The sequence below is a fragment of the Tamandua tetradactyla genome, chromosome 2 (assembly GCF_023851605.1).
Source record: "Tamandua tetradactyla isolate mTamTet1 chromosome 2, mTamTet1.pri, whole genome shotgun sequence".
Lineage (NCBI taxonomy): Eukaryota > Metazoa > Chordata > Mammalia > Pilosa > Myrmecophagidae > Tamandua > Tamandua tetradactyla.
The window spans coordinates 111,400,308-111,472,396 of record NC_135328.1 but is presented as its reverse complement, the minus strand read 5'-3'; the positions used below and the strand labels follow the sequence as shown (position 1 = coordinate 111,472,396).

The following is a 72,089-nucleotide window of genomic DNA, read 5'->3' as shown; positions in this document are numbered from 1 at the left end:
AGCAATAATGCAAGCTTCCACCCTCCCAAAAAATCATAAAAAGAAGAGCAAAGTTAATTGAACACAAAACTAAGAAGAAAACAATAAAGATAAGAGAGGAAATAAGTTGAACACAGAATATATAGGAATAATAATGAAACCAGAAACAGATTCCTTGAAAATATTAATAAATCCTCTTTTAAAAAGAGAGAAGACCCAAAAAAAAATGTTAAAAATGAAAGAATGGGCATCACTAAAAATCCTATTTACAAAAATTTGGAATGGACGTAGCCCAAATATCTGGAAAGAATGTGATAGAAAGATCAAAGGTGATGATGGAGTTACACAGAGAAGTTGGGTTTAAGAAATGAATATGATTACTGAATCATTGTATTGATATTTCCTTTAGTCTCCAGTATCTCTAAGTACTAGGAGTAAAAACCTAAAATTATGGAATTGTAACCCATCCAAACTCTGAAATCTGTTCTACAACTAATTGCTGTGCTGTTCTTTGAAGTTTATTTTTTAGTATATGAGTTTTTTTTTCACACACACAAAAAAGCGATTATAAAAAGATATATATTTCCTTCTAGCCTCCAATGCTCTGGAGCAGCTAGCAGGAAAAATCTGACATGATGGTATGGTAGCCCATGACAAACTCTGGGATCTGTTCTGTAACTACTTGTTGAAGAGTGCTTTGAAAACTATTGCTTTTTTCTTTCTTTGCTTTGTATGTATGTAATATTATACAATTTTAAGAAGTTAAAAAATTTGGTTACTTTTCCTAATTATTCCTTTAAATAAATACTATAATCATTCTGTCACAAGTTCCAAAGTTTTATTTACAAAGTTTATTGTTATTGTTAATCATATTTTTAATAGTTTCAATCAGATCATTGTTTGTATATAAGGAATATAGATAAAAAGGATATATATTTAAAAATCCTGTTCATGTTAAAAGTGTAAGAAGAGGCATGCCATGCTTCATGGTTCCATCCTTCCACAGAAGTGTTGAACAACTAACAAGAACTGACAGAAACATCTTATCAAAGCTCCAGAAAGTGCTTTAAGACTACAGTAATGAAATGAGTGCTAAATCCAGAAAAAGATTACCTAAATGAAGTATCCTAATATTTCAGGATTTTCTAAATGTTTGATCATGTCCTTTGAAAATAGGAAAGGTTTCATGTCTTCCTTTCCATTTTGGATGTCTTCTCTTACCTTTTCTTGCCCAGTTGCTTTGGCAGAACTTTCAGTGCAATGCTGAGCAGCAGTGGTAACTGTAGGATCCTTGCCTCTTTCTTGATCCTAAAGAAACAGCTTTTGTTCTTTAACATTAAATAGGTTGTTAGATGTGGGACTTTCTTGTATGCCCTTCATCATAATGAGGGTATTTCTTTCTATTCCTAGTTTTTTAAGTGCTTTATCAAGAAGGAATGGTGAATTTCATTAAATACCGTTTCTTCATCAATTGAGATGATCATGTATTTTTTTCCTTCCTTGCATTAATGTGGTGCATTACATGAATTTATTTTCTTATGTTGAACAACCTTGCATGGCAGGGATAAATTCTACATGATTATGGTGCATAATTCCTTTAGTGTGCTATTGGATTCTGTTGCAAATATTTATTGGATTTTTGCATCTATATTCATAAGAGATATTGATCTGGTGAATTGTTTTCTTGTGGTGTCTTTATCTGCCTTGGTATTTGGGTGAGGTTGGCTGCATAGAATGAGTTAGGTAGTGTTCCTTTCTCTTCAATTTTTTTGGAAGATTTTGAGTAGAATTGGTAATAATTCCTTTTGGAATGATTTTTAGGACTCCCCCATGAAGCCATCTGGTTCTGTGCTTTTCTTTGTTAGGAGGTTTTTAATAACTGATTGAATCTCTTTACTAGTAATTGGTTTGCTAAGATCTTCTGTTTTTCCTGAGTCAATGTAGATAGTTTATGCGTTTCTAAGAATATGTCCAAATACACAAAAATTCCTTAAGCTCTTAAGAGCTAATAAATGAATTCAGCAAAGTGGTAAGTTGCAAGATCAACACCCCAAAATCAGTAGTATTTATATATACAAGCAATGAAAAGTCAGAAGAAATCAAGAAAACACTCCATTCACAAGCAACAAAAAGTATCTAGGAATAAATCTAACCACAGATACATAGGACTTGTACACAGAAAACTATAACACATTGCTAAAAGAAATCAAAGGACCTAAATAAATGGAAGGACATTCTATGTTCATGGATTGGAAGACTAAATATCATTAAGATGTCAAACCTACCCAAAGTAATTTATAAATTGAATGCATTACCAATCAAAATTCTAATGACAGCCTTTGCAAAAATGGAAAAGTCAATCATCTAACATATGGAAGGGCAAGGGGCCTGAATAGCTAAAGCCATCTTGCAAAAGAAGAATGAAGTTGGAGGACTGAGCGTTCTTAATCTTAAAACTTATTACAAAGCCATACCATGTTACTGTCACAAGGACAGATATATAGAACAATGGAGTCAAATTGATTGCTCATAAATCAATCCTCACATTTATGGCCAACTAATTTTTTAAAACTTTTTTATTCTATAATATAACATATATACAAAGCAAAGAAATAAAAAAGCAGTTTTCAAAGCACTCTTCATCAAGTGGTTACAGGACAGATCTCAGAATTTGTCATGAGCTACCATACTACCCTCTCAGATTTTTCCTTCTAGCTGCTCAAGAATATCAGAAACCAGAGAGCTCAAGTATCTTTTTATCATCACAATTGACTTTTTTCTTTCCTTTTTTTGTGATAAATAACATATATACAAAAAAACCAATAAATTTCAAAGTGCAGCAACACAATTAATTGCATAACATCTTTCAGACTTTGACATGGGTTACAATTTTACAATTTTAGGTTTTTATTTCTAGCTGCTCTAAATACTGGTGACTAAAAGAGATATCAATTTAATGATTCAGTATTCATATTCATTTGTCAAATCCTATCTTCTATGTATAACTCCACCATCACCTTTGATCTTTCCAAAACTCTCTTTAGGGGTATTTGGGCTATGGCAATTCTAAATTTTTGATATAGGAAGAGTCTGTCACTAATATGGGGTAGGGAGATGGAACTGTCTGATGTTCTGGAGAGGCTGGGCTAGGTTTCAGGATTTATCTGGACCAAGGACACATCTGGAGCTTGTAGGTTTCTGGAAAGTTACTCTAATGCATGGAACGCTTGTGGAATCTTATATATTGCCCTAAGTGTTCTTTAGGATTGGCTGGAATGGTCCTGGTTGGGGGTTGGCAGGTTATGATAGGTAGCAAGATCTACCTGAAGCAACCTTCAGAGTAGCCTCTTGAATCTACTTGAACTCTCTCTGCCACTGATACATTATTGGTTACACTCCTTTTTCCCCTTTTGGTCAGGATGGAATTGTTGATCCTATGGTGTCAGGTCTCGATTCATCCCTGGTAGTCATCTTCCATGTCGTATGGCCAACTGATTTTTGACAAGAGAACCAAATGTCACTCCACTGGGAAAGGATAGCCTTCGACAAATATGCTGGGTAAATTGGATCTGGATTTGATAAAAAAGGAGAACCCCATCCCATCTCATCCCTTATACAAAAATCAACTCAAAATGGATTGAAGACCTCACCATTTCTCCTAGGAAAAAACATAGGGAGTCTTCTTCAGGATCACGTGTTAGGCAATAGCATCTGTGCTTTTGCACTCAAAGCACAAGCAACAAAAGGAACAAATAGATAAATGGACCTCATAAAATTAAAAACTTTTGAGTCTCGAAGGGTTTTATCATGAAAATAAAATGACAACCTATACAATGGGAGAAAATAGTTGGGAACTACATATCCAATAAAGGTTTGCTATCCAGAATATATAAATAAATTCTTCAACTCAACAACAAAAAGAAAAACAACCCAATTAAAAGTGGACAAAACATTTAAATAGACATTTCTCCAAAGTAGGTATACAAATGGCCAGAACGCATACAAAAATATGCTCCACATCATTAGCCACCAGGGAAATGCAAATCAAAGCCAGTATGTGAAACTATTTCATATTCATTAGAATGGCTGATATGAAAAAAAAAAGGAAAATAACAAGTATTGGAGAATGGAGGAGGTAAAGAGAAACAGGAACTTTCATCGTTGTTAGTGGGAAATGGTGCAATGGTACAACCACTGTGGAAGACAGTTTAGATGTTCCTCAGAAAGCTAAGTACTGAACTACCATATGATCCCACAATCCCACTACTAGATATATACCCCAAAGAATTGAAAGCTGGGTCTGGAACAGATAGTTGAATACCTATGTTCATAGCAGCAGTATTTCCGAAAGATGAAAATAACCTGTTTGCCCATCAACTGATTAATGGATTAATAAAATATGGTATATGCATATAAGAGAATTTTATTCAGCTGTAAAACAAAATGAAGTCATGATATGTCCATCATAAGATGGACAAATCTTGAAGACATCATTTTGAGTGAAATAATGCAGACAGAAAGGACAAAGATTAAATGATATCACTTATTTGAAATAATTAGAATAAGCAAACTTGTCATTTCAGAATCTGGGATATAGGTTACCAGGGGACAGGTTGGGGACAGGGAATGGGAAGTTAAGGCTTAAACTATACAAGGTTCCTATTTGAAATGAAGGAAATATTTTTGTGATGGATGATGGTGATGGCAGCACACCATTGTGAATGTAATTAACAGCACTAAAATATATACCAGAACGTGTTGGATTGTATATATGGTAAAAATAAAAGTTTTTAAAATTGATAAATTTGTACACTACACAAAACAATGAATCCTAAATTAAACCATGGACTATAATTAGTATTACAATTACAAAAATGTGCTATCATCAATTGTAACAAATGTTCCACACCAATGCAAGGTGCTAATAATATGGTAGTAAAGGGGAATCCTATATTTTATGCATTATTTTTCATGTAAATTCAAAACTTCCCTAATAAAGAAGAAAAATTAAAAAAAAAAGGAAAAATAAATGAACAGAAAAAAATAAAAAAGTGATAGGATTGTGTCATACCCTGACTGTTCCTCCCTCCATCACTCAACAGCTCTGTATGGATGCCTGGTACTGGATACAGATGGAGCAGGGTAGCCCTCATGAACATAATGAGAGCATGTGTGCCTGGCCCAGTCTATCTGGTAGTGGCCTGAGGGATTCACCATCTGAGAACTTGCCCTGTGTGTAGAAGGTAGTTCATAGAGCTCCCCTCCAGGAGAGTACGGGAAAACATTCAAGTTGTGCTGTCCAGGACAAAGGATTGTTGGTTGTAGGACATATAATGCAGTGTCTGAGATGCTAAAATAACTATTTTTCTAGGGAAGAGGGGGTGTTCAGACATTTGTAAATGAGGTAATTCTTTGAGTCACATGTGAATGCCCTAGTTAAATGCATGAGCAGAAAGGATCAGGACAGCCCCTATGCTTTGGCCTAGAGCTATTCTTTGAACTAATTGTATGGCTAGGCCCTGAAGGAGAGTCTTTGCAGACAACTATTTTTAAAGACTGGGAAAGTGGTTTCTTTTCCCCTATTTTTTGTTTATTTTTCAGCTGCCTCTTGGCATTAAAGGAAAAAGATATCACAAACTAGCTGTATAAAAAGTTAAGGAACAGACACCTCAGAGACTAAATTCCAGGTACACACATTAAAATATCAAAATGACCAGGTTTCAGTAAAAGGTTACAAAATATCCACAAAAACAGGAAGGAAAAGGAAAAAGTGTAGGCAAAGGAAAAGATTAAAGTGTGAGGAGCCATCTATGAGGACCAGACCTGGAACATACTGACAAAGACTTTTAAAAAGTTATCCTAAATATGCTCAATGACCTGAAGGAAAAGTAGGATAAGAATTAATGGAAATCAGGAAAATGATAGATGAAAACGAAGAAAATAGAGATAGGATGGAAATTATGAAAGGAACCAGACAATGCTGAAGATCATGGTAAAATAAATAAAAATTCCCTGGAAGGGCTCAACAACTTATTGAAGTTGGCAGAATAAAGAATCAGTGAACCTGATGATCACAATTGAAATCATTCAGTATGGAGCAGAAAGAAGAAAGAATGAATAAAAGTGAACAGAGCCTGAGCCTTGTGGGACAACATCAAGCATACTAATATATGCACTATGAGAATCTCACAGTAGAAGAAAGACAGAAGGGAGCAGGGAAATAATGGCTGAAAACTTCTCACATCCAATAAAAGACATGAACATACAGCCAAGATGCCCAATGACCTCCAAACAGGACAGACTTAAATAAACTAACACCATGCCATATTATAATCAAACTACTGAATTCAAAACACAGAGAACTCTGAAAGCTGCTATAGAAAAGCAACATATCATGTAAAAGGGGACCTCAATAAGATTAAGTGGGAATTTCTCATCAGGCCGTGGAGGAAGGAAGGCATGGATGGATGATACAGCCATCATAAGATGGACTAGAACACTGTTTGAAGTGCTGAAAGCAAAAAACTGCCAGCAAGAAGTCTATATCTAGCAAAACTGACTTCAAAAGTAAGAGAGATTGAAACATTCCCACATAAACTAAACTGAGGGTGCTCATCACTACTAGAGTAGTCCTATGACAGATGCTAAAGAGAGTTTTGTAGGTTGAAAGCAAAGGATAATAAATCAAAGCTGCATGAAGAAATAAAGATTTTCAGTGAAAATAATGGCATAGGTAAATATATATGCCAGTACTATTGTACTTTTGTTTGGCTACTCCACTTTTTACTTCTTGCAGGGTCTAAAAGCCAAATGCATAAGGTGTGATGATATATCAGTGCTTTGGGATTCATAATGAATAAGCACGTAATATGTGACAAGAACTACGTAAAAGTGGGGGACAGTGGGGTATAGGAACACAGTTTGTGTATACAAATGAAGTTAAGTTGGTATCAAAGCAGAAGATTGTCTTGAATTTAGGATGTTAAATTTAACATTGTATTTACAAAGAAAAATTTACTAAGAAAATATTTACATTGTATTTACAAAGAAAAATTTACTAAGAAAATATTTACATTGTATTTACAAAGAAAAATTTACTAAGAAAATATTTACAAATATCTATGCAAGCTCACAGAGATAGAAATTAGAGTAAAATTTGCCAGGGACAGGGGCTAGAGGAAATGGTTAATGCATGATAGATAGAGGGTTTCTGTATGGAGAGATGGGAAAGTTTAGTAATGGCAGGTGGTGAGGATACCACAATATTGTGAATTTGATTAATCCCCTTGAATGATATGCTTGGGTGTGGTTGAGATGGGAAAGTTTACGTTTTATATAAGTTTCCACAATTAAAAAAATAAAAGAGCAAGCAAGCAGCTAAAGAGTCAATGACAATTAGGTGCAATACATTATCCTGGCTGGGATCTAACAAGGGAGGAGAAAAGGTTCAAAAACACATTATTGAGACATGGAAAATGTTAACTAGCCACTGTAAGCTTTATATCAATATTAAATGTATTGGACTTAACTCCACTGTTAGTGGTTACATACGTGAAAATCCTTATTCTTAGGAAATAGCTATGGCAGTATTAAGTGTTCAAGGAACATGATGTATACAGCGGACACTCAAGTGTTCAGAAAATGGCTTGATAAATAGTTACATAGACAGATGGATAGATAGATGGTAGATAGATAGATGAATAGTAGAATGATGCGGTAAATGTGGCAGACATTAAATTGGTGTATCTGGGTATACGGCAGAGGGCAGAGGCATGCTGGAGTTCTTTGTATGGGGTGTGTATTAGTTTTGTAACTGGCCTATAAGTTTGAAGGTATTTCAATATAAAAAGTTTACAAAGTATAAAGGAATAAGAAACAGCTTTATGCTAATCTGATAATGTAACTATAATGTACAGATTCCTTGACATTTCCAACCTACCAAAGCTCACTCAAGAAGAATTAGGTAACTTGAATAGTGCTATATTTATAAAAGCAATTTAGTTCATAGTAAATCTTTCCACAGGGATAGTGTTAGGTCCAAATGACCTCACTGTTAAATTCTACAAAATATTTAAAGAAGAATTGATGCCAATTATAAACATACTCTTTTGCAAAATAAGAAATAATTTACCATTTGGAAACTCATTCTTGTAGGCCAGCATTACCATGAAACCAACAGCTCCCACTCCCCCCCCAAAAAATTTGTAGGAAAGGAAAGGAAAACTGCCAACCAATATTCATGTACATAAACACAAAAATCCTTACCAAAATATTCGAAAACTGAATCTACAACATTTGAAAAGTGTAATTCATCTTGACCATTACAATCCATCCCAAGAATGCAAGTTTGGCTTAACATTTGAAATCAATCAATTAAGTCACCAAAGCAACGGGATAAAAAGAGGAAAACCTTACAATCTTTTCAATAGATGCAGAAAGTTATTTGGAAAAAAACCTTGCGTTTTTCAGTAGATACAGCAATGCATTTGACAAAATCTAATCTCCATAATAAAAATCAACAGCAAATTATAAGTGAGAGAGAATTTCTTAAACCTGGTAAGGGGCATCTATGAAAAAAGTACAGCTACTGTCATATGTAATGGTGAAAGAGTGAGTGCTTTTCCCAGTAGACCAGAAACAAATCAAGATGGCATCTTATCTTTTGTATTTAACATTACACTGTGCAATAAGTATAGGCAAAAAAAATAAAATATATACAGCTTGGAAAGGAAGAACTGAAACTATTTTTATTCACAGACAAATATTGTCTATGTCAGAAATACCAAATAATCACTAGATTTTAAAAATTAATTTAGTTAAGGACACAAGTCAATACAAAACTTGCATTTCTACATACTAGCAATGAAAATTGGAAATTGAAATTAAAACATAAATACTGCTGATAATATCACCCAAAACACATGAAATCTTTATGGATAAAACTAACAGAATATGTTCATTTTATATATATATATATATATCTCACACCCATACACACAGAAAAGTATAAACCATTGATTAAAGAAATTAGAGGAGACCTAAATAAATGTGGAATTTCATGGATCAGAAGCCTCAAAACTGTTAAGATGTTACTTCTCCTCTAATTGAAATATAGATTCAACACACTTCCAATCAAAACACTGCAGGACTGTTGTAGAAATTGACAGTATTTTTCTAAAATTAATATTGAAAAGCAAAATGATTGGGAGAGCCAAAAAATTTTGAAAAAGAAAACAAACTTGGGGAACTAGTACTATCTGATTTTAAGGTTAAGTAAAAATATATATAGTAATCACAATGGTGCAATGTTGGTATAAGAGGATGTGTGTGTGTGTGTGTGTATTTCATTGGAACAAGATATAGAATCCAGAAATACACACATTCCCATGATCAATTAGCTTCTGACAGAGTTGCCAGTGTAATTCAATGGAATAAAGAAAGCATTTTTAAGAAATGGTGCAGGAATGATTGGATATCCATACACAAAAATAAAACTTCAACCCATACCATACGCAGAAATCAACTTTAACTGAATACTAGACCAAAATGATAAAACTTTTGGTTACAAAAAGCAGGACAAAAATTTTGTATTCTTGGGATAGGAAAACTTTTATATAGAAGACAAAGCAGAATGCATAAAAGAAAAATTTACATTTTCAACCTCATCAAAATTTAAAATGTCTGCTCTTTGAAAGATCCTGTTAACCATGTATAAATAGAAGTCATTTATTGGATAAAATATTTTCAAAACAAATAATTGATAGAAAAAGACCTGTATCCAGAATAGATATACATCTTATAACCCACTATGGAAGTGGACAAAATCTGAGAAAACACTTACCAGAGAAGAACTACAGATGTCCAATAAGAACTTGAAAGGATACGCAGCACCCTTAGTCATTAGAAAAATGCAAATTAAGTCCACAATAATATGCACTAACACACTGGCATGGCAAAAATAATAACAATAATAGTAATTATAAAATACAAAGTGCTGGAGAGAATATGGAGGACTACAGCTCCAAATACATTGCTGAAAGGAATGAAAAATAGTACAACCACTTCATAAAACAGTTTGGTGCTTTCATATAAAATTAATCTTATGCTTAACCTATGACCCAGATATCCCTTTCCTAGGTATTTACTCAAGAAAGGAAAACGTGTGTTCTCCTGTATACTTGCATGCAGATGTTTCTAGGTAGGTGACTACTACCTTCCAGAATTGCTTAATTGTGTTAGTTTCCTACCGCTGCAGTAGTAAACTACTACAAACTTAGTGGCTTGAAACAACATCTCTTTATTATTGCACAGTCCTTCAGGTCAGAAATCTGGGTTCTCTCTTCAGGATTTTTCAAGGCCAAAATCAAGGCAGTAGCTTGGCTAGGCTTTTATCTGATGTTTGTGGCAAAGAATTTGCTTCCAAGTTCATTCAGATTGTTGGCAGAATCCAGTTCCTTGTGACTGAATTCCCCATTCTTTTAGTGGCTGTCAACTGGTTGTTTTGCTCTAGAGACTGCCCACATTCCCCTCTATGTTCAAAGAGCCATCAGCAGTACCCTCAACTTAGATTCTCTGACTTCCTCTCCTGCCATCAGCATGAGGAAACTCAGACTATCAGATTAGGTCCACCTGGATAATATTCCTATTTTAAGGCCCACTGTGCCATAGAACATCACATAATTACAAGAATGTTATCTCATCGTAGTCAGAGATTCCACCCATTCTCAAAGGGAGGTCATTATGCGAAGGTGAAGATCATGGAGGTCATTAGAATTCTGCCTTGCAAGTTATTCAAGAAGAAAGAACTAAATTGGAATATTTATTAAGGAGTGTTAATCTGACTTTGAATAATGAAATAAATTTTTGTTTCTCTTTGTGACCTTTGTGATTGTCATGGTGAGGTTCATGTGTCAACTTGGCCAGGTGGTGGTACCTGTTTGTCTGATTGGGAAAGTGCTGGCCTGTCCTTTGCCATGAGGACATTTCATAGAATTAGATCATGATCACATCGGCTACATCCACAGCTGATTCCATCGGTAATCAGCAAAGGGAAAGTGTCTTTCTTAATGAGTGATGCTTGATCTAATCACTGGAAGCCTTTTAAGGAGGATTCAGAAGAGACAGGCTCTTCCTGCTTTGGCTGGTGAGCCTCTCCTGTGGAGTTCATCCAGACCCTGCATTGGAATCGTCGGTTTCACAGCCTGCCCTACAAATTTTGGACTCTATGTTTCTATGGTTATGTGAGACACTTATAAATTTTATATTTATGAATATTTTCTGTTGATTCTGATTCTCTAGAGAACCCTGACTAATACAGTGATGTTTTAAGTGACATGTTGAAACTTTGGATGTTCAGGGTCATATTAATGGCAGGATTTGGCTTTCTGGGTTTTCTTCCCAAGAAATTTCTATTTTGGATTTAGTATGCAGTAACATCTAGAGGAGTGGTACTTGCCACAGTTCTTCTAAGAATGAGAATAAAGAGCCCATGAACTCAAATGCTCAAGAGTGCTTTAAGAGGAAAGGGGGCCTGGGTTGAAACACCACAAGTTTATTTGATTTGGAAATGTGTGAAAAGGGACAAGCAGACGATACCAGCTGCTGGTTAAAAAAAAAAGTACTCTATTAAATATCTTATTCTTTAAGAGATATTCTGATGGCATTGATTTTTCAATTTATTTCATTGGATATATGTATCCATTCTATCTATCTATCATCTATCTATCTATCTTTCTATCTATCTAATCTATGTAAACCAGATCAACTAAGTACAGTATCATAATTATTTAAATGGCAATGACTGTACAGAATTTGAAACAACTAAACCTCCCCAAAGAAGGCAGAAAAGTTTCTAACAAGGAAAAATCATGTAAATTTTCAAGGAGGAGTGGTAAGTTCATTATGATATGTTTTATTTTCCAGGTCTAGAAATCTACACGCTATAAGTTCATTAAAAAGAATTCGATCACTGAAGAATTTACCACATATTAGGGTTATGATAGTGGCAGCCATATTGGTAAAAGAAGTGAGGCAAAAACAGGGAAATAGTCACTGTAATAAGTAATATTATGGAACAACAAACAGCATTCATCAAAAATCATTTATCCACATGTAAGAGACTTCAAAGCTTATTTAATTTCTTAAATTAGATTAGAATTCTCAAAAAGAATGGTATCATGAAACAAGTGTAATGAAAATGTAAGGAACTTTTTAAAAAGAGAAGAGAAAGTTCACAGCCTGGCAACTGCAGAATATGGTAGAATGCCCTAATATCACCTCAAACTGGGTCCATTTAGTGTGGGGCAAAGCTCTATACACCTCAGTTTTGTAGTTCCAGTTAATTATTCTCATGATTATAATTCTGAGTTATAAAATGGAAGATGAAACCCAATTTAATTTGATTATCTCACAATATTTCTAGGTGAAAATCTGTTTTTCATAAAAATGTTAGCTCCACAATATAAGAGAGCTAATGAATAGCCGCTGTTTTGATGGGAACATATATATTCCAATTACAAATCTGTGTGGAAGACACTAGAATGCTGATAAAAGTAAAAACTTCAAAGATTAAAGTGTTCATGATCCAGAGAACTACCGGAATCTATAGGGTCCACAGAGTTTTGTGGAATTGCTATATGCCAAAGGAGCGCTTTAGTTAACTCGTTTGTATTAAATTAGATTCAGCTTCATAATGCATGATGAGTCAGTTGAGGTAATTGAAGAGACAGTGTTTATTTTATAATCAGTTCTTGATGAGATTCCTTGGCTTAAAGAGATTACAAATCTAAGCTTTGAGTTATCTGTCTCTTGAAGAAAATTTTAAAAATTTAAGTTATCTATCTACATGATTTGTATTGACCAATTAGAATTTTAAAGCTATCATTAAATGGAACATTCTGGCAAGAATATTTTGTAACAAAGTGAGAGATTATGATATACTGTTCTTTTGATCTATGAAGTGACTTAGATCTTAACATTATATTTTGCTATTAAAACATTGCATATATAGGGCAGGCCAAGGTGGCTCAGTGGCAGAATTCTCATCTGCTACGCTGGAGACCCAGGCTCAATTCCTGGAACCTGTCCATGCCTCCCCTCTCAAAAAAAAAATTGGTGAGAGAGAGAGAGAGAGAGAGGGAGAAAGGCAGCTGAGGGAATACTGTAAACCACATTTCTGTTCTTCTTTGATATCCTTGAGTAGTACCTACTCCTGCCTGCATCTAGGCTCTTGCACACACACACACACACACACACACACACACACACAAAAGATTAATGATACATCACAGTAACCTAAATCACAATGTTTTTCATAGGAAACTATGATTCAATATTCATAATGCCAAGAATAAAGCAGAGAAAAAACAACAGCATGTGCTACACATAACCATAGTAAAATACATAGGATGACACGTAATGATGCTTGAGTTCAATTACTTAAGATTATACGAAGATTGAGGAAAGAAGCAAACTCAACAAGGTCCAATGATATGTGGTGCATGAGAAATAATTGAGGATAACAAGATTCAAACATTCCTGTTTTTAAATTCTTATTCTGGCTCTTTGTATGTGATCTAAGGAAGATTCCTTTAATGCAAATTTGTTTTTTCATTTTGTAAACAGGAATAATATCACCTACATTGCAAATGTGTTGGGAACATTAAAAGGCAATGTATTTAAAATGAAGTTAGGAAAAAGATAATAAAAGAAAAAGATACAAAAAGACCTAACTTGGTCCTTCAGTGAATTAGAGGGAAAACCAAAGCAAAAGCAGGTCAACTAGCACTGGTCTTTAAAACCTTACATAGTGATCCGAATCTGCATTTCTATAGCCAAATAGTAAAGGTTTCAGAAGTGGTAGTCTACAGATTATTTCATGATATTTTAAAATATGTGGAGTAAATGAGAGCTGATGAAATTTCTGGGACTTACTAACCATATGTTCCTAGAGAGTCCATTTTTAGCCTGATACATGGCTGACTTCTATGCTATGACTTAGAACTTATACAGGAGTCTCTGGCCTTTTAAAGTTCTAATAAACACCTGAAATCACTAAGTAATGACTTCAAAACTCCACTTTTTTTTTGTTTATTCTTAGCCATTAGATGTATCCTGAATTTCCACCATAAGAGCTTTATTTCTATAATTTAAGGAAAACATATATCCTCCTAGAGAGATAAAATTATCATTTGTTTATTTCTTGGTTCATTGGTTGGTTGGTTTGAGTTTTCAATTCTTCATTTGTACCATGTCGTTCATGAAAAAAAATCTGAGGACACTATGAGGATATTGGCTGAATTAATCATTTTTCATTCATACTTCTTTCTTCTTGGCATGATAACATCACTCTATTATGGCTGTTGAGCTGTTTTATTTTTAAAATTCTTTTTATTTTTCTTTGTTTCCTGCTGTTATTTACCACTCCCATAGAAAAATATTCCAGTTGTTTGATGTTTATTCTTTTTACTAAAAAATGTATATTAAATGTGGTTTTTTAAAATAAACTTTTATATTGTGAATATAACACATATACAGAGAAAATAAAGAACAAATTTCAGAGTTTTTTATGGGTTACCATCTCACTATTTCAGCTTTATCCTTCCAGCTTTTCCAAAATGCTGGAGGCCAGAAGAAATACGAATATAGTGATTCGACAGTCATATTCGTTTGTTAAATCCTGCTTTCTCTGTAATAGCTTCTCCTTCTCCTTTGATCCTTCTCCCAACCTGTAGGGATCTTTAGGCAGTGTCCATTCTAAAATTTTGATGTTGAGGGGGGTGTCATATTAAAGGATAGGGGGATGTAGTTAGTTGATAATCTCCAAGAGGCTGAACCCTCTGGGTTTCAGGATTTATTTGGCCTAGGAACCCTCTAAAAACCAAAGTCTCCAGGAGAAAAAACTTAGTGCATGAAACTTTTAGAACATCTCAGTTTGAACCTTAGGTGTTCTTTTTTTAAAAAAATATTTTTATTGAGAAATCTTCACACACATACAATTGATACATGGTGTACAATCATCAGTGGCTCACAATATCATTACATACTTGTGCATTCATCACTATGGTCATTTTCATTTTTAGAACATTTGTATCACTCTAGAAAAAGAAGTAAAAAGAAAAAACTTATACCTCACATACCCCTTGCCCCTCTGTATCATTGACCACTAGTATTTCAATCTACCCAATTTTTTACCCTTTATCCCCAATATTATTTATTTTTTATCATTTTTTTTACTCATCTGTCCATACCCTGGATCAAAGGAGCATATGACCCAAGATTTTCACAATCACATGATCACATTGTAAAAGCTCTATCATTATACAATTGTCTTCAAGAATCAAGGCTACTCGAACACAGCACAACAGTTTCAGGAACTTCCCTTCAGCCACTCAATACACCACAAACTAAAACAGTATATCTACGTAATGCAAAAGAGTAACCTCCTGGATAACATTTTAACTCTGTTTGAAATCTCTCAGCCACTGAAACTTTATTTTGTTTCATTTCATTTTTCCCCATTTTGGTCAAGTCTTTCTTAATCCCATGATGCCAGGCGCCAGCTAATGCTGGGAGTGCTTTCCCTTATTGCCAGGGAGATTTACATCCCTGGGAGTTTTGTTTCATGTAGGTGGGCAGGGGAGTGAGTTCGCCTGCCCAGTTGGCTTAGAGAGAGAGGCCGCACCTGAGCAACAAAAGATGTTCTCTGGGGGTGACTTTTAGGCATGATTGTAAGTAGTCTTAAATTCTCTTTTGCAGGAATAAGTTTCATAGGGGCGAACTCCAAGATCGAGGGCTCAGGCTACCGAATTGGTTGTCCCCACTGCTTGCAAGAATACCAGGAATTCCCAACCGGAAGTTTAATATCTCCTCGTTTCTCCTCAGTCCCCCAAGGGGACTGTTCTAGCTTGTTAGCTGCCAGAATGCAATATACCAGAAACAGAATGGTTTTCAAAAAGGAGAATTTAATTAGTTGCTAGTGTACAGTTCTAAGACTGAGAAAATATCCCAATTAAAGGAAGTCTATAAAAATGTCCAAATTAAGGCACCAACAAGAGCTTACCTTCACTCAAGAAAAACTGACGAAGTTCAGGGTTTCTCTCTCAGCTAGAAGGGTCCATGGTGAAGTCTGCTAGCTTTCTCTTCTGGCTTCTTGTTTCATGAATCTCCCCCTGGGGTGTATTCCTTCATCTCCAAAGGTCTCTGGCTGCATGGGCTCTAGTGGCTCTCTCATGGCTCTAAAAAGGGACTCTCTCCAAAATGCTTCCTCTTTATGAAGGATTCTAGTAAACTAATCAAGATCCACCTGGAACAGGTGGAGTCACATCTCTATCTAATCAAAATTTAATACCCACAGTGGGGTGAATCACATCTCCGTGGGTACAATAAAAAAACTCTCAGCCAGTGATACTGAATGAAAACATATAAGTCTGAGATTGGACTATTCAACAGACACCATGGAGGCAAGAAGGCAGTGGTATGATATATTTAAGGTTCTGATCGAGAAAGGCTTCAAGCCAAGAATTCTTTATCCAGCCAAGTTTCCTTCAAAATTGAGGGAGAGATTGGAATCTTCAAGGATCAAAAAAGACTGAGAGAAATAGTCAACAGGACACCTGCCCTCCACGACATACTAAAGGGAGCCCTGTCAGCTGTAAAAAAAAAAGACAGGAGAAGGAGGTCCAGAGCAGGGCACAGAATTGAAGAGTACCACTAAGGGCAATTTAAAGCATAAAAAGAGAGAGAGGGAGAAGAATATGTTGCTCTGACAAATAAAAACTGATGGATAAGATGGTAGATTCAGGAACTGCTTTTACAGTAATAACTTTGAATGTTAACAGAGTAACTGACCAATTAATGGATACAGATTGGCTGAATGGATGAAAAAATATAATGCATTTATATGTTTACAAAAGACACATCTTAGACCCAAGGACACAAATACATTGAAAGGGAAAAGATGTTTATGCAAGCTGTAACCAATAGAAAGCAGGAGTAGCTATACTAATATCAGATAAAATAGACTTTAAAGGTAATTGCGGAAGAAGGACACGCCACATTTAAAAAAAGGGACAATTCACCAAGAAGAAATAATAATCACAAACATGATTTCCACCTGCAAAACCCTGATACCCTCTCAACCATTGGGGTTTCCCAAAAAAATAGGCCATGCCCTTGATTTTGAGGCTTACCCTCATGAAACCTATTCCTGTAGTGAAGAAGCTAAGACTACCTGTAATGAGGCCTAAGAGTTGCTTCCAGGAAACTTAATTTGTTGCTCAGATGTGGCCTCTTCAAACCCAACTCTGTAAGGAAAATCTTTACCCTCCCCCCACATGGGACATGACATTCAGGGGTGCAAGTCTCCCTGACAGCCTGGGGTGTGTCTCCAGTGGATGAGCCTGACCCTTGCACTTTGGGATGGACAATGCCTACCTGATCTAAGTGAGAAAGAAGTGTAATAAAATAAGGCAACAGTGGCTAAGAGCGATCACATAGAATCAAGAACCTATTCTGGAGGCTACATTTTTTTCGAATTTCAGTTAGATGGTGCTAAATGTCATGGTTTGCTGAACACCAGCCATCATCACTCTTGTTAACTCTTAAGAACACTGGGGCTCAAACTGAGACTCTATAATAGTTCCATGCACGAAGTTTGCTTTCCTGGAAATAATTTCCAGAGGGTTCCTAGGCAAGGTAAATCCTGAAACCTAGAGGCACCAGCCTCTCTAAGATTTTCAACTGATTATATCCCCCATCCTTTTGTGGCAACACTCCTTCTCAACATGAAAAAATCAGAATGGGCATTGCCTAAAGATCCCTACAAACTGGGAGAAAGATCAAAGGAGAAGAAGGAGTTATAACAAAGAAAACAGAATTTAACAAACAAGTATGACTACTGAATCTTTATACTAATATTTCTTCTAGCCTACAGTGTTTTGGAGCAGCTAGAAGGAAAAATCTGAATAGTGGAATGGGAATCCATAACTAACTTTGAAATCTGTTCTGTAACTACTTGTTGAATCATACTTTGAAAATTATTGTTTTCTTTCTTGTCTTTGTATATTTGTGATATTTCACAGAAATCATTTAAATAAAAAGGTCCCAGCCACACTTGGTGAGTCACATCTCCATGGAAGTAACCTAATCAAAATGGCCCACTCAATTGGGGAAAGATTGGATTAGAAGAACATGTTTTTTCTGGGATACATAATAGTTTCAAACCAGCACAAGTACCATATACATAATTTCATTATGGTATAGTACAATAAAATGATTTTCGATTGACATATTTTTCACATGTGAATATATCCAAATTTTAAAATTTAAAGAGGCTAAAAATAAATCTTGAGCTATTTGAGAATATGTCTCTGACCTGCTAATGAGAAAATGCAATATTATGATACTCAATATCCTAAAATAGATGATCTGTAAAATTCCTTACCATTCCCAATCCTTATCTATATCAAGGATAGCAATAGAATGAGATAGCATATGGGTAGAGTAAAGGTTGAATATGTTCTATGTATATCCTAATGTGAAATTCCATTTTTATTAGTAGATATAATCCATTGTTCCGGAATCTCACAAAACCATCTTGTAATCTGCAACATTTCCTACATTCTGATTAGAATCCAAATTTCCTGCCACATTGTTGGAACATTCAATATTATATCAATGTAAGAATATTAGGTACCAGTGGTTTGTATTGATTTTCTGATTTTTAACACCAGACAACCCATTTGATAGTCACATCTTTCACTGGTAGGTGATTTTGTTGCTTGCTAGTACCTATTTCATTATACCAAACTGTACCACACTATAACTAATTGAGCATTAGCCACTTGTCAGGAAGGTATGGGGCTGAGAATCGATATTTTCAAACCCGCACTGAAATGGCCAGAAATAACACATGTGTGTAATTATGGGTGTCATACTCTTACTTTGATTAACCCAATCTGCCCTGTGTTCACTTTGCCATCATAATATATGAACTGCGCCTTAAACTAAAACTAACAACTACAAGGGGTCTTATTTAGAATGCATTCCTACTCACAGCAATGTGGATTAAGATTAATATGTCTAAATCAGGGTACATGATTCCATTAATAGAAGCAAGGAAGTTGTCAGATATATATATACCTGACAATACCATACTGTCTTAGTTAACCTACCTATATTGTAAGTCTTAAAATTGAGTAGAGTACAATACTAGTGGTCAATAGGAAGGAGTAAGAGGTATGGGATGTTTGTTTTTTCTTTTTCTGGAGTAATACAAATGTTCTAAAAATGACCATGGTGATGAATGCACAACTATGTGATGATGTTATGAATCATTGATTATATGCTTTGGATGAATTGTACAGCGTGTGAACATATCCCAATAAACTTACGTTAACAAAAAAAGAAGTAAAGAAGTTGAGGCTCAAAGAGGTTGGTATTAAAAAAATAATTCAGGGCTTATTTTCCTCATTCCTTGGTGAGTGCTCCATCATTTGAAATGTTGCCTTGAAAGTTAATGCCCAAGAATATTTTCTAGCACAGTATAATTCTAGTTCAAATGGAAAAGGTCTTCATATTACCTGTAGTTTGAAATTATCGATGTTCTACTCTTCCACTCCATTAGTAGGGAAAATTGCATTGAGTCATTTTCAAGCTATTAGATTCAACTGATGCTAAGTGCATTTTACTAGAAGTAAATGGTTTGGGACTGAAATGAGTTATCAACAGGAAGTTCTGGGATCTTCAAAAGTCATACAAACAACATGTATCCTCTTCAAATACCAGGGATAGTTTAGGAAAAGTGTAACTGAAAAGCCTGGCATCTGACTGGTCGGCTTCTTAGAGTCAAATGGGATTAATATTTTAGTATTTTTTTATGTCCAGTTGTATATAAGGAAACATCTGATTTGCACAGGGAAATAGCTATTCTTATCACACATTACTCTCACCACTTTTTATTCAATTAAAAGGGAAATATAAAATAAAATAACTGTATCTAGCCTGGTACAATCCCATGATAGCTTATGCACATTTGAAACTCGCCTACAATATTTAAACATAATTCTAAAAAATGTAACTAAATCCATTAATATTTAAAAATTCAGTGATACACACTTTTTCAGCTTTCATTGATTCTCTATTTACAGGCAGTTTTTTAGAATTGATTCTCTCTTCATCTGGAAATATTAATATATTTGAGTAATCGTCCAGGTGAAAGGAACCCTGGTGTCTATTGGTGATTATTGCTTTTCTCTTCCATTTGGCTTACTATCTTCTTGTTCCTTGGTCTAATTCTAATTTTCTCTAAATTCTGAATCTCAGTCCCAAAGCCATCACCATACCCTCTAGGGGTGACCTGAGGCCTTGCCAGTCTTTTCCAAGGGATGGAACATCTTTATTTAGTTTACACAACAAAGAATGAATTTATTAAAGGCAAGATATATTAATATTTGCAAAAGCAGTGAAATAGAATAGTTCTTAAGGCACAGGTCTCTGAGTCTATTTTAACTTATAACTGGACTGAGGGTGGATTGTTAGGCAAAGTTTAGGGAACACCTGACTGACTAATTATTTCCTTTGCAAAACATTCTCCTTATTGATTATGGGGCCAAAAGCCTTCATGAGGATCAGATAACTTCTGCTTTCTTAAGACTCTTTCTTTTCCTCTTTTAAAGTGTCTGAGTCCCTGTAAGCTCCAAATTGAGTTACCATTTTTGATATGATTATCAGCTTCAAACTCTCAGAAAATGTACACAATGAAAATGATTGACACACACTGATGTCATTGCATAATTAAACCAGCTTTGTTGCCTACCTCATCCCCTTAAAGTTCCTTTTCCTAACTTCTTTCCTAGTTTCTTCCAGAAGAAAGATTTTCAAGAATAATATTATGGTTTTAGAGTGTCCACGGAATTGACAGGATGTACCACTTATTCATATAGGTTTCCTTAGGCCTGAGGGCCAGAACAAAATGAATTGCCACACACAGATATTTAAATGATCAAAACACATTATTCTAAGAGAAAAGGAGATTTCTCATCCACCTCCCAAAGCCACTCTAATAGTTCCATGATAATATTAATTCTAGATGAAGAATAATACATTTCTCTGGAAATACCCATGAGTAGAAAACCTTTGAGTAAAAAAAAAAAAGTGTGCCTTGAGCTTTTTAGGTTGAAATATACTGCTTTAGAACTGAAAAATATGTTAGATGAAAGTTTTAAATGTACATAAGTTATCTCTGAGTTCCTATATAGATCTTCTGGAGTTCCTATATATATTGGACTAGGTCTGTCTTTTAATTTGATTTTCTTGATAAAATTCACCAACCTATTTTTTAATAGGATTAGTGCAGCAGCCTCACAAGTGTTCTGCTCACCCTTAGTTTCTTCCTTCTCCAATCCATTCTCCATACAGTAACCAGAGTGGGCTTGTTAAAACAAGATTCTCATTCAATGCCTTCTTTGCTTAAAGCCATTGGACTTTAACCTCGTAGACAAGCCCCTGTGTTATCTGGTACCATCATCTCCCTTCTGCATTGCATTTGGCCACTGGTTTTCTCTTAGTTTCTCAATTATACCATGTTGCTTCCCATCTCCCAGTCTTTATGTGAGTATCTGTCTCTCCCTAGAGTGATTTTATTTACCACCCGTCTGTCCCCCAATATTAACCCAACATTCACATAATTAAATTGTCATCATGGTTGTAAATGAATTCTTGGTTTCCAAATCTGGTATGAGTTGCTCCTTGCTAATTTCTTCAGCTGAATTGTTCTGCACTCTTCCATGACACTGTATTTACGTTTCCAGAACACACCATGCTCTTTCTTTACTCCAAGCATGTGCTTATGTTGGTTTGTCTACCTTTCCCCTCTCTCTTCATTTACTTGATTTCAACTGATCTTTCAGGTCCCAACTTAAACATCAGCTCCTTCAGGAAAGCATTCCATGTCCCTTTCCCAAATTCAAGTGTTTCCTATAGGGGTAGTGTGCACCTCCTCTTTTATAACATTTATCACAGTGTGCTGTCATTTTTCTTTTTCTTCGATGAATCTCTCGTTGGAATCTCATCCCTATGAAATAGAGATTGTATCTGCCTTCTGTACTCTGAGTTTCCAGTGCCTAGTATAAGGTCTGGTACTAGGAAATATTTAATAAATAAATATTGAATAAATAATAAATGGTGTTTGCAATTCTCTTCCTATAATGATATACAGAACTGGCAAAATAAAGGATTTTCATCTCTGACTTCAGTGTAGACATTTCTAGAAAGTAATGGGTATATTTAGGTGAACATATTTACACTTAATGTAGGTAAGTTCAGCCTCGGTAGATGTTAAAGAAGTTGAAAAGCCAAAAGACAGATGGTGAGAGCTTTTAAAACTTAGCAATATACCAAGAATCAAGTTATTTATAGATTATTGCTTTAACTGTGCATGTTTTACATTGGCATTTTGTTAAAAGGCTTTTAGCAACATTCTTTTAATGGGTATTTACAGGATTGAATGATTATTTGATGAGTATATATGGACTGTACTATATGTTCAAGACTGAGCAAATGAAAACTGTCTAATTATAGTTTTTACTAATATGTCGTCTTTGTTGTTTCTTAAGACAATGAAACCATCTTTATGTTATACCTATTGTCATTATTAAATCAATTTCATCTTTATTCTGTTCAACACTAACCATCACCAGCATCATCGCCACTACCATATGTGCTTGCCGTTAAGCACTTTGGTATTTACTTTTTATTATCATTTAATTGGTACTGTAGTATAGGGGTTATTATCACTATGCCATAGTAAACTGAAACTTAGGTAGTTTATGTAACTTGCAAAATGTAAAAAATCTAGTGAATGACAGTACTGAGAATCAAGTAACAAAATCTTACACTATAGATCTTAAGCATTAGGTTAAGTTAAATTATAGAATTTTCTGAAAATATAGATAATAAAAATGATCCTTAATTCTTGCCATCTTGATAAAGTTTCTAATATTTTGCCTTCATTAAACGTGTATATGGGTATATGGATAGAATATATATTTTAATCCTCTTTTCCTATTTAATTTGCATTATTAACATTTCTCTATTTTCTTAATATAAAAAATATTTACATCCTTTCCAGTGGCCACACACAAACCCAAGATATGAATCTACAATTATTTTAATAGCAATTAACTAATGTACTTATTATAAAATAATGAGTACTTTAGATTTTTGCAAATATTTAGACATGTAACCATAAGAAAATAAAAGAAATTCTAATTTTTAAAGAGATAGAAAAGATGAATACATTTAATTTTTTTTAATTAGAAGATAAATATATTGGAAATCATAATGACCATACACTAATAATTTTACCACTTTTTGAAAACATCCCTTTGAAATTGTTATGAAGATGGAGCATTGGTATCTTTTTCTAGTAGATGGTGTTTTCTCATAGGTCAGTGTTCTTTCATGGGACCCTTTCTCTTTACTATGGGGATTGCATGTGTGTAAATAAAATTATTTCTATGCTGTTAAAGTTTTAAGCCTTATGTTTTACAATACCATACTAGCATGTTAAATGCCCTGAGTCTGTTTGCGTGTGCATGCACACGCACACACACACAATTTAAGCATTCCTTCCCTAGATAGATAAATTTCCCTTTACACTTCACTTTGTACTTGTTCATTTTCCAAGTGTCCTTATCAACACTGTTTTAAATCTTGACCTTTTCACGGGAAGTCTGCTTAAATTGAAATGTCTGATTAAATCACTTCATGTAACATTTAGTGTATGCCATGCACAGAAGAGGCATATAATAAGTATTTCAAGTTAATGGAAATATTATTATGAATTATTACAGAATATATCTTGGTTCTACTAGCTTCCCCCTTCTCTCTGCTAACTTCTGTACAAAAGAAACAGCAAAGATTTGTCTGGATCTGAAGCCAGCCCAATTAATTAAGAAGCATCTGTTCTGTGCTAATTATGTACAGTTTAATGAAAATCCAAATTGGTCTGATTCTTCTCAATCTCTCAAATTTTACCATTTATTCTATGTGCAGAAATTAGAGACATTTGAAACCTGATTTGTAATTGAGCAATTGACATAAGGTAAATATGGAGACTTAAGGGAGCTTTCAAGAGGGTTTAAGTCATAATTGACCATTTGAGGGATTAAGGTGAAGCATTTCATCCCAATGGAGTTTATAAAATGAGCAATGTTTACGTGGCATTATCTATAACTCCAACTCTAAATCCATCTGGATACTTTGTTTGTGGGGGTGAAAAAATCACATAGAAAATGGGCTCATTTTTAGTAAGTGTTACATTCGAGTTTTTGCCATAGGATGGACAATTTCTCTTTGAGGCAAGATTGACTAATGCATCTGTTTCCCATGGTTGGCCCCATTAATATGGGTGTATATTCATAGATTTGTACCACAGGTATTTATCTGAGGTATATTTCTGGACTTACTAGAAATTTATAGATATCTATTAAATTTTAAGGATTTCATTTCTTCCCACTTGAGTCAGGAATCAATTATACATTCATTTGCATACTAATTAACAACCTTTGATTCCAAATCAAATATTTTTAATGCAATGAAAGATGTAGCCTGCTTAACATCATGCTAATCCCACACCTTTTCAGTACTGTACTTATATTCCACATCAGGAAGAGTCAGTGTGGTTGAGCTTATAAAGTAATAGACATTCATTTTAAAAGAATTCAAGTTATGCAAAACAATTACATAGTATTTTGTTTTTAAAAACTATTCAAATAGGGAATCAATACCTGTTGGCCAATGTGTAACTTTTTGTAAAATGGATACAGTATCTACAGATTACATAATTTAACCACAAATCTTTACATTTTCATTTCTGTTCTGAACTGAAATCAAAGCACTTGAAAGGAAACAAAACTCTCTTTCACACATGGGTTTTAAGTTTTTGTACTAATATCTGTGCTTGATTTTTATCAATTTTGTGTAAATTTCATGTTTCATAGTTTAAATTCAAATCCCACATTGTAGGGCTTGCTTACAATTTGTCCTGAAGCTTTGTGTTTGGCTGCACCTGCATAAGCTTCTGCAAATAGAATTCACAGCTAAGATTTTCTTAACATATCTATCGTTTGGATGCATGGAAATAGACTTTTCACACAAATGGGTTTAGAGCTAACTGAGAACAATGGAAAATATTACATTAACTTTTAATTAATTTATTTATCAAATGCAATTGTATTGAAATATATTCACCTACATTATAATCATCCAAAATAATCAGTGGTTCACAGTATCAACATAGAGTTTGTGCTTTCATCATCACGATCACTTTTTGAACATTTTCATTACTCCTTAAACACTAAAAACAAGAATAAAAATAAAAGTAAAAAAGCACATCCCAACATCCCATATCTTCTTCACCCCTACTTATTTATTGTCTTTATTTTCTTATTCCTCTGCCAATACACTGGATAATGGGAGTCTCACAAGATTTTCACAATCATAAAAGCACACCATAAAAGCTATATAGTTATATAGTCATCTTCAAGAGTCAAGGCTATTGGATTACAGTTCAGCGGTTTCAGGCATTTTCCTCTAGCTACTCCAATACACCAAAACCAGAAAAGGGACTTTTATATAATTCATAATATCCTCATAATGACGTCTTGGCTCCATCTGAAATCTCTCAGCCACTGAAACTTTATTTTGTTTTTCTTCCCTTTTTTTAGTCAAGAAGTATTTCTTAATCCCAAATACCAGGGCCAGGCTCATCATCCATGGGAGTCATGTCCCACATTGCCAGAGGGATTTATGCCCCTAGGAATCATGACCCATGTAGAAGGGAAGGCAGTAATTTCACCTGTAGAGTTGGTTTAGAGAGAGGCCACATCTGTGCAACAAAAAAGGTTCTCTGGGGGTGACTTTTAGGCATAATCAAATGTAGGCTTAGCTTTTCCTTTGCAAGAATAAATTTCAGATGGGCAAGCCTGCAATCTTGGTCATCCCCAGTGCCTGTGAGAATATCAGGATTTCCCCAGGTGGGGAAGTTTACTATTTACACCTTTTTCAAGAGTCCTTGTAAATAGTTTTTACTCTTCTGCCCAGATTACTCTGGAATGTATGGGGGCATCACAGTAACCTGTAAAACCAACAAGATGTCACTCCCTAGTCAAGGTTCCATGTTTACAGTGTTTGAATAAACTGACCATACAAGTTAAATTAGATAGTATGCTACAGAAAATATAAATTTTGTACCAAATGAATATCTCTTTCTTTGGCCTCACACAGAAGTTAAAGTTTTAAAATACAGTCAATATCATCCTTTACCCTTTGGTCTGATTCACCTTAGCCCCAACCAGGTCATCTTCATTTTTGTCTCTAATTGAAGTCTGATCTCTTCAGCTTTTTTTAACAGTTGCTATATGGAGTAATGATGACTTCCATAGCTGCAGAACTCAGAGAGTTGCAAGTGTCACACAGACACCCAAAGTTCCAGGGAACAACCAGGTTATAGACAAAGAGTTCAGCATCTCAGAATTTAGAAATAGCAGTTACAACTCCAGAATAGATGTGACTGCTGTAAGAGCCGACAATCTAGAAACTTTTACAGTAAGCCTTCCTCTGATGATCTATGCTTTTGAATTCAATTCTCAGTGTTTGTACATTGTAGTTAGTACATATTAGTAGGCATTATAATACCTAACTTTTCATTCCTGCTTATTTCAGGACATACTGTCCTCAAGTTTCATTCACCTAGTTGCATATCTCATAACTTCATTCTTTCTTGGAGCTGCTCAGTATTCCATTACAAGTATGCACCACAGTTTGCCCTTCAGCTCATCAGTCAAAGTACTCTTTGGCCACCTCCATCCATTGCAAATCGTGAGTACTGCCACCATAAACACCAGTGTGCAAATGCCCATTCTTGTCCCTGCTTTCAGTTCTTCCAAGTATATACCTAATAATGGAGTTAAAGGATCAGATGGCAGCCTAGTAATTAGCCTCCTGTGGATCTACCACACTGTTTATTTATTTATTTATTTTTGCATGGGCATGCACCAGGAATTGAACCCAGGTCTCTGGCTGTGCTTATTTTTCAACAATTTTATTCACACACCATACAATGTACCCTAAGTAAACTGTCAAAGGTTCCTTGTCTAATCACATAGTTATACATTCACCACCCCAATCTATATAAGGACACTTCCATTTCTTCCACAAAGAAAAAAGAAGAGAAAAAATAGAGAATAAAAAATAAAAAAGAGAAACACCACCACCAAAAATTCCATATATCTCCCTTATAACCCCTTCTGATTGACATTTAGCTTTGATATGTTGCCTGCATTATACTTAATAGAAGCGCACTACAATTTTACTGTTAACTATAGACCCTAGTTTCCAGTGATTCTATTTTCTCCATATTTCATCCTATTTTCAACACCTTGCACTGTTGTCATTCATTTGTTATCCCTCATGTAAAAACATTCTCATAGTTGTACATCTACTCACCATTCTTGACCAATCTAGATTTTGCTAAGTTATACAGTCTTAGTCTTTACCTTCTATCTTTCCTTCTTATGTCATACATCCCCTAACCTTCCTCTTTCAAGCTAATTCACACTCAGCTTTGTTTAGTGGACTTACAATTTTATGCTACCGTCAGATAGTATTGTGCTATCCATTTCTGGATCTTCACAATCAATCTTGTTGAACATTTAGCATCAAATGCCCGATCTCTACCCTCTTTCTATCTCCTGATAACCCATGTTCTCATCTTTAAGTCTCAATATTCATTCATTAATGTAACTTCATGTTAGTGAAACCATAGAATATTTGCCTTTTTGTTTCTGGCTCATTTCACTCAATGTCCTCAAGGCTCACGCACATTGTTGCATGCATCATAACTCTATTCTGATATATTATGTCTTATTTTTCTCTCTCTTTTAACTTCACTAATAGCCTTCATTTCTACACTCTCCTCCAGAACTCTCTCTCCTGTCCCCTCCTATCTGCTTGTAGCTCTCCTTTCTTATGAGCAGGTCTCTTGTTCACAAACTCTCTCAATGTCTGTGTGCCTGCAAATTTTAAACTCTCCCTCATTTTTGAAGGACAGTTTTTATGGATATACAGTTCTTAGTTGGCCGTTTTTCTTTTTCAGTATCTTAAATATATCACCCTGCCTCCTCACCTCCATGGTTTCTGCTGAGAAATCTGCACATAATCTTATCAAGCTTCCCTTGTATGTGATGGATTGGTTTTCACTTGCTGCTTTTAGAATTCTCTCCTTTTCTTTGACATTTGACAATCTGATTAGTAAGTGTCTTGAAGTATGTCTATCAGATCTATTTTGTTTGTGGTATGCTGCACTTCCTGGATTTATAACTTAAAGCCTTTCATAACAGATGGGAAATTTTCAGTAATTATTTCCTTCATTAGTCTTTCAACCCCTTTTCTCTTCTTCTTCTAGGACACCCATAACATGTGTATTCATGTGCTTCATATTGTCATTCAGTTCCATAAGACCCTGCCCATCTTTCAGCATTGTTTTCCTTATCTGTTCTTTTGTGGGTCAGATTTCAGATGTCCTATACTCTAGTTCACTGATTCTTTCTTCTACCGCTTCAAATCTGCTTTCATAATTCTCCTTTGTGTTTTTCATCTCTTCTATTGTGCTTTTCATTCTCATAAGTCCTGCCATTTGTTTTTTCAAGCTTTCAAGTTCTTCTTTATGGCCACCCAGAGTCTTCTTTATATCATTTTTTTTTTTTTTGCTGTATCTTCCCTTAACTCATTGATTTGATTTTTGAATTTATTTAGCTTACTTGTTGAAGATCTTTAATTTGTTTTCTCAAATCCTGTATCTCATTTAAAATGTTAATTTGTTCCCTTGACTGAGCCATATTTTAATTTTTTCTAGCATGGCTTGTAATTTTCCTTGATTGGTTTATTCTGGAGGTCGTTTTCACTCTTTTACCTAGGGTTTTCTTGTTGGTTGGCTTTCTTCTCAATCTGTTGTTTGACATTCAATTCAACTTATCCTACACCTCTAGCATAGCTTCTGTTTAACTGATCAGAGTTTTTCAGCTTTTGTTTTTCTAGTTCTTGCCTACTTATATGGAATCTTTTTTGAGGAGGGTCTCCTAGATATGTTCAACCCCACTCATATTTGCCCAGACAAGCCAGACCAGTACTCAGGAGAAGGGTGTAATCATTATTGATATTCCCTGAGGATGAGACCCAGCAGGTTGTTTGACTTTTCTATCCTACCCAGCATGTGGCATTTGTCATCTCACAGCTCTCCATTAGTATGAAGTAGTGTGAAGGCTTTAATTCTCAGTCTGCAGGTGGCATTGTTGAGACAGGGGCTGAGGTGGAAAGTGTTTAAAGTGTTTCTGAGTCCCAGGTCCTGGGCTCTGAATTCTCAAACAGAGGGCTGCCATTTGAGCCAGGCCCTGCCCCTTTTTTTGGGGGGAAGATTCGTCCTTTACAGAATTATCTATTTCACTTGACTTGTTGCTTTGTCTCTCAGACCTATCTTAACTCCACTCTTGCCTGGGTCTGCACTAACAATTGAAAATACTTGAGGTTTCTCTGATGAGCTACTTAGAATACTTTAAGGATAAAAAAGAAAGAGAGAGAGAGGGGGAAAAATCCCTTTTTCAGAGCCACTATACCAGCATCTAAGGGTTTTTACTCAAAAGCCAGAATTGATACACTGTTCTATGTGTCCCTTTTCTGGTAGCATAGCCCTTTTCCAATATCTTGAACTTGGTAGACTCCAAAAACCTCCTTTTTAATTTTATTTATTTATTTATGTATTTATGTATTTATTTATTTATTTATGTACTTACTTACTTATTTATTTGCCAGCCCTATCTCCTCTCTGCCAGGAGTGACCTCAGAGTTACTTTTCTGCTTTCACTTAGTTTATCTCTGCTCGGAATTTGTATTCACAGTACAAATTCATTAATTGAAACCACAATTGGAGCTTAGTTGTTCTACCTTCCCTTGCTCATAGTAGAGAGGGTACTGTTTCCCACTGAAGAGAGAGTCCATATCAGCCTGTTCTGCCCGTGGGGGTGAAGTGCCACCTTCCGCAGTCTGGAAGCTTTACTCACAGTTCTTCTGCCTGTTCCAGAGTGGTGTACAATGTGTATCTGGTTGCAGATGTCCCCTTAACAAATGTTCCAGACAGTTCCTAGTTATTTACTAGCTGCTCTAGAGGACTAACTAAATTCCACACCTCCCTATGCCACCACTTCACCTCCTTTCTGTAGTTTTAAAGGTTTTTTTCTGCATTTTTTAACCATCTTGTGAAAGCTTTCTGAAGCTCAATAATAAAACATCATTGGTATAAAAATATATAACACAGGAGTAATATTTGGATTTTTTTAAATTGTCATATCCCTCCAATTTCTGAAGCATTGTTGTATTTTCCTCTTCCTGCTTTTACTCTGTCTTTTCTACAGGTAAATATTGTCTTATTCTAGCATGGAAATCAATAAATAATCTCATCTGGAACCCCTTTGGTTTGTATTTTAGTTTGTCTTATATTCATGTTTGTTCTTGTTTTTGCATACTTTTGTGACTGCCCCAAATAATTTTAAATGGAAATAGAGCAATAACAATATCATTAAGTTTTTTTAAACAGTTTATTATCAGTCCCTTTTTATTTTATTTAACATGCATTGCTCACTCTAGTGTACTAATAAATTTTTTACTTCTGTATATATGTTTTAAATTTATGTATATATTTAAATTTTAAAATGTATACAATGTAAATTTAAAATTTATATTTTAAAGGTCAAATGAACATTTTAAATTTCAGGAATTTAAGATGTCAAGGGAGAATGAGAAACTAAATGATATATTTCATGTGATTAGGAACATTTTATCTTTTTAAAAATAATTTTTATTCTCCTTGGGGATAATTTTGTGCTTTACACATAATGAATGCCTAGATCTGGATGCTCAAAGTTAATTATATGATTTTAATATATTGCCCAGTTTATATATGAAGAAGTTGTGGACTTTCAAGCAATATGGGAGGTACAACTGAATTATATGGGAGGTACAGCTGACTTACAAGGATTTTTTGTCTACTCCAAAAACATTACAAATTTTTATGACTTATCCAAAAGTGTAGTTCATTGCTAACTTCCACACTAAGAAAACAGAGGCATCTTAAAATCAGGGCAGGGGGAAGAAGTCGAAACCAAAAATGTCACCATTATATGAAAGTTATATTTAGAACTGAAGCTGTGAGTGAGAGGAACCATGGCCACATACTTGATAAATACTATACCTTGCCTTGCAAAGCAGCTAGCAACCTCGCCACCTGCTTAGGTCAAGAATTGATGTAGAATTATCTACAAAATAATGGAAGCCCAAGCCTGTAGCAAACATGGGGTTGAAATTTGATTTCATACAACCTATGCAATTAAGACAATCCAAGTGAAAAATTAATATGAAGAATAGTCTAGATGCAGTAAAACTGGGAGATATTGCTGCAATACAAACCACAGCTGTAAAGCACTATGCTACAAAATAGTATATATGTGATGCCCTCTGAAAATATCTATTGAAGAAGTGCTCACAGTCAAAAACTTCACATCACAGGAAAAATGTAACACTGAAAAATCAAATTTTAGTAAGATAAGTAAAGTTATAACTTCAAAACATAGTAAACAATACAGTTTATCATGTTTCAGTATAAACATATATGTTAGTGCTCTGGAAGGAAACAAAATTCACCCAAGACCCTTCAAATGAATAGATTTACATGCAGAAACTACTTACAGATGTATGTTCAGAGTTATGTGAATAAATGAGTTATAATAAAGCACCCAATGACTAGCAGTGGCAGTAAAGAATTATCACCCTTATTGCTGAAAAAACAAAGGGAGGAAACAGAGTTTCAGTAGCCTAGTGAGAGCTGGAAATCTTCAGAAGAGGCTGTGTAGCAGATAGTGCAATCATGGACTGGACGGGGAAGTTAATCTAGATAAACATCAAAAGTAAGGATAGAGTAGAGGAAATACTTGATCTGTCTTTTCCCACTGCTGTAGTTTGCTAGCTGACAGAATGCAACACACCAGAGCCTGATTGGCTTTCAGTAAAAGGAGATTTATTTAGTTAATGTATAGTTCTTCAGAGGAAAGCCAGCTAACTTTCAACTGAGGTTCTTTCTTACATGGGAAGGCACAAGGCAATCTCTCTGGCCTTCTTTCCAGGCCTCTGGGTTCCAACATCTTTCCCTGGAGTGATTCCTTTCTGCATCTCCAAAGGCCTGAACTGAGCTGCAAATGCCGAAATGAGGTGTGCTGAGCTGCTTGGGCTGTGCTGTATTGTGCTCTTTCATTTAAGCACTAGCCAATTAAATCAAACATCATTCATTGCAGCAGGCACGCCTCTTAGCCGACTGCAGCTGTAATGAACAGTAGATGAGGTTCATGTACCATTGGCTCATGTCCACAGCAATAGAACTAGGTGCCTTCACCTGGCCAAGTTAACAACTGAATGTACCTACCACACCCACTGTTTGATCTCCAGCAAGTGCCATCAGTTGGCTGAACCCAATGAGAATTCAGCCAGCAAGGGAACCTGGAAAAAGGCAATCTTTACGTGTCAGTGTTTTAGGGCCCAGACCAAGACAGAGAATGTAGGAACATGGATATGGGGTGGGTGAATGTGGGTGCAATAGAACATAACAATTGCACATATATTACAAATTATTTCTTTATTACAGAAGTTAGAGATTTACACAAAAATCGTATGGAAAATACAGCGTTTCCGTACACATCCATTCACACTCACAGTTTTCACTACTATTTTACTTTGCATTATTATAGTAACATTTTTACATTGATAAAAAATATTGTTATAATTATACTACCCACTACATTCTGTTGTTCACATTAGGTTAATTGCTTGTATTGTACAGTCCCATGTTTTGTTTTGCTTTTTAATTTCCTTCTGTTAACATATACAACCTAAAATTTCCCCTTTTAGTCACATTCATAATACATAATGCAATACATTAATTACATACACCATGCTGAGCTACCAACACTGCCATCTGCTACCAGAACTTTTTTCACCGCAAACAGAAGCTTTGCACCAACTAAATATTATCTCCCTATTCCCTACCACCACCCCAGCCCTTGATAACCAGTATTCTAGTTTCTAATTCAATGAAATGACTTATTCCAATTATTTCATACTGGTGAGATCACATATTTGTTATTTTGTGTCTGGCTTATTTCACTCAAAATGATGTATTCAAATTCATCCGTATTTCACAAATATCAGAACTTTATTCCTATGTATGGCTGAATGCTATTCCATTGTTTCTATCTATATATGACATTTTGCTTGTCCATTAAGCTGATGATGGTCACTTCGGTTGCTTCCATCTTTTGGCAATTGTGAATAATGCCACTATGAACGTTGGCATGTAAACATCTTTTCGAATTCCTGCTTTGAGTCCTTTGTGGAGTATACCTAGAATTGGGGTTATCAAGTGGTATGGTAAATTTATATTTAACTTTCTAAGAATCCATCAAACTGTTTTCTACAGTGGCTGCACCGTTTTCCCTCCTCACCAACACTTGCTATTTTCTGAGTTTTTAATAGTAGCCATTCCAGTGGGTATGAAATAGAAACTCATTGTGGTTCTATTTGCAGTTGGTTGATGGCTAATGTTAGTGGGCATCTTTTCATATGTTTATCAGCTATTTAAATACCTTCTTTGGAGAAATGTCTATTCAAATCTTTTGTCCATTTTTAATTGGGTTGTTTGTCTTTTTTGTTGAGTCAAAGTATTTCTTTTTATATTCTGGGTATTAAACCCTGGTCAGATATGGGATTTCCAAATATTTTTCCATTCCATAAGTTGTCTTTTTACTCTCACCATGAAATCCTTTTGATATATAAAAGATTTTCATTTTTATGAAGTCTCATTTTATCTATTTTTTTGCTGTTGCTCATGCTTTTGGTGTAACAAGACTGCCTTAAAAATGGTCCTAAAACATACTTCCCCATGTTTTCTTATAGTACTTTCATAGTTTTGAAACTTGTATTGGCTTAATTTATCTATCGATCGATAGAGAGGGGACACGAGGCTGGATTCATTTTCATTCTTTTGCATACAGATATCCAGTTTTCCCAGTATCATTTGTTGAAGAGACTGTTCCTGCCATGTAGTAAAAAAATCAATTGTCCGTAGCTGTGAAGGTTTATTTCTGAACTCTCCATTTGATTTTACTGGTCTATATATCTAAACTTGTGGCAGCGCCATGCTCTTTAGATTAATAAAGTTTTGTAATAAGTTTTAAAATAGGGACGTATGAGTCCTCTAATTCCATTCTTTTACAAAATGGTATTATTTACTCAGTCCTTACTCATCCCTATAAATTTGATGATTGATTTTTCCATTTCTTCAAGGAAGGATGTTGGAATTTAAATTTGGATTGTGTTGAAACTATCAGTTTCTTTGGATAAAATGGACATCTTAATAATGCTTAGCCTTACGATCTATGAACACAGAATGCCCTTCCAATTATCTAGATCTTCTTTGATTTATTTTCCCAATGTTTTCTAGTTTTCAGTGCACAAGTGCTTTACATCCTTGGATGAATTTATTCATAGATGTTTTCTTCTTTAAGTTGCTATTATAAATGAAATGTTTTATTGATTTCCTCTTCAGACTGTTTTTACTAGTGTATAGACCCACCATAGATATTTGCTTGTTGATCTAGTACTCCACCACTTTGCTGAATTCATTTAATAGCTCATGTAGCTTTGTTGTGGATTTTTTTTTCTGAATTTTATCCATGTAAGATCATGTCATTTGCAAATAAGAAGTGTTTTACTTCTCCTTTCTCATTTGGAAGCCTTTTTTTCTTTTTCTTGCCTAACTATTCTGACTAGAACTTCTAGTACAATGTTAGGTAACAGTGGTGACACTAAGCCTCCTTGTTTTGTTCCTGATCTTAAAGGGGAAAGCTTTGTCTTCACCACTGAGTATGATCGTAACTGTGAGTTATTCATATATGTCTTTTATGATGAGGAGGATGTTTCTATTCCTAGTTTTCTGGGTGCTTTTATCAAGAAAGTGTGCTGGATTTGTCAAATGCCTTTACTGCATCAATTGAGGTGACCAAGCGGTTTTATCCACTTCATTCTAGTAATGTGGTCATACATTAATCGATTTTCCTATGCTGAACCACCCTGGCAAACCTGAGATAAATCCCATTTGATCATATTGTATAATTCTTTTAAAGTGCTTTTGTTTTTGGTTTATTAGAGTTTTGTTGAGGGTTTTTGCATCTACATTCATAAGCGATATTGGTCTGTAATTTTCTTTTCTTATGGTATCTTTCTCTGGCTTTGATTTTAGGGTATTGATGGCCTCATCTATTGAGTTAGGAACTGTTCCCTCCATGCATTTTTTTCAGGAATTTGAGCATGATTGACGTTAATTCTTCATAAAACTTTGTTAAAATTCACCAGTGTTATAGTCCTGGGATTTTTTTTTCTGTTAGGAATATTTTTTTCCTTATTGTATGCTGTATGGTGGCAGTCACATTCTTCTGTTAGGAATATTTTTTTCCTCATTGTATGCTGTATGGCAGCGGTCACATTTTTCTGTTAGGAATATTTTTTTCTTTATTGTATGCTGTATGGCAGCGGTCACATTTCATCCTTTTTCATGTGAGTATCCCATTATTGCAGCACCATTTGTTGAACTTTGTTTGTTTTTTGTTCGTTTGCATGTTTGTTTTGGAGACGTGCATGGGCTGGGAATCAAACACAGGTCTCCCGCACTGCAGGTGAGAATTCTATCACTGAGCCACTCTTGCATCCCCTGTTGGGAGGTTTTAATTGCTGGTTAAAACTCTTTTGTTATTGGTATGTTGAGATCTTATAAATCTTACTGAATCAGTGTAGGTAGTTTGCGTCTTTCCAGGAATAGTCCTTTTCATCTTTTCAAAAAGCCAACTTTGGGTTTTGTTGATTCTATTTTTAAAAAGTCTCTCTATTTTATTTATCTTCGTTTTAATCTTTGTTATTCCTTACTTTATGCTTGCTTGGAGGTTATTTTTTCTCTTCTTTTCCTAGATCCTCCTGTTGTGAGATTAGGTCTCATATTTAAGATCTACTTTTTAATGTAGGTATTCAGATTTCCCTCTGAGCACTGCCTTTGCTGCAACCCATAAGTTTTGGTATATGTTTTTTTTTCCCCCCATTTGGCTGAAGATATTTTCCAAGTTCCCTTATGATTTACTGTTTGATTCATTAGTTGTTTGAGTGTATGTTCAAAATGTTTGTACATTTTCCAGTTCCCCCTCTATTATTGATTTCTAACTCCATTCTACTGTGCTCAGAGATGATATATTATATGATTTCAATATTTTTAAATTTAAGACTTGTTTTGTAATCTAACATATGGTCTCTCATAGAGAATGATCCATATGCACTAGAAAAGGTTGTGTATTCTACCCTTGGAAAATTGTTCTCTATATATTTGTTAGGTCTAGTTGATTTATAGTAATGTTTAAGTTTTCTATTTTCTTGTTGATCTTCTGTCTAGATATTCGGTCCATTATTGAAAATGGTGTCTTGTATCTCTTACTATTAATGTAGACTCATCTATTTCTCCCTTAAAATGTCAGTGTTGCTTCATATATTTTGGGGCTATACTGTTAGGTGCACATATATTTATTATTATGTCTTTTTGTTGAATTAACCCCATTATCTATATGTAATGACCTTGTGTCTTTCATAACAGTTTTTGATATGAAGCTTGTTTTATCTGATATTAATATTGCTAGCTATCCCAGCTCTCTTTGGTTACTCTTTGCATGGTATATTTTGTCCATCCTTTTGTTTTCAGGGTACTTGTGTCTTTGAATTTAAGGTGACTCCCCTGCAAACAGAATATGGTTGGTCATGCTTGTTTAACCATTTTACCAATCTTTGTCTTTTAACTGGAGAATTTAATCCATTTATATTTAAAGTAGCTGCTAGTAATGCAGGACTACCTGGTGTTCTAGTTTGCTAGCTGCTGGAATGCAACACACCAGAGACGGATTGGCTTTTAATAAAAGGGGATTTATTTTGCTGGTTATTCAGAGGAAAGGCAGCTAACTTTCCACTGAGGTTCTTTCTTACATGGAAGACACAGGATGGTCTCTGCTGGCCTTCTCTCCAGGCCCCTGGGTTCCAACAACTTTCCCCGGGGTGACTTCATTCTGCATCTCCAAAGGCCTGGGCTGAGCTGCAAGTGCTGAGATGAGGAATGCCGAGCTGCTTAGGCTGTGCTACATTGCGTTCTCTCATTTAAGCACCAGCCAATTAAATCAAACATCACTCATTGCAGCAGACATGCCTCCTAGCTGATTGCAGATGTAATTTTAGCAACAGATGAGGTTCACATACCATTGGCTTATGTCCGCAGCAACAAGACTAGGTATGCTCACCTGGCCAAGTTGACAACTGACTCTAACTATCACACCTGGGTTCAATTCCTGGCCCATGCACTTCCCAAAAAGAAACAAACAAAGAAAAGACAACAAGCAACAAAAATTCAACAAATGGTGCTACAATAATGGGATACTCACATGGAAAAATAATGAAATGTGACCCCACCATACAAAATACAAATAAATAAATAATGCAGGACTTTCTTCTTCCATTTAACTATTTGGTCTTTATAAGCCTTAAACCTTTTTTTTTGATCCTCAATTCTTCTATTAATGCCTTCTTTCATATTTATTTTTTTGTAGTGTGTAATGTGAGTCCCTTCTCATTTCTTTCTCTCTATATTGTTCAGGTATTTTCTCTGTGTTTATCCAGGGGCACAAACTTACATCATGAATTTACAACAATCACATTTGATTTGATGTCAACTTCACTTCAGTAGTCTACAAAACACTGTTCCTACCCTTCCACCCCTCACCGTTTAGATGTGGTTGTTATAGATTTTTATCTTTACACATTGTATTTCCAAAACCATAGATTTATCATTACATTTTATGCATTTGCATTTTAGAAACTGTAAGAAGTAAAATGTTGAGTTACATACCAAAATATGCAATACAATAATACTGCCCTTTATAATTAACCATCAATGTACCTTTCCTGGAGTTCTTAACTTCTTTATGCCCCTTTGATCTACTGTCTAGTGTCCTTTCCTTTCAGTCAGAACTCCCTTAAGCATCACTTGTAGGGGAGGTCTGGTGGTGATGAATTCCCTCAGTTTATGTTTATCTTGGTATATTTTATTTTTACTGTCATTTTTGAGTGATGGCTTTGATTCTGGATATAAAATTCATGGCTGGCATTTGTTTTGTTTCAGCACTTTTAAGAATTTTACCCTGCTGCTTTCTTGCTGCCATGGTTTCTCTTGAAAATTTTTTTAATCTTATTGCAGTTCCGTGAACATAGCAAATTGCTTTCCTCATGTGGCTTTCAGAAGCAAGTAAAATAATAATAAAACAGGAGTTTAATGATCACTTAATCTATTCCATTTCCAATATTCATTATTTGTGCAGATCCAAATTTTAGCCTGATGTAATAGTCTTTCAGCAAGATTGGATTGGGGGTGATTTTTTTCTCAACACTTAAAGATGCCACTCCATTTTCTTCTTGCTTGTGTGTGTCATTTCTGACCAAGTGCTGTAATTCTTATCTTTTCCCTTTGTTTTTAAAGTACCTTTTTTTTTTTCAGGATTCCATCAAAATTTTCAGTTTATTTTCATCAGTTTGTATATAACATGCCTGAGTGGTTTTGCTAGTTTTTTAGTTTGTTTATTTATTTTTACCATGTTTGGTGTTCACTGAAATTCTTTGATTTGTGATTTGAGATCTCCTTTATTTTGGAAAAGGTTTGGCCATTATTTATTCAGCCCTCTCTCCTCCACTACTGTGTCTCCCTTCATCTTCTGGGATACCAATTATACCTATGATAAAATGTTCTATATTATTTCATAGTTCTTAGAAATCCTTTTTTTTTTCATTTGTTTTTCTGTGTGTACAGTGTGAGTAATTTCTATTGAGCTATCTTCACATTTACCGCTTCTTTCTTCAGCTGTGTAAAATCTGATGAGAGCATTTACAGTGTTCTTCATCTTTGTTACTGTCTGATTTCTATTTACACCTAAATTCTTTCTTACAGTTTTCATTTCTCTGCTGAAATTACCCATTGGATAGTGCATATTGTTAACCCTTGGTGTAAGAAATCTTAAACTCATTGATCATAGTTATTTTATATTTACTATAAGATATTTGTTCCTACAGCCATGTCATATCTGAGTCTAGTTCTGATGATTACTTTGTCTCTTTTGAATGTATTTTTTCTTGCCTACTCATATGCTTCATTTTGTTATTGTTGTTGAAAGTTGGACATCTTATATAGGAAACTGACCTGAAGCAAATATTTTCTATGCCCAGAAATTAACGTTCTTTTCTTTCTGCTAGGTGTGTCATCAAAGAGATTTATTTCATCTATTTAAGATTTAGGTTGAGTTGAAGATTTGTTGTGTCTCTGGCTACCCACTGTGTCCCCCAGGATTCAAATTCCTGTACAGATACCTTATGTTTAGAGTAGAATTGTTTTACCAGAGCAATGAATGTTTGACTGAATTTTAGGGCTTCTCTTAGCACCCTTTCTCAAAGAAGTTCTTTTCGCATGCTTTCGTTCCACTTCTTCCCCTCTCTCAACAGCATTTTGTTTTTATTTATTATTCAGAAGTGATAACTTGACAGTGGAGTTATTTTACAAGATGGAGTATAGTCTTCATTATTCTGAGTAAGCCTGAGTCTTAAGGTGTAACCTTCTTGGTTCTACTGCCCCTCCTTGATCTATAATTGTGGGCTCAACTCAATCCTGTCCTGCCCCTAGGAACAGGTGCTCCTCCTTCCTTCCCTTGTTTCACCAATACCCTAAGTATAGTAGTACTTGTTTCCCTTTCCCACACATATTATTGTTTTTGTTCCATAGTAATGATATAAGAAAGAGATCAATCTTTTTTGGCCTTTTGGCTAAGATCAAGTGCAGTATCTGTTCTTATCCGTTTAATATCTGATACGTCCTTTATCCGAGGACAATATATTAAATGGATTTTTGGAGTTAGGAGATGGAATAGGAGCTTGCTCCGTCCACTCCACGCACCGACCTGGTATTGCAGTACTTCCAGGAACAATGCACCACCCCCCCCTCAGGGGAATAATAAATGTATAAAAACTCAAAAAAAAAAAAAGAAAAGAAAGAAAAAGATCAAGCATTTCTTGCCCCTTCCTCCCACCCCTGGATCTATGCCACAGTGGTCCCATGAATGCTCAGGAAGTGCTCAGTGAGTGTTCTGGAGAGTGTTCATGAGGATGCAGACTCCCCACATTTCTCTATCACCAGGGGTTTCACACTATCTTATGAACTTGCATTTGGCCTTCATCAGTTTTTCAGCTATTATAGCTGAACATATCTTAGAACTTTTCAGTTGATTCTATCCCAGCTAAATATGTACTTGCATGATTTTACCTATATCATATCTCCCAAATATTAGATCAGTGGTTGTCATGAAGCATCAGCCCTCAGTAGGTTAAAATAAATTATAATTTTGAAATTAGTCTGACTTCTTTTCCTTGTGAAGATGGAATCAACCCTCCTTTCAGCTCTCTACATCCTGCCTGTAAACCAGAAACCTGGTCAATGAAATTTTAGTTGATGTCATATGCTCAATTTCTCCATTTACATGTTTAATTGTTTTGGCTTAACTCTCTAACCTACTTTTCTTTACTGTAGTGATGTTGGAAGTCTGTGTTAATATAAAGGAGCCGTACTATGAAAGCTGCCCCAGAGAACTTCATGCATTCATGATAGAATTTGAGAATGAGAAAACTTCATTATTTTAAATTATAGAAATTGTGAAGGTGTTTATTATAGCAGCACAATTTAGCTTGTTCTGAATAATACAGCATTTAAGCTAAAATGTCTGAGATGACTCACAGAGTGGCAAGTAGAAGTACACAAGCAGTGTTAAAGATGAAAGTATAGCATATACAAGAAAAGATAAGCTTGATTAAGTCTTTCTAGGGCCTCGGAAGTCTGAGGAAGAAGGAATAATCAGTTATTAAAGCCAAAGTATAAGGTAAAAACGAATTTATACAGTTAAAAAATAATTTCAGATATAGAGTTAATATGCAGACAAAGCTAGAACACACTGTCTTGAAAATGGGAAATAAGGTAAGAACAAGTCATTCATCAAAACTGACTCAGTATGGGTAATGAGTCATTGGGTTTCTTCTGAGTCCCAGCATATTGGACGGGTTTTCATCTAGAGGGATTGTGTCCCAGTATTGAGTGCTGCAAGGATATATCAGAGGAAGCCAAAGAGCTGTCATAACCCAAAATATTTCTAAGACCCGTTTAGAGGAAAAGTCCCTCAAATGACAGAATATATCATCTTGATCAAAATGCCACTGTGAACTTTTCCTTCTGCGGAAAACAGCTTGAATGTTAAGACACTACCACCCACGTCCATATGTCTCAGTGTATGTTCTGCCAAGATGCTTCTTGCCATTTGCTCTGCCTATACAATGCCAGACACCCAGGTGAAAAATGAAAAATTCAGTCAGTGTTTCTAAATATCCAGATGTTTGGCACCAAGTAAGTAAAATATCTGGATGTATGACAGTGTTTCTGACTTTTTCATCTGGTTGTTTGGCATCACATAACATGAACATTGTATAGATGCTAATACTCTTAGGGCTAAGGACATATAGAACACTGTAAATAATCAGCACTTTTTTCCTAAGAGACAACCTTAGCCTTTAAATGGGCTTTAAAAGACATCTAATACAGCTTTCCCCACAATTTACTTGTGCTAAAGGGAACTCCAAAAGAACCTGTCTGATGTCCAGAAAGAGTAACTCCAGAGCTCTGGTTTTAGATCATACTCACGAATACCTCATTTAAAAGTTATTTATTGGGTGTCTCCTCTGATCCAGATCCTGGAACTAGAAAAGACAAACAAGTTATGCCCTCAAGGAGCTTGTCTCAGGCTAAGCAGAAAGGTAAAACAAGGCAATGGAAAGAAATAGAGAAGGGACTGCCTCAGGTGATATTTAAGAAATTAACTCAAGAAGACTTGATGACTGATAAACTATATCTACCAATGTTTGAGCATCTTTTAGTATTAGATACTATGATAGATACATTGCCAATTTTCCCAATTTAATCTGCCTAAAATTCTTAATAGTAGGTATTATTCCAATCTTATGTCAGTTTGCAGGATTAAGATACCTTTTCAAGTCATACAACTTGAAAACTCAGAGGACAGTTTGTAACACAGGCTTTTCTGTCTCTAACTGCTTTTGCTGAATTACATTATCTCCCTTCAAATTTCTGTAACAAAGAGCAAGTCCCTAGAACCTTGATGCTGTCTTCCTCTGTGATGAGAAGATTGTAGAGATAAAGGTAGAATGAAAAAAAAAGAAAAAACCCGGACACTTGGCTATGCCTACAGAAGGAATATAAGTTATTCAAGAAAACAACACCAGACAAAATTAAGTAATAATGTCCACAAAGAATACTTGAGTGTAAGGGATGGAAGAGAGCCCAGCATTGAAAAATCACAGAAAATGAAATAAACATGAATGTTAGAGCCACAGACTGAGTTACTCTGAGGGAGCTGGATTGTTCCTGACCTAAAGAACCTGTGTCCCACCTTCAGGGCCAGAGAATCATATATTTTATCTGACTGACTATCCCTAACAGCTGACCCTCTATTTTTCAGACCCTTGCATGTTATTTTGTTTTCATGTTTCATGATTATAAAATTCTGCTATAAATTACAGCATTGAGGATTCTAAGTACCCAAGCTGGACTTCAACCCAACTGCTGAACCAGGCTTCCCTGGACCAAGGTATAACTAATCTACCCAACTTAGAGAGGTTGGACCATGCTGAGTGGTGAATTTCCATGAAGTTGTTTTCTGCTGTCTAGGTCCTTACATTAAGGAAGCTCTCCCTGCCAGATTGCATTTCCTGGATTTCAATTTTGAACTGGGGCGTTACCCAACTTTACTCATCGTGGTCCTGATGGAACATCTTTTTGAAATATAAATTCTGAATCTTTACCTTTGTCCTTCTAAATGATCTTCTCTTGAATTCTGATAGTGTAATTTAGAATGTGAATGATTTCCCACCAGACTGCGGTTCATTATCTCTTTAGACTTCAAGTTTCTCGTAAGAAGTATACAGTTTCTTTGGACACACCACCCTTAAATAGCCCCAGTTTCATGCGATCTCTGATTATTTACAGGTGATAAAAACTAATACCCTGATAATTTAAAAAACTGAGATAGTAGACATTAAATGAAAGTTCAATTATTAAAATTTATGCCTTTGTCTGTAATATTGAAAGCATGGATATTTTTCTTATTTTGCTATTTTTTATTTTATTTGATGAGTCACAGAAGGACAATAGGCTACTTGAACAATAACTTATGATCACTTAGTTTACCATCTCCTTCCACCATGGGAATATTTCTTTGCACTTTATTCCATATTTCTAGCTTTTGCCATCTTGATTGCTAAATGTAATCTAGGGTTTCTTTATAGAGATTGAATTATATACCCAGAGAAGGTGAGATGGTCTTTAGAGATGACAGCAGGCATGACTTTACAGACTAGGACTTGTCTTACAAGTGTAATATGCCAGTTAAAAAAAAGACTCATTGGGTTCTGGATAAATTACTGTGTTATACCAAAGACCACCATACATATCCTAGAAGTGAAGGCTGAAAACATTCAAAGTTCAAGAAAGCAAACTAAAGAAATCCTTTCTTATATCTAAAGAACTCTGATTGCAATATGGGTTACTGGCAACAATTTTAATTTTATTAAATTTATTCCAAAAATAAAATTAAGAAGAAAGTAATACCAGAAATGAGCACCATGACAGAATGTGGTCATGGGTAAAGTTATTGGCAGCGATTCAATCTGATTAAAATTAAGGAGAGGAAAGAAATTGTATACAAATTGTGTAGTGTAAATGAATAATTAGAAAACCATTGAAAAGTGTATTTCCTATAGCCCACTATATATTCATTCTGATACCGTGATGCCAACTGCACGTTATATTGTTCTGCCTATTCAGATTAATTTTTTTCATATACCTTTTGAAAAAAATTTATTTTGAAACAATTTTAGACTTTAAAAAGTTGCAAAACAGAAGAGCGAGTCTCCACAAATCTCGCCCCTAGCTTTCCGTAACAGTGACACCTTACACACCTCCGTCCACGTATCCAAACCAAGAAGATGGTATGGGTCCGGTGCTAACTCAAAGGCCTGGCATCGTCAGACCTACTATTTTTTTATAAAAGAAAATCACGTCTCAAGTTGATCAAAAGTGAATAGTTGTTACCTAAGGAAGAAATAAAATTTCTTCCACCTTTGTTTATTTTCAATGAGTAATTGTATTCTTTTCAGTTATTTGGGTAAGATGAAAAAGTGATTTACAATGATGTAAATCTCTGGAATTCATTCTGTGGTAATAGTGCACAATACACTTGGACAACTAGACTTCACACAGCCAAATAGAATGGAGAGGATTCACTTCAGTGTAACTATACTGAAGGATCATGAACACAACAGGGGAAGGAAACTGACTACTCAGCACTAGGACTGCTCTTTGTCTTATCTAATTGTACGTAGCCTAGGTTGGCTGAGCTAAAAACATCTCCTGCTATGCCCAAAATAGATCAAAGAGTCTAAGTTGATAATAATTGACAAAGAAAAAAATTGTGTTGTAAATGACAAAATGCCTCAGAGGATTATCAAATTTATTATCTTGAAGAGATTGGATTTTCACAAGACTATCAAATGGGAGGAGGGAATTGAGAGGATTAAGAAAACTAAGACATTTAATTGAATTTGCAAGACACATTGACTGTCAACAAGGAGAAAATCAAGAGAATTATATGGATAGTTCAAGGAAAAAGGAACCTTTCCTTGAAGTTTTGATTTTTATGTGAATGTGAGTATGTGTTTGTGCACATGTGAGAGAGGTTTGGAACCAACTTAATAGTAATGGTAATGAAGCCTGTACTACAACATTGTTCTCACCATGTCTTTTTCCAGGTGAGACGAGTACTCAAAACATTTATGTAGTGAATTGGAAATAATATTGTCTTGGGAAATAGGGAATCTGCACTTTGTTGGTTCCTAATTTTGCAACTTGGTCAATCACTTATCTGTAAAACTAGTTTTTCTGCTTTACAGTTGCCCACAGGATCTTCCTATTATTTATTTGACCTGGTAGTCAGATAGGCATCATCTGATATTTGGTCAAGTTGTAAGCAAATCCAGCTAAATAACTGATTTTAAGCATCTTCACCTCTACATCTAAAAGCTGCTCTTTCACTCTTGCATTCTGGATTTTCAGTAAAAAAAAAAACAGAAAAGCTTAGCAGCTGCCCCTAATATCTGTTTTCTTTTTAATGAGTAGTAAAAATTATTTACAGGTAATTACAAAAACTTAACTCTATGACATTAAACTTCCCCAGCACTTAAATACCCAATAGCTTTGTATGTTAAAAAATAATATATTCATATGAATGTTTATATAGATGCAATTTAGATATTAGCAATATATATCAATACCTATATAAGCTGAATATACAGTTCATCCGTTTCTTATTTTTTGGTTTCATAACATAATTAAATTAAAGAGAGTAACTTTTTCATTGACAGCTTGGAGAGGCAAGAAATGGAAAAAGATGGGGATAGACAAGCAAATATTTAGTTATTTCCCAACTGCTCACTGTACTTTTAACTCCCCACATATATGTGATATGATCTCTAAAGATGCAGCCCAAGGGTTGAGAGGACCTAGTTTTCTGGGAGCACAGAGAAATTCATGGCTAAATCAAATCAGTGGTAACTATTGGTTTTATCTTTTATCATTTCACATAGTGAAATCTAGATCCATTCATATTATAGAACACCGAAGTAAATACTATAAACCCAGTGGAGCAAAACAAGTAATCAACCAAAAAAACAAAAATCCAACAAACAAACAAAAAATTGGTTTCTTTTATGATAAAATCTAGGAATGTTATTAGCATTTATCTCCATCTACCCATTTTCCATCCAGAAGTACATGAATAGAGAAGGGAAATAATGCACAGACTAACAAGAAATTCTGCCTACATAAAATAAAATAAATATGTTAGGCAGATTTCTTTCTCTCCAATAAAAGTATACAAAACTTTTCAATCATTTTATTGTGAAATGCTGATTTTATAACAAGAAAATATTGCTCCTTTGGCATTTACCTGTCTACTGATGCTCTAAATGTTTACTTGACCCAATGAAGATATTATGGAGACTTAGTAATGACCTGATTTGTCCAATCACTATAGAAAAGCAAATATGGTAATTGTGACTAATGTTACATATTGATGGTGTAAGCAGTAAAAATTGTGACGTTAATTGCAATGAAGAAAATGATCTACTTTTCTCTGTACAGTATCAATTAAATATTATAGATTCAGAACCCAAATAATGTTTGTTTGCATGTGAGTATTTCTAGAAGTTACCTATCCCAATAATTTATCTTTCAAACCTAATGTGACACGTCATGAAAGTCAGCCTTAATTTTGTTGAACTGTATATGGCTATAATAAAGTAAAATCAACTCCAATGTCTTTCATTTGCCTACTCTGTATTAAGTCACCCCTCAGGGGAATGACAGAGTCATTTTAGACTTGGTTCTGAGCCAGTTAGTAATAAAAATAATTCTCCCTGAAGAAATTAATGTACAATTTTGAGTACGATTTATTACTAAGTATTCATTTTAGACAGAACAGCAGGCAGTCTCAAATAGAAAATAGTGTCCTCAAAGTCCCTGCTTGCTCCTGGTGGTCAGAAACCTATATATTTAATTGTTATTTCATATCAATTATCTACACATTTGGAAATAGCTCCCTAATGTACCAGTTAATTAAATTTAGTATCAGGATATAAATGATTGAAAACATCATTTAAACAATTTTACTTGTAGATATTTACTTTATTTACTGAATCTTAAATTATTTTAGATGAGAATAAAAACAAATAAAAGTTGGTCAGGCCATGTTGGCTCAGCAGGTAGAGTTCTTGCCTGCCATGCTGGAGGCCCAGGTTCAATTCCTAGTGCCTGTCCATGTGAAAAAAAAAAAAAAAAACCATACAAAAGTTAAGCACATGATGTCTTACAAAACATTGATATTAAGAATAAGTACAGGTTGGGCCATGGTGGCTCAGTGGCAGAGTTTTTGCCTGCAATGCCGGAGATCCGGGTTCGTTCCCTAGTGTCTGCCCATGTGAAAAAAAAAAAAAGAAGTACACAAGAAATAAACAGTGTTTATGGTGCCTGCCCATGCAAGCAAACAAACGAACAAACAAATAAAAAAAACAATGCTTACACCCTATAGAAAACTCCAGTTGTTATGTGTAGAGAAATTTGGAAAGTATCAGCTCATAGAAAAAAGAATTGGTCCTGCTGTTCTCTTACTAATCCGTGACTCTGGACAAGGTCTACTAGTAATCAAAGGTGAAGCATCATTAGAATCATTTCAACCTAGTGTTTTAAATATGCCTATATTATTAAGCCACTCACACTTTATTATAAAAAGTTTTAAGGTTGATAGAAATGAGATTCAGAAGAGTAGAAACCCATCACCTATATAAAAACTTTATTGTTATTGAAATATTTATGCAAAATGGATAAAGAATCAAAAATTAAAATTATAACCAAGAATTCCCAAACAGAATAACACCCCAAACTTTTTTATTCTTTCCAACAAGAGAATGAGGAAGTAATATGTGTGTGTGTGTGTGTATGTGTGCGCGCACACACACAAATATATGTTTTTTTGTTTTGTTTTGTTTTGTTTTAGTTTTTGCATGAGCAGACACTGGGAATCAAACTTCGGTCTCCAGCATGGCAGGTAAGAACTCTGCCTGCTGAGCTACCATGGCCCTCCCAGATATGTATATTTTCATATAAAGAGAGGAAGACAGAGAAAGAGACACAGACAGACTCAAGGACAGAAAGATAAAGAATCATACAAAAGGCAGAAATCAAGAATGAATTAATTCTGGAATTTTCTGATGGAACACCTATCCTTTACCAGGATAAAAACCAGGATAAAACTTAAAGACCAAGTTATTTCTACTTACTCAACTTAAATAAGAATTCAGTGAGCTCTTAGTGAGAGGTTTTTGAAACACATAATGAAATCCTGGTGTTGAGCAAAGAGAGCATCAACAGATGCCACAATATTCAGGAGAGAAGCACTACCCAGAGTGGGCAGAGCATTGAGCCTCTGCTGGAGCAGAATCCAGGCATATGACTGGAGTCCTGAGACATTGGTTAATGGTAAGTGGGAGCTGATTATTTGACTCTGGTAATAGTGGACCAGTAGCATGTTCTCTGCCATGGCCCCAACGAATGTTTCCTCAAGATGCAAGAGAAGAGTGAGAGAATAAAAGAAATCTCCATGTGGCTCCCATTTGAGTCTCTGTTAAGAATGTAGCAACTCCTCTGTGACTTATGTACCCCAATTTAGACACGTTCTTGATCTGCATTACTGTGAGCATGAACCCATTGTAAATGGGATCCATTGAAGATGTTATTTAGTTAAGGTATGGCCCAACCGAGTGACATTGGGCCTTAATTCAGATTGCTAGAGTCCTTTTTAAGCAGAATAAATTCAGACATAGAGAGAAGAAAACCATGGGAGGAGCCAGAAGTGAGTGGGAACCAGAAAAGTTAGGAGAGCACACTGACATGTAATGAAAAAAAAAAAAAGGAGCCCAAGGAATGCCACCAGTTTGAGAACTACAGACCCCTGCAGGCAGCAACAAATTCTGCATATGTAACCCAACCTGCAGCATGGTATTTGTTAAGCAAGCTTGCAAACTAAAACACTGATTTATAGTAGCACGGGAGGTTATTAGAAGAGCTAGATTTATGTCAACAAAGGCTAGCATCAGGGTCTGAAGAAGCAATACCAGTTACTGACTAAAGCAACCACATGACAGAATTGTTGCAAAGAGGAGGTGAGGGTCCTGAACTCTGATAGGAAGGTGAAGGTTTGGGGAGCTTGGAATTCCTTTAAACTTTTCCTTAGAGTAAAAGAAATTTTAATTACCATTCTTGTAATTAATCTTTAAAGTCCTTGTAATGCCCCAAGAAACGCTAGCTTTACAAATAGTTTCTACCTACTGACTGCTCAGCCATCAAGGAACCAAGAGCTGCCTAGAGGGGCTCTGTCTTTAGATGGTACTAAGAAGGTCAAGAATCCATGAACCCTCTTTAAATGATTCACTCTAGGCTTGTGAAGAGTTACTAAGGAACATCCTGTTAAAGAAGCCAAAGCTCTGCTTTGTTTTCTGTAGGTACCTAAATATCTTCAGGGTAAAATAACAGACTATGGAGGGAAGTTAAAGAATCTTAAGTTTCTTAGTGTTTGTTTAAGTTTCAGGCTTTTCTGAGCTCCATTATTTGGAAAAATTTGACTTTCCCAAGACAAGTGTGTCTTAAGCTCATTTTCCTAAATATCCAGTGAAAGGTCATCTCTTTTGAAGAGTGGTTAAAGGGAAATGGCATTATCATTCCATGACCTGACCCACTCTGCTTCCAAGGACCATTCTTGATTTGTGTTCTCCATTACAGTTTGCACTGGAATGAGACAGAAAGCATTTTGCAGCCCTGGGGCCTGAGTGGTGTCATGGCAAAAGCTCCCCAAACCTCTAAATCTCTTTCCAGGGCCTAAATATAAATACATACGAAAACATTACGCATTCAGAGATGACTTGTAGATAATTGTGTTTTTTTTTAATTGTTTGTTTTTAAATTTGGTACATGTATTCTAAAACTTGGGAATCATTTGGCTGAATTTTTATTTTTATTGTTCCTTCAGTATTGGAGTTATCAGCCATTTGTATGGAAATTATATATAAAATGAGAAAAATATTTGACTCATGAAGTCTTCATGTGTGAATGCATCCTTTATAGAGAGGGTCTATAATCAATAATCTTTTTTCATTTATCAAATTCATGCACAAAACTAGGAGGAGGCATAATTTGTGGCCACATTCAAACAGACTTGAAAGTACTTTTCTTTTTTCTTCCTTTCTCTATTCTTATCTTTCTTTTTAAAAATAAACTGGGCACCCAGTTTGTTTTCCATGAAATTATTCTCTAGACCCTTCAGATGTATTTCCCTCAGAGCTGTTCTCTTGAAGCATTCATTTAATTCTGAAAGCAGCATTCATCTGATTTGTCTCTGCAATCATTGTTTCAGATGAGCATATTTCCAAGGATAAATTTAAAAGCACTAATGCAACTTTATCCGTTTGAAGTAGCCTTCTCTGTTATTGGCATGCATAGAGCTTGTGGGCCCAGCTCTAGTACTTTCAGTAAGTACCTCCACGTCTTTATATTCTGCCTTTACAAAAACACCGTACTCTTTGTGCTCAGAACATTATGGGTGGTGCTTCTCCAAGGGGGGAGAAAGAGGGATTCCAGAATGAAAAGAAAAGGTTACAGCTGGAGGAAAAGAAAAAACTTTGCTGCTTTCAGTCGTGGTGAAAACATCATTTCATGCAAGTGACTGTGAATCTCTTTGTCTGCAAGGTTGCAAACAAGCATTTATATGTAGTCATAGCTACATGTAGTTAAATTGACATAGTCCATAGTTGTGTGTGTGTGTGTACGTGTGTATGTAAATGTGCATGTGTGGTTCATGTAGAAACGTGTGATCCTACTTCAGAGTGACTTGAGTTTATGCTGCAGCACATCCTATTAGAAACAAGACTCGTCAAGTCAGCATTTCCTGAAAAGTGGTTCTTATCAACTCTTGGAAACATAATCTTGACTACAATTTTCAGGCAGGCCCATCCTGTTCACATTTCTTTTCATAACAGTATCTGAAAGGGTTCTCTCAACTCAAGATTTTATCATAACAACAAACAATTTTAGCTGAGAATGATTGAACCCACTCTATGGAATGAACTCTGGTGCTTAGTAAACATTTAACTTAACATTAGGAAACAACTAGAATTTCTAGAGAGAAGATTTTATTGTGATCCCTAAAAAATTGGACGCTCTTTGTCACCTGAGATTAAGGGATTTGTGAGTGTCGTTTTTCCTCCCAAAGTTTCTCTTTGGACTAAGCTGTTCATTGGAGCTTGTCTTCCCTTTCTGTTCACCAAGAATACAGAATATAGAAGCACGACCTAAGGGAAAGAACAAAGTTAAAAGTAAGACACATAAAATCAAATATTTGTCTACCCTTATTAATTGTGAAACGGTGGGCAAACTACTGAATATTTTTGGCCCTTGGTTTATTTTTAAATAATATATTTGTTATTTAAAATTTACAACTCTGAAGATGGCGGCTTAGTAAGACGCGCGGATCTTAGTTTCTTCTCCAGGACACCTACTAGGGGAGTAGAAACGATACAGAAAGCGCCCAAAGCCACAACAGAGATAAAAAAGACAGCGTACCCCATCCTGGAACGGCTGGCTGGCTGAGAGAAGCAGCTCGGGTGAGATCGCCGAGGCGCGCGGGCCTTACCGGGCGGGGTGGCAAGCGGCCGGAGTTACTCCCTTCCCCCTTCCCGGGCCGGCTGGGAGAATTGGAGAGGTGGTCCCCTGAAACCAAGGCGACTGGCGCCCACACCACGCGCAGCCCCCGGACCAACTGAGAGAATTGGATCGGAAACCCCCAGGCCGCGGAGAAAGGTGACCCCGTGACTCCCGGGGAACGTGCACTCTCACGGACGGGCCGCTGCCACTGGCGCCCTCCCGCCACGCTTGTTGCCCAGGGCCGACTAGGAAATTCGGACGGGCTCTTTCCCTGGCTGCGGCGACCAGCAACCCTCCCTGCGTTCGGACACCCTCCCTGCGTTCGGACCCCGGGCCGACTCAAGCCGCTTCGGCTAGCGAACCCCCAGGACGGCGAGAGTTTTCCAAAGTTTAAGGTCCCACAGCACCTTTTACTGGTGGGACCCGCAGACAAACGTGTGCCACGAGCGCCACCTACTGGGCAGGATAAGAAAAGCAGAACCCAGAGATTTCACAGAAAAATATTACAACCTTGCTGGGTCCAACACCAAGAGAAATCTGAATAAATGCCCAGACACCAGCAGCAGAAGATAACTGTTCACGCTCAAAAGATTGAGAATATGGCTCAGTCAAAGGAACAAACCAATAGCTCAAATGAGACACAAGAGCTGAGACAACTAATGCTGAATATACGAACAGAAATGGAAAACCTCTTCAAAAATGAACTTGATAAATTGAGGGAGGACATGAAGAGGACATGGGCTGAACATAAAGAAGAAATAGAAAAACTGAAAAAACAAATCGCAGAACTTATGGAAGTGAAGGATAAAGTAGCAAACATAGAAAAAATAATGGATAGCTACAATGATAGATTTAAAGAGACAGAAGATAGAATTAGTGATTTGGAGGATGGAACATCTGAATTCCAAAAAGAAACAGAAACTATAGGGAAAAGAATGGAAAAATTTGAACAGGGTATCAGGGAAATCAAGGACAATATGAACCGCACAAATATACGTGTTGTGGGTGTCCCAGAAGGAGAAGAGAAGGGAAAAGGAGGAGAAAAACTAATGGAAGAAATTATCACTGAAAATTTCCCAACTCTTATGAAAGACCTAAAATTACAGATCCAAGAAGTGCAGTGCACCCCAAAGAGATTAGACTCAAATAGGCGTTCTCCAAGACACTTACTAGTTAGAATGTCAGAGGTCAAAGAGAAAGAGAGGATCTTGAAAGCAGCAAGAGAAAAACAATCCATTACATACAAGGGAAACCCAATAAGACTTTGTGTAGATTTCTCAGCAGAAACCATGGAAGCTAGAAGACAGTGGGATGATATATTTAAAATACTAAAAGAGAAAAACTGCCAACCAAGACTCCTATATCCAGCAAAATTATCCTTCAAAAATGAGGGAGAAATTAAAACATTCTCAGACAAAAAGTCACTGAAAGAATTTGTGACCAAGAGACCAGCTCTGCAAGAAATACTAAAGGGAGCACTAGAGTCAGATACAAAAAGACAGAAGAGAGAGATATGGAAAAGAGTGTAGAAAGAAGGAAAATCAGATATGATATATATAATACAAAAGGCAAAATGTTAGAGGAAAATATTATCCAAACAGTAATAACACTAAATGTCAATGGACTGAATTCCCCAATCAAAAGACACAGAATGGCAGAATGGATTAAAAAACAGGATCCTTCTATATGCTGTCTACAGGAAACACATCTTAGACCCAAAGATAAACATAGGTTGAAAGTGAAAGGTTGGGAAAAGATATTTCATGCAAATAACAACCAGAAAAGAGCAGGAGTGGCTATACTAATATCCAACAAATTAGACTTCAAATGTAAAACAGTTAAAAGAGACAAAGAAGGACACTATATACTAATAAAAGGAACAATTAAACAAGAAGACATAACAATCATAAATATTTACGCACCGAATCAGAATGCCCCAAAATACGTGAGGAATATACTGCAAACACTGAAAAGGGAAATAGACTCATATACCATAATAGTTGGAGACTTCAACTCACCACTCTCATCAAGGGACAGAACATCTAGACAGAGGATCAACAAAGAAATAGGGAATCTGAATATTACTATAAATGAACTAGACTTAATAGACATTTATAGGACATTACATCCCACAACAGCAGGATACACCTTTTTCTCAAGTGCTCATGGATCATTCTCAAAGATAGACCATATGCTGGGTCACAAAGCAAGTCTTAACAAATTTAAAAAGATTGAAATCTTACACAACACTTTCTCGGACCATAAAGGAATGATGTTGGAAATCAATAATAGGCAGAGTGCCAGAAAATTCACAAATACGTGGAGGCTCAACAACACACTCCTAAACAACGACTGGGTCAAAGAAGAAATTGCAAGAGAAATTAGCAAATACCTCGAGGCGAATGGAAATGAAAACACAACATATCAAAACTTATGGGATGCAGCAAAGGCAGTGCTAAGAGGGAAATTTATTGCTCTAAATGCCTATATCAGAAAAGAAGAAAAGGCAAAAATTCTGGAATTAACTATCCATTTGGAAGAACTGGAGAAAGAACAGCAAGCTAACCCCAAAGCAAGCAAAAGGAAAGAAATAACAAAGATTAGAGCACAAATAAATGAAATTGAAAACATGAAAACAATAGAGAAAATCAATAAGGCCAGAAGTTGGTTCTATGAGAAAATCAATAAGATTGATGGGCCCTTAGCAAGATGGACAAAAAAAAGAAGAGAGAGGATGCAAATAAATAAGATCAGAAATGGAAGAGGAGACATAACTACTGACCTCACAGAAATAAAGGAGGTAATAACAGGATACTATGAACAACTTTACACTAATAAATACAACAATTTAGAGGAAATGGACGGGTTCCTGGAAAGACATGAACAACCAACTTTGACTCAAGAAGACATAGATGACCTCAACAAACCAATCACAAGTAAAGAAATTGAATTAGTCATTCAAAAGCTTCCTAAAAAGAAAAGTCCAGGACCAGATGGCTTCACATGTGAATTCTACCAAACGTTCCAGAAAGAATTAGTACCAATTCTCTTCAAACTCTTCAAAAAAATCGAAGTGGAGGGAAAACTACCTAATTCATTCTATGAAGCCAACATCACCCTCATACCAAAACCAGGCAAAGATATTACAAAAAAAGAAAACTACAGACCAATCTCTCTAATGAATACAGATGCAAAAATCCTCAATAAAATTCTAGCAAATCGTATCCAACAACACATTAAAAGAATTATACATCATGACCAAGTAGGATTCATCCCAGGTATGCAAGGATGGTTCAACATAAGAAAATCAATTAATGTAATGCACCATATCAACAAATCAAAGCAGAAAAATCACATGATCATCTCAATTGATGCAGAGAAGGCAATCGACAAGATTCAACATCCTTTCCTGTTGAAAACACTTCAAAAGATAGGAATACAAGGGAACTTCCTTAAAATGATAGAGGGAATATATGAAAAACCCATAGCTAATATCATCCTCAATGGGGAAAAATTGAAAACTTTCCCCCTAAGATCAGGAACAAGACAAGGATGTCCACTATCACCACTATTATTCAACATTGTGTTGGAGGTTCTAGCCAGAGCAATTAGACAAGAAAAAGAAATACAAGGCATCAAAATTGGAAAGGAAGAAGTAAAACTATCACTGTTTGCAGACGATATGATACTATACGTCAAAAACCCAGAAAAATCCACAACAAAACTACTAGAGCTAATAAATGAGTACAGCAAAGTAGCAGGTTACAAGATCAACATTCAAAAATCTGTAGCATTTCTATACACTAGTAATGAACAAGCTGAGGGGGAAATCAAGAAACGAATCCCATTTACAATTGCAACTAAAAGAATAAAATACCTAGGAATAAATTTAACTAAAGAGACAAAAAACCTATATAAAGAAAACTACAAAAAACTGTTAAAAGAAATCACAGAAGACCTAAATAGATGGAAGGGCATACCGTGTTCATGGATTGGAAGACTAAATATAGTTAAGATGTCAATCCTACCTAAATTGATTTACAGATTCAATGCAATACCAATCAAAATCCCAACAACTTATTTTTCAGAAATAGAAAAACCAATAAGCAAATTTATCTGGAAGGGCAGGGTGCCCCGAATTGCTAAAAACATCTTGAGGAAAAAAAAACGAAGCTGGAGGTCTCGCGCTGCCTGACTTTAAGGCATATTATGAAGCCACAGTGGTCAAAACAGCATGGTATTGGCATAAAGATAGATATATCGACCAATGGAATCGAATAGAGTGCTCAGATATAGACCCTCTCATCTATGGACATTTGATCTTTGATAAGGCAGTCAAGCCAACTCACCTGGGACAGAGCAGTCTCTTCAATAAATGGTGCCTAGAGAACTGGATATCCATATGCAAAAGAATGAAAGAAGACCCATCTCTCACACCCTATACAAAAGTTAACTCAAAATGGATCAAAGATCTAAACATTAGGTCTAAGACCATAAAACAGTTAGAGGAAAATGTTGGGAGATATCTTATGGATCTTACAATTGGAGGCGGTTTTATGGACCTTAAACCTAAAGCAAGAGCACTGAAGAAGGAAATAAATAAATGGGAACTCCTCAAAATTAAACACTTTTGTGCATCAAAGAACTTCATCAAGAAAGTAGAAAGACAGCCTTCACAATGGGAGACAATATTTGGAAATGATATATCAGATAAAGGTCTAGTATCCAGAATTTATAAAGAGATTGTTCATCTCAACAACAAAAAGACAGCCAACCCAATTACAAAATGGGAAAAAGACTTGAACAGACACCTCTCAGAAGAGGAAATACGGATGGCCAAGAGGCACATGAAGAGATGCTCAATGTCCCTGGCCATTAGAGAAATGCAAATCAAAACCACAATGAGATATCATCTCACACCCACCAGAATGGCCATTATCAACAAAACGGAAAATGACAAGTGCTGGAGAGGATGCGGAGAAAGAGGCACACTTATCCACTGTTGGTGGGAATGTCAAAGGGTGCAACCACTGTGGAAGGCAGTTTGGCGGTTCCTCAAAAAGCTGAATATAGAATTGCCATACGACCCAGCAATACCATTGCTAGGTATCTACTCAAAGGACTTAAGGGCAAAGACACAAACGGACATTTGCACACCAATGTTTATAGCAGCATTATTTACAATTGCAAAGAGATGGAAGCAGCCAAAATCTCCATCAACAGAAGAGTGGCTAAACAAACTGTGGTATATACATACGATGGAATATTATGCAGCTTTAAGACAAGATAAACTTATGAACAATGTAATAACATGGATGGACCTAGAGAATATTATGCTGAGTGAATCCAGCCAAAAACTAAAGGACAAATACTGTATGGTCCCACTGATGTGAACGGACATTCGAGAATAAACTTGAAATATGTCATTGGTAACAGAGTTCAGCAGGAGTTAGAAACAGGGTAAGACAATGGGTAATTGAAGCTGAAGGGATACAGACTGTGCAACAGGACTAGATACAAAAACTCAAAAATGGACAGCACAATAATACCTAATTGTAAAGTAATCATGTTAAAACACTGAATGAAGCTGCATCTGAGCTATAGGTTTTTGTTTTGTTTTGTTTTGTTTTGTTTTGATTTTACTATTATTACTTTTATTTTTTTCTCTATATTAACATTCTATATCTTTTTCGGTTATGTTGCTAGTTCTTCTAAACCAATGCAAATGTACTAAGAAATGATGATCATGCATCTATGTGATGATGTTAAGAATTAATGATTGCATATGTAGAATGGTATGATCTCTAAATGTTGGGTTAATTTCTTTTTTTCCGTTAATTAAAAAAAAAAAAAAAGAGAAGGGATAATTGGAGATGAAGGGATACAGACTGTACAACAGGACTGGATATAAAAACTCAGAAATGGACAGCACAATACTACCCAATTGTAATGCAATTATGTTAAAACACTGAATGAAGCTGCATGTGAGGTATAGGTTTTTTTTTTGTTTTTTTTGTTTTTTTTTCTTTCTATTATTGTTTTAATTCTTATTCTGTTGTCTTTTTATTTCTTTTTCTAAATCGATGCAAATGTACTAAGAAATGATGAATATGCAACTATGTGATGTTATTAAGAATTACTGATTGTACATGTAGATTGGAATGATTTCTAATTGTTTTGTTAATTCTTTTTTTAATTAATAAAAAAAAAAAACTTTAAAAAAAAAATTTACAACTCTATTGTTAGGCATTGGGGATTAATTTTCTCAAGGAATAGGGGACACTTTTTACTGAACTTTATGACTTTAACACTATACAAAATACTGCAGTGCTGGAACATAAGAAATTTACTCCCTTGTAAATGACTACATGATTACAAATTCTTGTGAACTGATCCAAGCCAATTTGGCTCTGTACAACTCAGAAGTACTTTTTTGTAGAAAAAGTCAAAAATTTTGATGTGAATGAGGCTTTCATGTTTCTCTATGATTTTTTTTTACCAGTTGTAATGAAAGTAAGCCCCAGATCAAATGCTACGTTCTGAAAAACATTAATTAAAATATGTTTCAATAGGCAAACACAAAAGTCAATACAGCTTCAGTCAGTGTTTTAACATGATTACTTTACAATTAGGTATTATTGTGCTGTCCATTTTTGAGTTTTTGTATCTAGTCCTGTTGCACAGTCTGTATCCCTTCAGCTCCAATTACCCATTATCTTACCCTGTTTCTAACTCCTGCTGGACTCTGTTACCAATGACATATTCCAAGTTTATTCTCGAATGTCGGTTCACATCAGTGGGACCATACAGTATTTGTCCTTTAGTTTTTGGCTGGACTCAGCTGCATCTGAGCTATAGGGTTCTTTTGTTGTTGTTTTTTACTATCATTACTACTTTTATTTCTTTTCTCTATATTAACATTTTATATCTTTTTCTGTTGTGTTGCTAGTTCCTCTAAACTGATGCAAATGTACTAAGAAACGATGATCATGCATCTATGTGATGATGTTAAGAATTACTGAGTGCATATGTAGAACGGTATGATTTCTAAATGTTGTGTTAATTTCTTTTTTTATTTTTATTTTTTTTCTTTTTTCTTTCTTTCCATTAATAAAAAAAGAAAAAATAAAAAAATAAAAATAAATAAAAAAAAGTCAATACAATGTTATTTAGGTTTGATAAAGTCCCAGCTAGCTGTCCTTTGAAATGACCCTATGATATCATAAATGAATGATTCACTAGAATTCAAAACCTTCAGAAACAAAATATTTCAGAGGCAGGTTTTATACCCTTATAAATTAGCCACAGGCAGTAAGAAATTCTCTCCTAAAGAATGGATTTAGGACTACTTAACACTGTAGCCTTGGGTGAGAGATCTCTTAGATTCTAATTCTCCTTTTAGGCAAGTATAAACGCATTTCTAGAATACTTTAACCAATCTACATATCTTGAATTCAACTACTTTCATGATTAAGAATCCATGTCTGCCATCCCTTTTTGCTGATCAACAAACCACTAACGTCACCAATGGAAATCCATGTCCTACATTAATTATGCTAATCAATCACTTATCTGGTGTTTCTTTAAATATAAATAAAGACAAAGCTTATGATGTAGAGACCTCTGAAGTGTGGATTTACTGGCATAACACTAGCTGACCACCCGTGGAGTGTTTTTTTTTTTCCTTTCATTAGGAACAAATGATGGTATGACAGTCCAAAAGTGAAGTATCAACAAGCTAATGCATACATCCCATCACACTTTAGGCTGAAGAATTTTAAAGTTACAGCATTACACATATCTCATCTTTTCTCTCTTTGTCTCTCTGATCTATGATTTATGTTCCTCTTTTCTACATGAAGGTGATTTGGGGGTTTCATCAGCCATGGTAATTTTTTGGCATCCTCTCTGAATCCACATCACCAATTTCTCCCTCCCTCTACCTCCAAACACCCTTTTCCATAGCTATAACTCCATGTTACTTTCTTTTCCCAAGTACACTCCTCTGGATTCAGCCTCTTGAGGTTTTAAGAGTTTAACAATTCCATAAATATGTATATGCTGTAATCACCTGACATTTGTTCACATAATCTTATCTTTTAGAATAGTAAAAGGCAAACATATGGGGAAAATAATTAGAGCAGAAGTTTCTAAGACAAGGAATATAGCAGTTTTGTACGCCATGTAGAGTACACATGTGCCATGGATATACCACATCATCATCCTATCAATTTCCTAAGTCTTCTTTGCTTTTCCCCCAAAATGTTGGTTCTTAGTCCTTTTGCTCATTTGCAGAAACCTAAGCTTTGAAAAGGAACAACAAAAAAAATTAACCAATGGCTTGGAATGTGCTTTTGGAGAGAGCTAAAATTTCAAAAAGCCAGGTGTTGTATAATTGAAACAGACATACTATGCCTATTCTGTACGTTTCACATGGAAATGCAAATTTGTAACATTTAGTAGTATGTGCAAAGGGATTAGATATCTTTGCTGTGCCAACATGAAATGTATAGCTCTTTTAATTTGTCTCTGTGAGTAGGGGTTTAAGGAAAAATTAAGGGTGTTATATATCTATTTCAGCCTCCTTCAGCCTCCATACTTTGGCAAGACTCTAGATCTTGGCTGGAGAATTAGTCTCTCTTGGCTTTGGTTTCTCTTTTCTATACCTTACAATTTATATAGAAACTGTTTCTTCTTGAGTTCATTCTTACACCTTAATTTAGTGGTCCATTTTAATTTATTTATTCCAGATGTTTCTTATGTATGGCATAAATACATAATGTATGCTATACTTGTGGGTAGACATTCTTTTTCATTCGTCCTTATATTAGGTTTCCTGGCACCCTAAAATTTGTTAAGTGATGGATATTCAATGTAACATAATAATGTTTCACATTATCTGATCTCATATTCCTCTAGCTCAAACACTTTTAAGCATTTCACAAATAGCAAAACTATTCATTCTGTGTGGCTAGAGAGGGTAAATTTCAGATATCTTTTCCATGAGTAGGATTAAGGTAAAGAGATTTTCTTGTGGCATGGAAAATCTGAATGATTCTTTTAAACTACATGGGTGTGTACTTGATGAAAGTAATGTGAAGGATTTATGAGAAAAGAAATATACTATACTGGGGTTTGCAAATGTATTAGAAGAGGCAATAATTATATAATACATATTTGTTTAGAGAGTTTATAAAGGTATAATCACATGGGTGAATATGCTTAGAAATATTCTGAATGTTACATTTGCATAACAAATACTATGAATTACTATATTTGTAAGAATTTGTCTCAATCGGAAAATTTATGTAAATAGGTGACATAAATAAGAGATTGCTGCAGTATTGTATTCTTGGGGTAACAAGAGTAAGTTAATACAGAATATGGTTGGACTTTTACTAAATTGAAGACTTACAAAATGCATGAAAATAATAAAGTTTTGGAGAGATCATGGACTAAGAAACATTAATTTGTTTAACAAGTGTTTCCCAAACATATTTTATCACGGAATTCTTTTAAACACCATGAGACTTCCGATTTCAGCTCCAACATGTAAAGAGTTTGGAAGTCATCACTCCCAACCCCACAACAAGAAAAGCTAAACAAACTGCATAGCAATGACATTCCCTCGGCCCATCAGAGCACTGAAGTTGCTCTTTAGGGTGCAACTTTTTGCACCAAGTTGTCCCGGGTTGGACAAACTGCCACCCTGAAATGTGGAGAGATTTGTGAATGTAGTCACAGTTGAGATTTGGTTCTAAAGCAAAAGTCACTGGAGCCATAATCTGATAGGAACATTTAAATGGTAGTTCTGATGAATTGTTGGAGACTAAATGTAGGTTACAGTGAGAGTGAGAAACTCCGGTGGCTGCAGTCTTAGAGGGACCCACTCTTTCATAAGTTTCACCTCTGGGAATCCAGACAAATTCTCATAGTGAAAAGCTGAGAAAGAGCTCCTCCTAGCTCTAAGAAGAGGATGGAAAGAGCAACTGTTATGAAACACTCCAAGAGCATTCTCCATAAGAAAGCCCTACTTTTCAGGCAAGAATGCTTTTATCTAGCTTTATCCCTTCTGGAGAAAGGCATTTTCCTTTTCAGATCCATTCAGTCTTCCTGTCTCACTGAATAAATGGGTTGGGGCCAGGGGGGTGCTACAAAGCATAATGAAGGCCATAGCCAAGGGACACAAGCCTGCTAAAATACTGAGATTTAATCATAAAATTGTAGAACACTTCCTTTCCCCCATATTTTATAACAACACCAACAGGTCTTCAGCATAGCAATTGTGAATTTAAGCTGATGAGCAGGAAGATATATACTTTCTCTGAGGGGGAGTACTTAGGGAAGCCTAAAATCATGAGATGAGACCAAAACATCAAAACATGGACACTAGGGAAATTTGAAGCATCTGGCAGCTACAGCTACATCTCTAGCAAACATTAAACAACCCAACTCTTAGCAAGTTATCCTCACACTAAAGACCTTCTTACTTCAATTCCTATTACCTGGTATATCATGTCCAGAATTGCACCAAAAAAATTACAAAGCAAGAAAATATACAGTCTGAAGAGACAAAGCAAGCATCAGAACAAGGCTCAGATATGGCACTCATGTTGGAATTTGCTGATAAGGAGTTTAATATACCATCTCTTATATGTTTAGAAGATCTGATAGAGAAGACAAACAACACGCAAGAAGATATGGACAATGTAAGCAGAGAGATGGGAACTCTTGAGCCAAAAGGAAATACTGGAAATAAAAAAACACAGTTAACATAAATGAGCAGTTACCCTAAAGGAGCACATTAGTAGAGTGGATCAGTTTGAAGCTGTCTTGTACCCCATAAAAGCCATGTTTTTAATCCTCATTCAGTATTGCTGGGTGGAATCTTTTTTATTGTTCCCATGGAGATGTGACCCATCTAATTGTGGGTCTTTGATTAGATGGTTTCCATGGAGATGTGTCTCCACTCATTCAAGGTGGGGTTGCTTACTGGAGTCCTTTAAGGGGGAATCATTTTGAAAAAGGCTTTAATGCTGACAGAGCCCCACACAGTCAGAGATCTTTGGAAATACAGAAAGAAAGCACCCCTGGGGAAGCCTTATGAAATGAGGAGAGAAACCTAGCAGGCATCACCATGTGCCCTCCCAGCTGAGAGAGGTGTCCAGAAGCCAGAAACCCCAGCAGATGCCATCTAGGTGCTTTCCCAGCTGACAGAGGGATTCTGGAAATCATCGACCTTTCTTCAGTAAAGGTAACCTCTTGTTGGTGCCTTAATTTGGTCATTTATATGGCCTTAGAGCTATAAACTTGCAGCCTATTAAATTCTTTTTTTTTTTAAAGCCATTCCATTTCTGGTATACTGAATTCCGGCAGCTTGTAAATTAAAACACAGGACATGACTGAGGAAAGAATAAGTGAGGTTGAAGATAAATTAATGGAAACTTTCCAAACTGAAATGCACAGAAAAATAAAAATGAATAAAATGTAACAGGAAATCCAATAATTTCAAAAAGTATAACACACATGTAATTGGAACAACAGTGAAAGAAAGAATGGAGCAAAAGAAATATTTCAAGTAATAACAGCTGAGAATTATCCATAATTCATAACAGACAACGAATTTACCAGAATATTAAGTATGGTAGATAACAAAGAAACTACACCAAAGCATATCATATTCATAGAACAAAACTAAAAAAAAACTGTAAATCTTGAAAGAAGCCAGAGGGGGGGAAAATCCTTAAAATCTTACAAGAGTAAGAATTATTGCAAACTTCTTATCAGTACCTATGCAAGCAACAAAAAAGCATAGTGAAATATTTAAAGTGCTGAAAGAAAACGAAAACCACCAACACAGAATTCAATTTGCAGTGAAATTATGCTCAAAACTGAAGGAGAAATAAAGACTTTCTCAGATAAACAAAAGCACCAAACTCATTCCAGCAGACCTGCCCTGTAAGAAATGTTTGAAAGAGTTCCTCAGGGAAAAGGAAAACAATATAGGTCAGAAATTTGTATCTATGTAAAGAAAAAAGTTGCATTAGAGGTGAAATAAATGAAAGTAAAATAAAATATATTTTTCTATTTAATCTAAAAGATAACTGTTTACTGTTTAAAGTAATTAAAGTAACTTTGTATTGGGTGATTATAACACATGGATAAGTGAAGTGAATAACAACAGTATTATAGAAGATAAGCAAGAGGAATTGCTCTATATGTGAATTCTATAGTGTTATTTGAAGGAAGAATTTGATTAGATAAAAATGTATATTGCAAATCTGAGGGCAATCATAAAAACTTAAGATACCGTGAAACCAGAGGTTTTGAAATACATCTGGAATCAGGAGATTAAAAAATTATGGTAAATCCATGCATTGGGATACTATAAAAACTACTTAAAAATATGCTCTGAAACATTTTTACTGTGATGGATATGCTTAAAGTAAGATCTTATATGAAAAGAAGTTTATAAAACAATAAGTTATTATGATATACCTCTAATCTCTGTTTTTCTGAATGTGGCTATTATCTGTGTTTTCATACTGTTACTTTGTTTTTTTCTTTCAATTAGCATGAATTGATACATTACTTTTTAATAACACAAGCAAAGTTGCAAATGAAAACAAAAATAATAGCTTTTCTTAATCATTTACTTTTACTTTTGTTGGTTTTTAATTTTAATTTAATTTAAGCCAGAATGTCTTGCTCTTCTTGTTTAACAATACTTCTTCTGTTTTAAAAATTTATCAAAATTAATTAATTTGGGGTGCCCCAAATTGCTAAAAGTATCTTGAGGAAAAAAAATGAAGCTGGAGGTCTCACGCTGCCTGACTTTAAGGCATATTATGAAGCCACAGTGGTCAAAGCAGCATGGTACTGGCATAAAGATAGATATATGGACCAATGGAATTGAATAGAGTGCTCAGATATAGACCCTCTCATCTATGGACATTTGATCTTTGATAAGGCAGTCAAGCCAACTCACCTGGGACAGAACAGTCTCTTCAATAAATGGTGCCTAGGGAACTGGATATCCATATGCAAAAGAATGAAAGAGGACCCGTATCTCACACCCTATACAAAAGTTAACTCAAAATGGATCAAAGATCTAAACATTAGGTCTAAGACCATAAAACAGTTAGAGGTAAATGTAAGGAGATATCTTATGAATCTTACAATTGGAGGCGGTTTTATGGACCTTAAACCTAAAGAAAGAGCACTGAAGAAAGAAAGAAAGAAATAGGAGCTCCTCAAAATTAAACACTTTTGTGCATCAAAGAACTTCATCAAGAAAGTAGAAAGACAGCTTACACAATGGGAGACAATATTTGGAAATGACATATCAGGTAAAGGTCCATAAATACTAATCCAGAATTTATAAAGAGATTGTTCAACTCAACAACAAAAAGACAGCCAACCCAATTACAAAATGGGAAAAAGACTTGACCAGACAGCTCTCAGAAGAGGAAATACAAATGGCCAAAAGGCACATGAAGAGATGCTCAATGTCCCTGGCCATTAGAGAAATGCAAATCAAAACCACAATGAGATATCATCTCACACCCAACAGAATGGCCATTATCCACAAAACAAAAAATGACAGGTGCTGGAGAGGATGCGGAGAAAGAGGCACTCTTATCCACTGTTGGTGGGAATGTCAAATGGTGCAACCACTGTGGAAAGCAGTTTGGCGGTTCCTCAAAAAACAGAATATAGAATTGCCATACGACCCAGCAATACCATTGCTAGGTATCTACTCAAAGGACTTAAGGGCAAAGACACAAACGGACATTTGCACACCAATGTTTATAGCAGCATTATTTACAATTGCAAAGAGATAGAAATAGCCAAAATGTCCATCAACAGACGAGTGGCTAAACAAACTGTGGTATATACATACGACGGAATATTATGCAGCTTTAAGATAGAATAAACTTATGAAGCGTGTAATAACATGGATGGACCTAGAGAACATTATGCTGAGTGAGACTAGCCAAAAACTAAAGGACAAATACTGTATGGTCCCACTGATGTGAACCAACGTTGGAGAATAAACTCGGAATATGTCATTGGTAACAGAGACCATCAGGAGTTAGAAATAGGGTAAGATAATGGGTAATTGGAGCTGAAGGGATACAGACTGTGCAACAGGACTGGATACAAAAACTCAAAAATGGACAGCACAATACTACCTAATTGTAATGTAATTATGTTAAAACACTGAATGAAGTTGCATCTGAGCTATAGTTTTTTTGTTTTTTTTGTTTTTTATATATATTTTTATTTTTTATTTTTTTATTTATTTTTTATTTTTATTTTTTTCTCTCTATTATCATTTTATTTCTTTTTCTGTTGTCTTGCTATTTCTTTTTCTAAATCGATGCAAATGTACTAAGAAATGATGAATATGCATCTATGTGATGATATTAAGAATTACTGATTGTATATGTAGAATGGAATGATTTCTAAATATTGTTAGTTAATTTTTTTTTAATTAATAGAAAAAAAAAAGCAATGGAACTAGCACACAGCTGAAACTCCATCTCAGAGATGCTTTGGATTAGTTAGAGTCTTTACTGGTCAGTGGTAACAGCATGCTGTATTAGGATGAATGATGAGTTGTTGGCGAAAAACTGTGGTCCAAGCAAAAAAAAAAATTATTTTTGTCTGTAATTTAGTATTTTGTAATTATCATATGACAATACATAGTACCAAGTGAGGCATGCAGCAATGAATATTTAGATTGAGTTCATTTCTTTTCCTCTGATAAACTACAGAAGAGCCATATTTGGATAAATATGACTAAGATATTTTTACAGAACAAAAAGTAACAGGAAAACACAAAGACACTAAAAATGCTGAGAAATAGACAAAAAAATGTTTAAATATGCCTACAAATTTGAAAGTTTTCCACATGGTATACTTAAAAGACCACTTTGTAAAAAATTCATAATCATAAATATTTATTTTCATCAATGTATAATTTCTAAATAAATCACTCATGTAAATTTATTTTTGAGGAAATTTTTTTTATCCTAGTCTTTTACAACTGGAAGAACCATAATTGCCGTTACATGTGGCATGAAGTCATTTTAAACTCATGATAGTATCTGATTGGCAATCCCAGGCAGTAGTATGTAGGAGAATACAAAGCATGTCCTAACTTTTAGAAGCCTCCAGTTTAATAGATGTGATTAAATGTGTCAGATTTTTTCAAAGTGCCAATAGAGAGTTGAGGCAGAGCTGCGAGACAAGCTATGATCGGAAACATTAGAAATAAAGCAATTAAATTCAGAAATCACTGAGATTGAAAACTGGATTCCAAGAAGCGGTCTTTCATGGCAATCAATAATGGTTGTGGAAATATTAAGACCAGGAAAATTAGAAGGTACACATTAGCGTTCAAAATATGGTTTGTGGATAGTTCACTCATGTGATGCTCTTTAAACTTCTGTGGTTAGTCCTGTAAGTGGGCTCTGTGCTTCCTAAAGAGTTTTTTGAGCTTGAGATCTGAATAAAGTACAAGAAGGCAGAGGTAAAATATTCTTCCATACTCTTTTTTAAATGTTGTTACCAAGGCACAAAGACAATTCAATGGGAAAGGATGGTCTTTTCAACAAATGGTACTGCAACAATCAAACATGTGAACCTAAACAGAGATCATACTCCATACTCAAAAATAATTGAAAATGGATTGTGTCCCTAAATGTAAAAGTATAAAGTATGAAAATTGTAGAAGATAGCATGAGGGTAAATCTAGGTGAACGTGAGTTTGATGATAGTTTTTAAATATACCAAAAGTATGATCCATGAAAGAAAAAAATGGTAAGTTGGATTTTATTAAGATTTTTAAATTCTACCCTACAAAAGACATTGTTTAGAGATGAACAGCCAAACCGCAGCTTGAGAGAAAATATTTGCAAAATGTATATCTGACAAAGGAACTTGTATGCAAAATATGTAAAGAATTCTTTCAATTCAACAATAAGAAAACATGCCCAATTAAAAAATGAAAAAATATCTGAACAAACATTGTAAGTTTGATAAGCTGTTAGTATGCAATATACCAGAAATGGAATGGCTTTAAAAGGGAATTCAAGGACAGTGCAACAGTGGCTCAGCAGCAGAACTCTCGCCTGTCATGCTGTAGATCTGGATTCTGTTCCCGCTGCCTGCCCATGCTAAAAAAAGAAAAGAGAATTCAATAAGTTATAAGTTTAGAGTTCTAAGGAAGTGAAAGTGTCCGAACATGTGACCAACAAGAGGTCACATTCACCCAAGAAAGGCTAATGCCACCCATAACACCTCCCTCAGCTGGGAAGGCATGTGGCTGGCATCTGCTGGTCCCTTGCTCCCAGGCTCTATTGCTTATAGCCTCTGTTTTCTGCGGGGGTTCCTCACTTGGCATCTGTGGGTCTTCACTTAGCTCCTCTGGGGTACAACCCTGGGTTCTAGCCTGCTTAGCATCTCATGGGAAGGCACATGGCGATGCCGGTATCTCCAAAAGTCCTGGTCTCATGTCAGCTCTGTCAGCTCTGAAGCAACTGCCCTTCAAGGGTCTGCATCTCCTCTGTTTTGAGCTCTCTCCAAAATGCTGCCTCTTTTAAAGGACTCCAGTAAACTAATTAAGACCCACCTGGAATGGGTGAAGCCACATCTCCATCTAATCAAAAGGCCACACCCATAACTGAATGCACCACGTCTCCATGGAGATAATCTAATCAAAAGTTTCCATCCTACAGTATTGAATCAGGATTAAAATAAATAACTGCCCCTGCAAGATTGAATCAGGATTAAAACATGGCTTTTCTGGGGTACATAATACTTTTAAAGTGGCTCACACCTCAACAAAGACATACATATTGAAAATTTGCTCAATATCATTTGTCATTAAAGAAATGCAAAGTAAAATGAGATATTAGAATGGCTTAAATCTAGAAACAAACAAACAAACAAACAAACCTGAGACAAGGATGAGGGGGATACAGGGCAACAAGAACTCTCACTGGTTACTGCTAGGAATATAAAATGTTACAACTGTTTTACAGCTTTATTACAAAATGTTACAACTACAAAGAGGAGTTTGGTAGTTTTCTTAAAAAGCCAAAGTGCTCTTACCATATGACCCATATAAACCATAAATTGCACTCTCGGGTATTTACAGACCTGTTTTGAAAGCTTATATCCATTAAAAACCTGTCCACAAATGTTTATAGTAGCTTTTTAAAAATTTTTCAAAGAAAAGAAGTAGAGGAATTTCAGTAAGAGACTCAGTATACAAATTGTGATACATCCATACAATGGAATACTATTCAGCAATAAAAGGAATCAGATATCAGGCCATGCAAAACATGGATAAATCTTAAATGAATATCACTAAGGCTACATACTGTATGATTATTTTATATAACTTTCTGGAAAAGGCAAAACTATAAACAGTGAACAGATTAGTTGTTGCCAGAGTTCAGAGGGAGGCAGGAGATGAAGGAAGGTTGACTAGATGAAGCATAGTGGAATTTTTAAAAGTGATAAAAAATATTATGTATAATATTGTAATGGTGACTATATAGCATAATGCATTTGTACAAATCCATAAAACTTTACTGCACAAAGAATGAACCTTTATGCATTATAAACAATCTATATAAGGTCATGGGATGGCAGGATAGAAAGCAGTTGTTTCAGAATCTAACTACATTACAAATGTCTGAAATAATGTCAATGTATCAGATGGAGGGAAAGGTGCTGACGTGAGTAACCTTGGAAATGAGTGTAGTCTATAAGACTGAAGGCAAAACAAACTATATATAAGTACCGTACTCTGTTTGATAAAATTGTTTCCCGTAGGGTTAAAGGTTGATTGAGAACTCTAAACTCACTATACATATGTCCTGGAATTGAGCAATTAAGTAAATGGATGGTTGATAGTGGGAGCCAGTTTTCTCACTTTTGGAGTAAGAGGCTACAGATAAGGAAGAGGAGAAGGCTAGAATGTTTCAATTAGCAATGGATTAGAATTGAGGACATCAGTATGAAGTAATACTCAGCATAACATAGCTATGAATGTATACATATGAAAATATTTACAAATATGTGTATATACATTGGTTAGTATGTATACATATATTTCCATGCTTTGTGGGTTTTAGGGCCTAAAAGCATGACCAACCCAATAATAATGAGCATACCTAGTACCTGATCTTGTTTTCTAATACCATTCTATAATAAAAAAAAACAGCTTCTTAGAGAAATGGGTGATTCTAGGATTGGGGCAGGAAATATACAAGATGAAACTGGATCATCTTACAGTTCCAGAAAGTAAAGAAGAATTCACTCAACATTTAAAAGAAAATCAAGATTAATATTGAAATTATTATTTCAATTATTAATATTAATAAAAAAGTGTTGAAGGGAATGGCTAAATATATAAATAAATATATGGAGAATAGATAAATCTCCCATGCAAAAGAATTCCAAATAATTTACTTTGCCCTGAAGAAGTTGGAGCATAACTCCTTATTCCTGGAGTATGCACTGTACATAATGACTTTCTTCCAAAGAATACAGTACAGAAGGTGGATAAAAAAGAATAACTTCACAGCGGAGAAACCTGACATACCTGACCTCTCAGCTAGATGGTCAATATCAAGATCATCAATGATAAGGCAACATTAGTAACGTATATCCTTGCTATGATGTGATGAGAATGGAATTTTACTTCAGTCTGTCTCCCCACAACATACCATTTCTGGCTATTTATGAGGAAAACATTAGACAAACCCCCAAAACACCTGTCCAGGGCCCTTCAGAACTCTCAAGGTCATCCAAAACAAGGGAAGTCTGAGAAACTGTCAGCGCAGAAAATACGATGATTAAATATAATGTGGTATACATGGTGGGATTCTGGAACGGAAAAAGAGAAGATTAGGTTAAAAACTAAGGGCATCTGAATAAAGTATGGACTTTGGTTAATGATAATTATATCAATAGTCCTTTAGTTGTGACAAACATACCGTACTAATGTAAGATGTTAATAACAAACTGGGGGTGGGGAATATGGAAACGTCTTGTATTATCTGGGCAACTTTTTTGTAAGTCAAAAACTATTCTAAAATTTAAAATACATGTTTTTTAATAAGTCAGTACGTCATTCCTGACAAATCACAGAACTGTAGTTGGAGACTGACTGTCCTTTATAGTACACATTTCTGTTGCTAAAAAAAAAAAAAAAAAAAACCACAAACCTACTAAATTTTGCCCTTGTTTCTCAAAAGTGTCTCAAGATAACCCTAGGTAGAGTAACTTTAGACTGGAATAGGTAGTAATTGCTTGGGTGGGAGTTTCTATGATTAGAAGTAACAGTCGTGAGGCTATAACAGAAAGAGGTTGGAGATTTTGAAGAAATAAGAAATGACATAAATAATATAGCTACCTACTTTTAATGCAGTTTTATTGAGATATTTTCACACAGCATAGAAGCCACCTGGAACATATGATCACTGGTTCACGGTATCATCTCATGGTTGTGCATTCAGCCCCATGAAAAAAATGAGAATATTTTCATTACTCCAGAAAAGAAATAAAAAAAGAAAACCCAAATCCCCCCATACTCCTTACTCCCCCATATTATTGACCCATAATGTCAGTGTTGTACGTTTGTTACTGTGGATGAAAGAGGATTAAACTACTACTGCTAACTGCAGTTCATAGCTTGTAATAGGTCTATGTTTCCTACATTCCCCTCTATTTACTCCTTATAATTGTATATAGTCTGCTGCAGTTCGTGCAAGAACTTTTAAATTTTTGTACAGTTTAATCATGGGCATAGTTCATCACAAGATTCACTGTGGTATACATTCCCATGTTTTAGCCTCCAACTTTCCTTCCGGTGACATATATGACTCTGAAGTTCCCCTTTCCACCATACTCATCCACCATTCATCACTGTTAATTATTCTCACAATAACGTGCTCTAGGTACCTTTTATTTTTTACATGGGCAGGTGCCAGGAATCAAACCTGGGTCCATGGCAGGCGAGAACTCCACCCTGGCCCGTCCTATAGCTAGGTATTTTTTTTTTTACCACTTTTATGGTTTGGCTCACTGTGATTTGATCACATCATCAAGGTCCCTGCAAATGGATCAGTGGGGTGATATTCAGCAGTCACAGAAAACAAACCTGACAGCCCTTGGCCATCATTTAGGAAATTATAATCCTTTTTAAAAATAGTGGTTCTTGACTTTTTCAGGTCATGTACACCTTGAAGAATCCAATGGAAGGACTAGATATTTTTCTTAATTAAAAGAGAGAGAGAGAGAGAGAGAGAGATGGTTTTCCATACTGTTACAGGAATTTATTAACACCCCTTGGAGCCTCTTCATGAGCTGGATTTCATGAATTTTATACCCCAGTTCTAAGGGTATAGAAGGGTACCTGTTCTGAGGTAGTTTACTCTGCTGTAAG

General features: G+C 35.3%; 1 long non-coding RNA gene and 1 other non-coding gene across 2 annotated transcripts; one reads left to right on the top strand and one right to left on the bottom strand.

Annotated features, from left to right (window-relative positions):
* Positions 1 to 25,284: 25,284 nt before the first annotated feature.
* Positions 25,285 to 62,473, bottom strand: LOC143661445 (uncharacterized). The gene is made up of 3 exons (XR_013164598.1): positions 62,413 to 62,473; positions 51,150 to 51,270; positions 25,285 to 25,336 (listed from the first exon to the last, which is right to left on the bottom strand). It is a non-coding gene; the product is annotated as an uncharacterized LOC143661445 (long non-coding RNA).
* LOC143675425 (U2 spliceosomal RNA) lies at positions 40,004 to 40,194 on the top strand. Its single transcript, XR_013171649.1, has one exon. It is a non-coding gene; the product is annotated as a U2 spliceosomal RNA (small nuclear RNA).
* Positions 62,474 to 72,089: the final 9,616 nt, after the last annotated feature.